Source organism: Pleurodeles waltl, chromosome 1_1 (genome assembly GCF_031143425.1).
Source record: "Pleurodeles waltl isolate 20211129_DDA chromosome 1_1, aPleWal1.hap1.20221129, whole genome shotgun sequence".
Taxonomy (NCBI): Eukaryota; Metazoa; Chordata; class Amphibia; order Caudata; family Salamandridae; genus Pleurodeles; species Pleurodeles waltl.
The window spans coordinates 553,504,887-553,576,975 of NC_090436.1; positions in this window are offsets into that span (position 1 = coordinate 553,504,887).

The following is a 72,089-nucleotide window of genomic DNA, read 5'->3' on the forward strand; positions in this document are numbered from 1 at the left end:
AGACCCTGTAGTAAGCTTTTAGAAAACTTAAAAACAGTACACTGATTTGTTTGGCTGATACATAACATATATGTAGGAATCCTTCATAAAAAGAAGGAACAGTTATCCGACCAGTAAAGAGGGGCATCAGAATGCCAGAGAACAACGAATGTTCAAAATTTCCAAATCTAAAGTTTCTCCACAATACTAGCCAGATATTTCCAACAAGTTCAAACATGCTAGATGTCATAATTGAAATATGATGAAATTTCGCTGTGTTGTACACAGTCAATGCTAGTCTGCTACACTACCCTCATACAGTACTTGTTCTTGATTAACAGCACATAAGAGTTTATATTTGTGCATTTTGAACAGGTGTCTTTACCAAAGAATATGATAGGCAGCTAGATCAGAACAAATGCAATTTATTCAGTTATATTTTTCACTTCCATGAGTCTTCAATGTAGGCACAAATTTGCCTTGTTTTTGTTTGGAAAACAAGTTGTTTTGCCACACTGGGAATCAGCTACAGGTTTAGCCAGTACTTAGTTTGAGCCAGTGGTAACAGTGGGTTTCACCAGCCCACCGGCATTTTTAGGGACTGGTACTTACTCTCCCTCATCAGGCTTTAATCCAGAGAGAGAGAAAAACATACAAGGGGAAAAGAAGGAGGAAAAGGAATACAGAAAGGCGGTGATAAAGGGAGCAAGCAGGGATGAAAAAGAACTTGCAACAGTGAGATAAAGGAGTGAAGGCATAAGGTGGAATCAAGACTGGCACCCTTGGTTTTAAGTGTGCTGATACTTAATAATGCTGGCGGCAAGCTTTTGAGCGAAACCTTTGTCCCAGCAATTATTCTATTGCCCATTAAGCACTGAATATAGCATCACATAAAGACAACTAGCATGAACACATTCTGATGAGACTTTGATATGTACTGAGTGTAGGAAGCTGGTTCTTTATATAGTGTATCATAATGAGATACACTGTGCAAATAGTCCAGGGGTTATCTTACTAATTGACAGGGGGTTTTGCTCTAGCAATCGTAAGGTGCTCTTTTATGGGATAGTCTTAGCACATCTGACCTTATTTGGTCAATTGACATTAATTTATGAGGGATGCATTGAAGATTGATGGACCTTTTCACTGAGCTTAGAGTAGTTCCCACCATGAAACTCGGTACCAATGCAAATAAATAGCAATGATAATCAATAGCATCAATAATCAATGGAGTCAGTAAATTCCACACACCATGACCTCTTGACCATGAATAATCACACCTATATGTTAGAATGTTTATTTCCCTATATTAACACTGCGAATATCACATAATTTAGTCTCAAAATCAAATAATAAGCATGCAGAAACAATATTAGCTGCCCAAATCCTCTGAAGAATCACAATTTCATCAAGGCTTGGACCACTACACATTCTAAGGTTCCAGTACAAATCAATAGAAAGAATAACTGCACAAAAGTAAAGGCATACATTTAGATTCAGCGAAGAAAAGACATCATCAGTTATTACATGTAACTAGCATCATCAGTGAGTACCCCAACTAACCTTCAGATTAGAATAGCATGTTTAGACTTCATGCAAAACAATTTTAGTCAACGCAAATTTTGAAAAACATTTAACTATGGCTCTATCAAAATTAGCAGTTGGTACCTAGGGACAAAAGCAAATAGACATAACAATCATTAACATCGGTTAGGAAAGAAAAAGCTAATGACGAATGGCGTATATCATTTTGGTGCAGCCTGGCTAAGTTAGATTTTCTAAAACTACTTCCCACATAGCTATTGGTCAAAGAATCACACATTTACGTTTAGTCCAATGAAAGTAAAGCCCCAAATCTAAGATTTTACTAGTCCACTGTTCACATGTAGATGATTGGCTTCTCTTCTCTTGTTCCCATCATTGGGCTTGTCAGGTAACGCATTTGTATTAGCTTCTACTCCAGTGAGCTACTCCATTGTCTGCTCCTAGGAATGTCACCTTCACACACTCTAAATTATACAATGTATCCCTAGCTAGTACAACATATTCTAGCAAGCAGTTCTCATAGGAAAGAATTTCTAGCTACTGACATTCGGTCCATGCAATGGAAATTCACAATTTAATTCTGTAAGCAGCCATTTTATAAATCACCTAAGCAATGCAGTTTGGCATGAGGCCATGCAAATAGGCCTAAAACATCACTAAATTAAGACCTAGGATTACTAAAGCAAGTACATAATACATAACCTTTAATATGACATAGTACTACATTAATCCAAACATAAGCTCAAGCTTTTACATTACTAAGCTGTTAATAAGTACACTTCGTGAAGATTGATGGTCACTCAAGTAGGCACATTTTCAAATGTGTGTATTATTTTTCTACGTTAACTCATTTTCTAAGCAGGTTCAACACTCAGAATACATGATTATTCATTCGTAAAAATTCAGCATTAACAATTCCTCCTCCGATGACTAAATATGTCATCACATCTACATCTTCCCACACAAATTTTCAGCTTCAGCTAAAATTTGTCATTTCTATCCCTCTTAATCTTCATTCCCTCTTTGAATTTACCCTAAACAAAGTTTGCCTTTTCATTTCTTCCCTCCTCTGATCATTATTCATTTTCTTTGATTTAATCACATGATACAATTTACATACTCCCCATGCTCCAATTAGGCAAATCATAATAATCAATATCTCTTGTATTATTTTCAATATTATCCCTTTTCCAATGTTGATCAGCCAATTTCCCACTGAAGCAAAACCTTTGCCAACTTTCTCCCAAACACCTGGTACTTTCACTTTCTTCAAATCAGCACTTTCATTAGTCAGATTAGTAAGTACGCTTCTAATTTCTTTGCTTTTCTCAGGAATGTATGAGCAGCAATGCTTTGAATTATGCATTTTGAAAACTCTGCCATCCTTTGCTAAAAGAATGTCTAACGCAAGGCGGTTCTGAAGAGTCATAGATCTTACCGCAGCCATTTCTGTATCCATTAGGATCATGGCTCCTGAAAACTTTGTCAACATGTTATTCACAAAAGTAGACAACTTTGAATCTTTATAGAATTTAGAACAACTCCTACTGAAGGAATCATTGCTCCCAATATATCTTCCACTATACAGGAGGAGACTCTCTTGTTTGTTTAATGTGATGTAATTCAATCATTTTCGGTAATCTTTTCATGTCCTGAATTTGGAATATCTTTGAGAAAACTATCCCCAAGTAACCATACCATCCTCTTGGAAGACAGTAATAATCATTTGGCCCACAGATGTAACATATACTAGAAAACACTGGATCCTGTCCATTCAAGATAAATGTCCATTTACTCTGAAACAAAAACACAAGTCTACATTTACTCATTCCCACAAAGAAAGGCCCACATTTATAGTTTTTTAGCACCGCATTTATGACGCTTTTTAACGCAAAAGCTGTGCAAACTTACAAAATACAACTGTATTTTGTAAGTTTGCTCTGCTTTTGCATCAAAAAATTATGCAAATGCTGTGCAAAAAAAGTATAAACATGGGTCAAAGTGTCAGTACTAGATTTAGGCCTATATGCACAAAGATTCCCTATGTGTTGCACATCCAAAGCTAACCCCCTTGTGTTTTCATTTCACTGCAAGCGTAATCATTTCTAAAAGTCCTTTTCTCTAAACCCTTTTCTAACTTCTCCTTTAATGCCTTTCTCCTGTCATCTGTCTGATCTAAGAAGCTCTTTTCTAGTGGTGTAAGCAAGCATGTTAAGTTATTCTTGTGAGCTTATGCCGTGACAAAGGTCAATGTAGACTCAAAGAAACCTCTCACTAATTCTGCATTGTTCTGTTTAGCTACTCCACTCAGTTGCTTAATTATGGGAACAACGAAAACACAACGTCATGGTTAGAATAGAAATACTGGATGTCCTCCTGGTTATAGAACCTTGTTAGTAACAGAATACAATGTATCGCAGAAGTGAGTGGCAAACTATATTAGGTAACTCCTTCTTCAACTGATGAAGGAATCTGCGCACATACATAACAATTTCTTGCACCCATCGTCTGAACACACTCACTCAATAAGCGATAGAAAACATTAGAAGAAAGTTCCCCTTGTACATTCTCTATGTGCAGATACTTCTCATCTATCCTGAACTTCTCTATTTCTATTAATGCTGTAGTCGTCTCTAAAGCTGAAGTACGGTTGGCTTTATTCTTGTCAAGAACAGTCATTCCTACAATCAGTATCAAGCACAACACCGAACACATAATTGCCAAACCAATACTCATGTATTTACAGCACCTATTCTTTCTACCATGCTGGTTAATGTTATTCATGATCTATAAAGAATCAGAAAGTAGAAGAGAAAAATAGCAACTATGCAGCAAAAATCAAAAACAAAATCTTCAATCTTCTTTCAGCAGTTATTTACAGCTCTCAGTCTTACATCCAGGACCCTTTGTCAAAATCGGTAAGAATGTAAAAAATTGGTTTAGCAGATTGTCAAATCAGGGTATTTTGTTATCAAAAACTTTTCCAGTTACTTTCAACAGTATTTTTTTCTTCTTTGTATGTTTCCCAATTTATGGTTTCAACAGTTCAGTTCATTGCTTCCTTCAAGTGCCAAAATATTGACCTGGGATGTCTCGATCAAAACAAAAAGACAAAAATGTTCTCGGCCATTCACTTGTTGTTGCATACGCCCATTCAGGACCTGCGTACCTTCGACTTGCTATTCTCTTTCTTTTCAACTTTCGCTCCCTGTTTAAGTTTCCTCCACTCAGGTCTTCTCTTCTTGTCATGTCTATTTCTTCCTCAATCGTTGTCACAACAATTACTTCCTTTCTCTTTGCTTGTGACTCCAGCCACTTATCTCCTTTCAGTGGACCCTTGTTTACTGCTCTTTTCAGTGTTGAGCTTGAAACTTCCTCTTGTTCTGCAGGATTTTCTCTTGACAGACCTGCAACTGTTTCAGGAGAACTCAGACCACATTGGCTTTGATCTGCCTGAACTCCCTCCCCTTTGGGATCTGTCGTTTGCTCTGTTTTTATCTGTAAATCATATACTTCTGGGCGACAGCTCCTCTGACTAGACTCTCCCGCTGCCCTTGAGATTGGCTCACTGTCACTCTCCTGTAGGTCTTCTCCTTTGTCTCTCACAGGAGTGGCAAGACTGTTCTCAACGTGCTCAGATCAGGTCTCAGTTCCTCTTTCTTCCCTTTCCCCTCTGAGGTTGATCTGGTCGTTGTTGGTACTCTCAACAACTCCTCTTCATTGTCCGGAGGACATGCCACATTTCTTGTTTGGCTTCAATGGATCCAGTTTGGAACTCCAGCGCATTTCACAGCTGTGGTAGTGATCAGCACTACCTGGAAAGGGCCATTCCACAGGGTCTCCAAATAAGTCTTTCTCACGTGTTTTCTGATCACAACCCAATCACCAGCTCTCAGGATGTGTCCTTGATCTTGAGACGGTTGCAGTGTGATGGCTTTCACCTAATGAGAGAAAGAGTGATTCACATCAGCCAAACCTTTGCAGTAGACCAACACCATATTATCTGTTATGTTCACAAGATCATTTGCAGGAACCGCTGGCAACCTTATCGCTCTGCCTATGAGGAGCTCATGCGGTGACAATCCCGCCTTCCTGTCAGGTGTGTTTCTCAGTGTCATCAGAACAGTAGTGCGTCTGGTCATCTCAGATTCATGGAAGCATACATTTTCGCCATTCTTGATTTCAAGGTACTATTTGTCTGTTCCACAATTCCTGATGCTTCAGGGTGATAAGTACAATGCAACATCTGCTCAATGCTTAAGGCTACACATAGGGCCTGATTCAGACCTTGGCGGACGGCGGAAGCCGTCCGCCAAGGTCCCGCCGACAAATGACCGCACCGCGGTCAAAAGACCGCGGCGGCCATTCAAACATTTCCGCTGGGCCGGCGGGCGCTCTCCAAAAGAGGGCCCGCCGGCCCAGCGGAAATGCCCCTGCAACGTGGACGCCGGCTCAGAATTGAGCCGGCGTAGTTGCAGGGGTGCGACGGGTGCAGTTGCACCCGTCGCGTATTTCAGTGTCTGCAAAGCAGACACTGAAATACTTTGTGGGGCCCTCTTACGGGGGCCCCTGCAGTGCCCATGCCATTGTAGGATTAGGTAAACTACCTTCCCTTATCATAGAATGTCCTGGTACATTATTTCCAGTTAACATTCTTAAATCTCTGTTTTTAATCTTGGCCTGAACCCTTCCTCTATCGCATTAAAAATAATAGCTTAGGGTCAGAGCTAATTTTAAGCATTCTCTCTTGTTTTCTACACTCTCCTTGCTTTATTTAATTTTTACAGACCCGTGTTGCCAACTATATCACTATGGTTGAGTGCCACCCAGAATGCTGGGTTGCCCACCAGGCATTGCAGCACCAGTCTGGCGAGGAGTAAGCCCGATGATGATACCAGTCACCCAAGTGGGTGCTTGAGGGCTCTCCTGAGGATACTCAGTACAAACATAGGTTGCCTTATTTTTCTCTAGTGTGGAACAGTGCACCTTGATCGATATTACATGATAATATCTAGCCATTTGAGTCAACAAACTGTTCGGTAAAACCAGTTGACCCTTCTTCTGAAACCCACAATTCATCCTGTTGCTATACTCATTTCATTTAACCCCATGACCGTTTTTCCTCCCTGTCGACATTCTTCTGCAATGTTCTCAGTTTTTCCAATGCATCTATTACATGTAATGCATAACTTGGACATGTCTCATCTTCTTCAGGTAATAATTCCCACTTATCCTTAAACGATATACAGTTTAATAAGCAAAACCTTGCGACTTGATACGCATATCCATTTCCCATTGACACAAAATCTTGCGGTTTCAGATGCATTTCACCATGGCAATCTGTTAAGGCGTTTGGGTAGCTTGCAACAACTCTTGAATTCTCCCACCATTTCTTACTGGTGAACCCAAAGAGGTCAGAAAACCTCTCTGAGACCACAACTTCCCAAAATTATGCACTACTCCGAATCCATACTGGCTATCCATATAAATGGTAACTTTGAGCTGAGCTGAAACATGGCATGCTCTAGTAAGGGCTACCAGTTCTGCTACCTGTGTGAAGTATACTCCTTGAAGGCAGGACTCTTCAAGTGTACCAGAAATTGTGCAAACAGTACATCCTGCTCTCAGCATTCCCGTATTGTCCCTTAGACAGGAACTATCAACAAAGACAATTTGATCATTGTCTTCCAATCGGGTAACTCTAATATCAGGTCTCGGTTTTGTGCATAGATCAGTTACTTCAAGACAATCATGCTCAATGTCTTCCAATTTTTCAATTTCAACATTTTTATTTGGGAGTAAGGTTGCCGGGTTAAGCACTGTACATCTTTTCAATGGCATATTAGGTGACCCCAAGATGCTCGTCTCAAAGCGAGTCAATCTGGCACCCGTTAAGTATTACGTCTTGGTCTTTGTAACTAAAACTTAAATGGAGCGAGGGACCATAATAGTCAGGGGATGTCCCATCACAATGCCTTCACACTGTGCGAGGCTTTGTCCAACTGCTCCAACTGCATGCAAACAGCCTGGTAAAGCTGCTGCGACTGGGACCAAAGTAGCTGAAAAATATGCAACTGGGCGGTTTACGCCTCCATGGACTTGAGTCAAGACAGGCAAAGAACATGCATCATGCTCATGACAAAATTACATGAAGGGCTTAGTGTAGTCAGGCATTTCCAAAGCCGGAGCTTTGCACAAACTCTCTCTCAATTCAGAAAATGCTTTCATACAAGCCTGATCTAACAGTTTGCGATCAGTTGCTTCTTTGTGGGTCGGTTTCTGCAATGACCTGGAAATGGCTGAAAAGTTGGGAATCCACTGGCGACAGTAGCCTAACATCCCCCAAAACATCCTGACATCTCTCTGTTTGGCTGGGGGACTCATCTGCAATATGACTGTGACCCTTTCTCTGGATATTCTCTCTTTCCCTTCACAATCTATTGACCCAAATACTTCACTTCTTTTTGACAGTATTGCAGTTTAAGTAGGACACTTTATGACCGTTCTTTCCCAAATGGTTCAGTAAGGCAATCGTGTCATACTTGAACTCTTCCTTCGTTTTGTATGCAATCAGCAAATCAGCAATGTACTGTACCAATGTCAACTGGAAAGGCATGTCAAATGATCTGGTTGAATGTGGAAGGTGATTCTGAAAACCCTTGAGTAATTCTACACCAACAGTAAACTCGATCTAAAAATTTTAAACAAAAGAGAAATTGAGAATCCTCACGAAGAGGCACAGAAAAGAAGGCTTGTGACAAGACAATAATGGCGAACCATTCAGCGTCACATTGAATATGAAACAAAATTACGGTTGGATTTGGCACCGCGGGGCAATATTTAATTACAATATCATTTACTTTTCTCAAATCCTGGACAATCCGAACCTTCCCACAGTGCTTTCACAATCTCATTACCAGTGAATTACATGGGATGCTCAACACTTCCTTCAAGACCCCTTGGTTTATATATTCTGCAATTAAGGGAGCAACCTTTTCAGTGGTATCCTGTGTCATGTGGTACTGGGAAATCTGGGGAAAAATAGCATTCAGCTTTACCGGAACTTTACAGTAGCTGGCTCAACTCCCTGCATCAGGCCAATGCTTTTCCTGTCAGATCCCAAACTCTCTCTTTAACTGTTCCTCGTAAGTCAGGAGGAAGATCCTTTACTGTAAAAACTGGAAAGAAACTTCAGGCCAGGGTGGCCAAAACCCAGGCAAGCACCTCAGCCACCCTGCCCATGGGCACAGTAGTGTCCCCAACTGGGAAAGGATCCTAGCCACCAGCCAGCCAGATGGACAGGATGCCAGCCCCAAGTGCGTCACGGAAGGGCAAGGAGTCAGCCCTAAGTGCATCAAGGAAGGGCAAGGAGTCAGCCTTAAGTTTGTAAAGGAAGGGCAAGGAGGCAGCCCCAGCTGCAGGAAGGAAGGGCAAGGAGGCAGCCCCAGCTGCAGGACGGAAGGGCAAGGAGGCAGCCCCAGCTGCAGGAAGGAAGTTAAAGGAGGGATGGGCTGGAGCCTCCCCCCACCACTGTCAGCATCGCCACCAGCACCGTCACCAGCAGCAGCAGCCCCAGTGGGCAGCCGTCCGATGCTGCCGGGGATGGGCTGGAGCCTCTCCCTCAGTGCCAGCGGACAGTGTGTAGTCCTGCATCCATGGGTTGCTGTGCGGCCTGGTCCCTGCAAATCCTGTGGGTCTGACACCCAGGTGAGAGACTGTGACCTTGCACTTCCCAAGATCTGCATCACTGGGCACAATGCCCCCATCCCATCCTCCACAGGATGAAGATCACGGGGCACAATGCCCCTCCAGAACCAGTGGAGAAGCCATTCACTCACCCCATCCCCCACAGGATGAAGATCACTGGGCACAATGCCCCCTCCATAACCAGTGGAGAAGCCATCCACTCACCCCATCCTCCACAGGATGAAGATCATTGGGCACAATGCCCCCTCCAGAACCAGAGGAGAAGCCATCCACTCACCCCATCCTCCACAGGATGAAGATCACTGGGCACAATGCCCCCTCCAGAACCAGTGGAAGAAGCCATCCCCTCACCCCATCCTCCACAGGATGAAGATCACTGGGCACAATGCCCCCTCCATAACCAGTGGAGAAGCCATCCACTCACCCCATCCTCCACAGGATGAAGATCACTGGGCACAATGCCCCCTCCAGAACCAGTGGAAAAACCTATCCACTCACCCCATCCTCCACAGGAGGGAGATCACTGGGCACAATGCCCCATCTAGAACCAGTGGAAGAAGCCATCATCTTGACTCCCCAGGAACACGCTTGGGGCATGTTGCCCCCTCCAGAGCCAGTGGGCAAGTCACCCACTTGAGATACTGTGGCTTTGCATGCCCCAGGACAGAATAATGGGCATGTTGCCCCCTCCAGGTCCAGTGGTGTTGTAGCATCTTTCGGCTGAGGTGCCTCTCGTTCCCCGTCCCCCTGAGGAGCCTGGCTATTTTCGACCTGATGCCCCTACAGTGTTCTCTCCATGTTGTTGCAGGAGTGGGGTGGGGCCTTGGACTATGTGATGTGGCCCTGTGGCCTACGGACATTGAGGACTGGGCAGTGTCCCTACAGTTGTAAATATGTATGATACACTTTAATCAATTAACTTTGTCCTTGTTTTATTCCTGAGGAGTACGGGGTGGATATGTAATGTTACTTCATCTGGTTATGTTTATGGTGTTGGGGGTGGGGGTGTTGCATGTTGCATGTGTGTGTCACTTTCTCCCCCCATGTACTAGGTGGCATTACTCACTGTGATTGTCTTCGCCGGCGTTGGTATTTGTAGTGGAGCAGAACGTAGAAGACCATGGGGAGTACATGCAACTCGGGCTCCATGGCGGTGTGGTTCTTTCTTGAGTGTCCGGAGGTGAGTTGTTTCCCTTCTATGCAGTGTTTCTGTCAGGCTTTTGATGTCATTGGTAATGTCCCAGAAAAGGTGGCGGATTGGTGTGTCATTATACACTGGGCGGAACCTTGTCTTCGGCCTGGCTATAGGCCGTTACCGCCGTAATGCCTGTTGATTTAGCCTTAACGGGTGGTGTGTTAAAGTGTCTGTCTGTCTGAGCGGTTTCCGCCGTGGTCACAGTTTTAGAGTTCTTACCACCAGCCTGTTGGCTTTATTACCGCCACTATATCACTGACCGCCAGGGTTGTAATGAGGGCCAAAGTCTTGCAGCTTGCCCTCTTAACCTCAGATTCACACTAGACAACTGCAAAATTATTGCGAGCACTAAACAAAATCAAAACCCAATTTGTCCATTTACTACAGGTAGGGTAACACAATCGCTTCAGAAACCTTACCGATTTTTCACTCTAGAAGCTACTCCTTCTCCTGATTCGCTAGCAAAATTCAACCCGCAAATTTTACTCTCAGCTGATCAGTGGGTTTATCCTGGTGCACACAGGACTCGCCAGATCTCAGTCGAAAATTATTTTACTCTCTTTGACTCACACTCTGACTTGTCGACCACGCCCGATCAACTTAATAAACCAGACAAATTACAATAAAACCAAGGGGGTCATTACAACATTGGCGGTAAAAGACGCTTATCGCCGTGCAGAAGACCCCCAATACCGCCACAGCTATTATGACACACATCTCGGAATCCGCCGAAATTCAGACACCCACACAACACCGCCACACCAAAGGTCAGTGATAAACTGGTGGAAACAAATCCTCCACCTCCACGCCAACAGAAACACGCCCATGCTATTACGACCCACAAATCCACGCAGCGGTCTTTCAACCGCGGTATTCCATTGGTGGTACACACCGCCGCGCTCAAAATACACACACAGCTCCAAAACACAGCCACATTGGACAATTCCAAATACACACACCTGATACACATACACACACCACTCCCACACACCCAACACCATATAAAACACACACCCACATCACCCACAAACCCCCACGACCACAATTACCGAGAGAAGGCCAGAGAGAGAGCACAGCAATTGACAACCCCATCACACAGAGGCACACAACACCATCACCGACACAACATCCACACACAAAACACCACACACCACTACACTCACCACAAGCATCACCACATACACCACCCCACACATCACCCACACCACCCCATGTCACGCCAAAGACACCCCCTCTTCTCCGAGGAGGAGCTCCGGGTTATGGTGGAGGAAATTGTACGGGAAGAGCCACAGCTATTTAGCTCACAGGTACAGCACACATCAATAGCCAGGAAGATGGAGTTATGGCGCAGAATAGTTGACAGGGTCAACGCCGTGGGACAGCACCCAAGAAATAGGGAGGACATCAGGAAGAGGTGGAACGACCTACGGGGGAAGGTGCGTTCAACGGTCTCCAGGCACAAAATCGGTGGTACAGCGGACTGGCACACCCCTCCCTCAACCCCTCCCCTATCACTACAACTCCTCACTAATGTACCCATGACACTAACCACCCATCCCAACACCAAGTCCTGCATGACACAACTAAGCATGGACACCCCTCACTAAAGCATGCCCACTGCACATACCCAGTACACCCCCCCAACCATCATCACACAAACCCACACACAGGAATGCTTGCACTGGGGTACACAAACACCCACCCATTTCACACCATTACACACACACATGCAATAATCATGCTCTTATGCCCCTGCAGGAACCCAAAGGACCGTCACCACACCAGAGGGTCCAGACAACACCACTCCACCCCGAGAAGAGGCCCACAGTGACGAGAGCAGCTCTGCCCCACTGGATCTTGAAGACCAGCCCGGACCATCGTGGGCCTCAGGACAGTCGGTTCCCCTTGCACAGGCACAGCCCAACACCGACCTTCCACCCTCTGGTAACACCAGCACAGCACCCACCCAGCGGGCCCAAACCTCCCTACCCAGGAGAGGTCAATCAGCGGTGTGTCCACCACTACAGGGCACCCAGGGTAATCCACCACCCCAACAACAACAGGGACCTGGGGGCAGTGGTAGTGGACACACTGTCCAGGGGACGGAGGCACAGGAACACAGGGGAACTGGGAGGACAGGCCAAGGGAACCCACTCTCCATGAGGCCCTATCCTCCATCATGGGAGCATACCACCACTCCCAGGAGACGATGGCTACGGTCATGGACAAGTTGCAGGAGACCCTGCGCCTGCAGGAGGAGCAGTATTTGGGGTTCAGGGAGGAGCTCAGGACCATCGGCTCCGTCCTGGGCACCATCGTAGGGGTGCTGAAGGACATACAGCAGACCTTGAGGGACACCGTGGCACTCCAAGGGGCCCCTGACACTAGCCAGGACGATGAACTGCCTACCACCTCCGCCGGCGCTAGTGGACAGAACACCCCGCCACAGGACCACCACACCAGCACCCCACCCTCTGCAGATAGACAACCACCACGCAAGCAGTCCCTGAGATCCAGGAACAGGACAGAGCAAGATGGCAAGACCCCCGCCAGGAAATGAGACCACCCTGTTTGTCCTCCCACTGTCCCACTTTGTAACCCTGTCCATACTTGAACTGCACCAGCTCCACTTCCTATGCCCAGATGGGCAGTGCACCTGTGATACTAATAGACTGGACTCTGCCATGGACATTCCTCCACCATCACCCCTCACCATTTTACAACCCCCCTCCATATTTAAAGCACTTAAATAAACACCCTTGAAACACAAAACAATCTGGAGTCAGTCTATGATTTGGTAATTTGTATTATCAATGACAGTGTAATAATGGCTTTACCATTATAAGGCTAACATACCTATGTCACACATCACAAACCCTTGAAGGATGCAAGCAGTTGACACGTAGGTAACCACACCTGTGAAACCGTAATGGAAGGGTACAACTCAGTGAACAAATAGTGATTTAAATCGAGGAACAGGATAGAGGTAGACGTGTGAAAGTTAATGTAATGTTAAACCAGAAAATGTTCTCACCTGTGTCTCACTGGAAATATTGCTGTATGACTGACTCCCTGTTGTTGTCTTCTTCATCAGCATCATCCTCATCACTGTCCACAGGCTCCACAGCTGTTACAACACCGTCATGTGGATCATCCTCCTGCAGAAAAGGCACCTAGCGTCGCAAAGCCAAATTATGGAGCATGGAGCAGGCGATGATGATGTCGCACACCTTCTTCGGTGAGTAGAATAGGGATCCACCTGTCATATGGAGGCACCTGAATCTGGCCTTCAGGAGGCCGAAGGTGCATTCGATCACCCTCCTACTTCGCCCATGGGCCTCATTGTACCGTTCCTCTGCCCTGGTCCTGGGATTCCTCACTGGGGTCAATAGCCACAAAAGGTTGGGGTAACCAGAGTCCCCCAATAGCCATACATGGTGCCTCTGGAGTTGACCCATCATATCAGGGATGCTGCTATTCTGCAGGATGTAGGCATCATGCACTGAGCCAGGGAACATAGCATTTACCTGAGAGATGTACTGGTCTGCCAAACAGACCATCTGGACATTCATCGAATGATAACTCTTCCTGTTCCTGTACAGCTGTTCACTCCTGTGGGGGGGGACCATAGCTACATGGGTCCCATCAATGGCACCTATGACGTTGGGGATATGTCCAATGGCATAGAAGTCACCTTTTACTGTAGGCAAATCCTCCACCTCAGGGAAAATGATGTATCTCCTTACGTGTTTCAGCAGGGCAGACAACACTCTGGACAAGACGTTGGAAAACATAGGCTGGGACAACCCTGATGCCATGGCCACAGTAGTCTGAAAAGAGCCACTTGCAAGGAAATGGAGCACTGACAGCACCTGAACGTCAGGGGGGATTCCAGTCGGATGGCGGATCGGTGACATCAGGTCTGGCTCCAACTGGGTACATAGTTCCTGGATTGTGGCATGGTCAAACCGGTAGGTGACGATGACATGTCGCTCTTCCATTGTCAACAGGTCCACCAGCGGTCGGTACACGGGAGGATTCCGCCATCTTCTCATATGTCCCAGCTGACGGTGCCTATGAAGGACAACAGCGAAGAACCAGTCATTATTCCTCCAGGTATGTACCCACTGTTACACACAAGACTACACCAGACACAAAACCCTTCCTGTATGTGTGTTGAGTGTAGGCCTAGGTATGTGTGACGCAGTAGTAAATGAAGCCATGTGGGCCCCTGAAATGGTGGCTGCCTGACCTCTAAACTGACCGTCTAAACTGGGACAATAGGATTGTGGGGTAACTGCGCTGGTGTTGTACACCGTCGCGGTAGGCGGTCGTAGACCGCGGCGCAATGCTGCATTGGTTAACATTTGACCCTATGGGTCCCAGGAGCCAATGAACAGGTGCGCTGGCGGTGATGATGCGCACCGCCGCGGACGTCACCGTCATTTTCTATCTGTTCAATCACTCGATACCTGACCTTCGACAGGAGAGGACCTACACTGCAAGTGCTGCTGTGACCTCGGTCTGGAAGTGACGATGGCTGCTGCGTCTGGGGAAAGGGCCCCTGCCTTCACTGCACAGGAGTTGGAGAAACTTGTGGATGGGGTCCTCCCTCAGTACACGCTACTCTACGGTCCTCCAGACCAACAGGTTAGTACACAGGGAGCACGTTGTATGGGCTAGGCCAGGGTGGAGAGGGCTGGGTGGAAGAGGGAAGGGGGCAGAGTTCATAGAACATTAATGCATGGGAATGAATGGGCCACATGGCCAGAGAAGGGAGGGGGCCACTCACATTGACAGTGCAGTTGTTAATGACTGTTCCTCTTCCCTTGTGCATGTCATGTAGGTCAGCGCCCACCAGAAGAGGGACATTTGGCGTGCCATCGCCAAGGAGGTCCGGACCCTGGGGGCCCACCAGAGACGGGGCACCCACTGCCGTAAGAGATGGGAGGACATTCGCCGCTGCAGCAAGAAGACGGCGGAGGCTCAGCTGGGGATGGCCTCCCAACGTGGGAGGGGTGCCCATCGCACCATGACCCCCCTGATGTTCCGGATCCTGGCGGTGGCCTACCCGGAGTTGGATGGGCACTTGAGGACATCACAGCAGACACAAGGGGGTGAGTACAACCTCATTCTGCGGACTTTGCTTGCAGTGGAGGGGTCTGGCTGGGGGAGGTGGGCTGTGGGTGTCCCTAGGCCAGGGCGACTTAGGTAGGCAAGGCCTTTCCGTAATGAAGGCCATGTGCCACTCTAACACACCTCTGCAGAGTGGCAAGTCGAGATATAGTAACCTCTGTGGCATCCATGTGCGCAGATGTCCACCATTGCCATGTAGGCCATATCCCAGAAATTGCGTGTGCAGAGTGCAGGGGGCTGCTGCGTCTGTCTTGTCCGCCAACGGTAGCGGAATGCCATGCACTAAAACTCTCTTTCTTCTGTCTTCCCCACCCTTTTTCTGCTCTCCCTGTCCTTTTGTACATCAGCATCAACAGGCGGAGGTACAGTGGCACCGGAGCACGAGGGAGCTGCATCCCACATGGCCATGGAGGGCCACACCACGGACTCTGAATGCACCAGTGGGACGGAGTGCGAGGGGAGCTTCACGTCGGCCACCGGATCACCAAGCAGCGACACGGACTCGGCCGCCGATGGGGGCTCCCTTGTGGTGGCGGCACCATCTGTGCCCCCCACCTCTACAGGTACAGCCGCCACCTCCCCCACCAGCACCGCCCTCCCAGCAGCCCCTCAGCGTTTGCCCTGTGCCGCTTACCCAGGAGAGTGGGCATCACCTTCGCCCCAGGCACCTCAGGCCCTGCCCCAGTCACCCCTGCTGCCCTCAGTGAGGAGGCCATTGACCTCCTCAGGTCACTCACTGTTGGGCAGTCTACCATTGTGAATGCCATCCAGGGTGTAGAACGAGAGTTGCAACACGGTAATGCATTCCTGGAGGGCATTCATTCTGGTCAGGCTGTCCTTCAGCGAACCCTGCAATCTCTGGCCTCAGCACGGATGGCAGCCATTGTCCCTGTGTCTAGCCTCCCCCCTCCAACTTCCTCCACCCAGACCCAATCTCCTGTACCCCAGCCCATCCCAAGCACACCTACAGACCAGCATGCACACAAGTCAACACCCAAAAGTAGCTCAAGCAAACATAGGCACCACACATCCCACATGCACTCACACAAGCATCACACCCATACAGACACTTCAACATCCACTGCCTCCACTGTGTCCCCCTCCTCCTCTTCTCCCTCCTCCCTCCCAGTCTCGTCTACACACACACCTGCATGCACCACATCTACAGCCACCATGAATCGCAACCAGGACACCCAGCACCACAAGCCGCTCACCTGCACTCACCACCTCCACTCCCATTTACACGTCCCCGTGTCCTCTCCCAGTGTGTCTGTGACGCCCCCTCCCAGCCAAAAAGCCTCCAATACCAGTGGGGGCTGTTCAAGGCTTGTGGAGTGCACCGGCCCCTAGGGCAGGCAGTAGGACCCGGAGCCAAGGCACTTGCAGCCCACCCCCTGTAAGGGCTCTAAAATTGGAGAGTGAACAGCGGGACCGTGTTAAGACTCCTGGTGGGACAACAACTGACATGGGTTCCAAGGGGATTGGAGAGTCAGCTGTGACTCCACCAAAGGTGGGGAAGTGCCAGAGGAAGTCTGTTGTGAGTGTCACGGCGGAGAAGTGCGCCATCATTTCCGGCGGTCGAGACACAACCACCAGCAGCGTCGTCACTGGTCAGGAGACCACAGCCAGAGTCATTGCCCAGGAGGGCCCAAGTATCGTTACTGGTCAGGAGACCACTGCCGGAGTCACAGCCCAGGAGGGCCCAAGTATCATCACTGGTCAGGAGACCACCGCCGGAGTCACAGCCCAGGAGGCCCCAAGTATCGTCACTGGTCAGGAGACCACCGCCAGAGTCACAGCCCAGGAGGGCCCAAGTGTCATCACTGGTCAGGAGACAACTGCCAAAGTCACAGCCCAGGAGGGCCCCGGCAACCACAGCCCCGCTAGGCAATGATGGAACGTCATGCCACACACCAATGCCCAGTGTAGAAAACGTCATGCCACACACCAATGCCCAGTGTAGAAAACGTCATGCCACACACCAATGCCCAGTGTAGAGAACGTCATGCCACACACCAATGTCCGTATCAGAACCGCCATGTCAAAGCACCGCTTAACAGGGCAAAGACCGCCATGGTGAAGACCGCTGAACAGGGCAAAGACTGCCATGGCAAAGCACCGCTGAACAGGCCCAAGACCGCCATGTCAAAGCACCGCTGAACAGGGCCAAGACTGCCATGCCAAAGCACCGCTGAACAGGGCCAAGACCGCCATGGTGAAGACCGCTGAACAGGGCCAAGACCGCCATGTCAAAGCACCGCTGAACAGGGCCAACACCGCCATGTCAATGCACTGCTGAACAGGGCCAAGACCGCTATGGTGAAGACCGCTTAACAGGGCAAAGACTGCCATGGCAAAGCACCGCTGAACAGGGCCAAGACCGCCATGTCAAAGCACCGCTGAACAGGGCCAAGACTGCCATGGCAAAGCACCGCTGAACAGGGCCAAGACCGCCATGGTGAAGACCGCTGAACAGGGCAAGCACCGGGTAGGCTGAACACCACATCAGGCATCCTTATCCCATGTGCAGCTGGGACAGTGACAAGACTGGAACTTTCACGGGGAGACTCATCCAGTCTGGGCACCAGCCCCCCCCCAGTACCAGTAGAGAGCTACTTTTACTTGAGAGACTGTCGCTTTGCACTCCCCAGGATGGCACTGTGGCCAATCCACCCACTGTAGAGACTTGAGAGACTGTGGCTTTGCACTCCCCAGGATATGGCAGTGGGCAACCCAGCCACTGTAGAGACTTGAGAGACTGTGGCTTTGCACTCTCCAGGATGGCACATTGGGCAATCCACCCACTGTCGAGACTTGAGAGACTGTGGCTTTGCACTCCCCAGGATATGGCAGTGGGCACCCCACCCACTGTAGAGACTTGAGAGACTGTGGCTTTGCACTCCCCAGGATGGCACAGTGGGCAATCCACCCACTGTAGAGACTTGAGAGACTGTGGCTTTGCACTCCCCAGGATATGGCAGTGGGCAACCCAGCCACTGTAGAGACTTGAGAGACTGTGGCTTTGCACTCCCCAGGATGGCACAGTGGGCAACCCACCCACTGAAGAGACTTGAGAGACTGTGGCTTTGCACTCCCCAGGATACATCAATGGGCATGTAGCCCCGTCGTGGATCTGGCTTTGCATTCATCCGGCTGAGGTGCCCCACCTTCCCTTCCCCCTGAGGTGCCTGTCGTATTTCTATCTGATGCCCCGGCAGTGTTCTCTCCGATTGTGGTCAGGTATCGTTTGTGGGCCTCGCCCATGCATATTTTGGACTGTTGGTGCACGGACATTGTTGTGTACATATCTGCACTACTTCTCGTATTGTATATATCATTATGAGTGATTTTCAAGTATATATCAGTATATTTTTGTATGACATGTATATTGGCACATTACAATGTTTGACCGAATTTTGCTTTGTCTTTGCATTCTTACGGGGGGATTGTGGATTGTTTCTATGATTTCTGTGAATGCATTGGTGTGTATGTTGTGATATGCGAGGGTGGGGGTGGGGGTGTTTGTTGGGTGTCCCCCTAACTTTTGCCTCCCCCCTCCCCGTGTCATAGGTGCAGTACTCACCGGTGTCTTCGGCGCCTACATAGCTGTTCGTCGTAGAGGAGCAGATAGACAAGGGCAGGGAGTATGTGTAATTCCGGCTCCATGGTGTCCTCGTTCTTCGTGGGATGTGTTAAGGTGAGCGTTTTCCCATAGCAAAAGCTGTTTCCGCCGTGTTTTTATCCACGGTGAATCCGCCCCGGAAAAGGTGGCGGATTGGTGGGTTGTAATACTGTGGGCGGTACATTGTCTCCCGCCTGTCTGTTGGCGGTGACCGCCGTGCTGCTTGTCTGTACCGCCGTGGCGGGTGGTGTGTTAAAGTGGCTGTCTATGTTGGCGGTTTCCGCCAGGGTTATAATTCCCTTTTTTTGTCCGCCAGCCTGTTTGCCGTATTACCGCAGCTTTAACACCGTCCGCCAGGGTTGTAATGACCACCCAAGTGTATCGTACACTTTTCAATATACTCCGGAGCCTCAGACCACTCAGGGGCCGTATACCAACAACCATGTGAACAATTTTTGAGCACAAACCACCACACATGTGAAGTTCCACGACTTTCCTACTTTCACATTTCGGAGTACTCACACTCCTTCTACAACTTCATTTCCCTAAACCCTAACAAACCTCACAATTTACCTGCGATTTGCATAAGTTGTGCAAGCGCAAAACCTACTTAATACACACGGTCACTAGAATGCTGGGACCATCCTCAAACAATCATTGCCAAGCTCCAAGGTTCTGGGAAAGTCATTCTAAGTACTTAGGGTCACATTTTCTCCCCACTTCGTATCACCAAATCAGAAAAATCCAAACTTTCTGCAAATTTCTCTTTTTTATGGGCCACCTGTGTATTGGGCTTCTATGATGAGCTCTGAAGGAGAGTAACCATCATACTCTGCTACCATCTCTGTTAGCACGTCTGACTTATTTGGTTAATTGACATTAATTTATACGGGGATCCTTTTGTAGGTCAATGGACCTTTTGACTGCGCTTAAAGTAGTTCCCACCATGAGACTCCGTACCAATGCAGATCAATAGCAATGACAATCAATAGCATCAATAATAATAGGAGTCAGTAAATTCCATACACCATGACCCCTCGGCCATGAATAATCACACCTCTATGTAAAAGTTAGAATGTTTATTTCCCTGTATTAACAATGCTAACATCACATAACTTAGTCTCAAAATCAAATGGTAAGCATACAGAAACAATACTGGCTGCCCAAATCCCCTAAAGGATCACAATTTAATCCAGGCTTGGACCACTACACATTCTAAGGTTACAGTATAAATCAATTGCAAGAATAACTGTGCAAAAGAAATGGCAATACATTTAGATTTAGCAAAGAAAATACATCAACTGTTATTACATGCAGCAAGCATCATCAGTGAATATCCTAACTAACCTTCAGATTAGAATAGCATGTTTGGACTTCACGCAAAACAATTTTAGTCAACACACATTTTGAAAAATCATCTAACTATGGCTCTATCAAAACTAGCGGTTGATACCTAGGGACAATAGCAAATAGACATTACAATCATTAACATCGTCTTATACCTTGCCTCAGTATGGTTCAGCAAGCTGCGACAGTCTTCGTCAATTGGACATCAATTCGGTCCGCAAGGCATCAGAATTCAGCATTAAAGTTCAGGAAAGCAAAGTCTCTTCATGCAGTTCGGAAAAAGTAATAACTAGACACTCAAAAGAAAACGGGGAGAATGGCGTCTTGGGACGGTTAGGAAAGAAAAAGCTAATGGCGTATATCCTGTCGGTGCAGTCTGGCTAAGTTATATTTCCTAAAACTAGTTCCCACATTGCTGTTGGTCAAAGAATCACATGTTACAGTTTAGCCCAATGAAAGTAAAACCCCAAATCAAAGATTTTATTAGTCCTCAGTTCACATGTCGATGATTGGATCCTTTTCTCCTGTTACTGTCGTTGGGCTTGTTGGGTAACAAATTTGTATCAGCTTATACTCCAGTCAGTGCATCCATTGTCTGCTCCTGGGAATGCTGCCTTTACACACACTAAGTTATACAATGTATCCCTAGCTAGTACAACATATTCTAGCAAGCAGTTCTCATGGGAAAGAATTTCTAGCTACTGTCATTCGGTCCATGCAATAGAAAATGTAATTCTGTAAGCAGCCAATTTATAAATCGCCTAAGCAATGCACTTTGACATGAGGCCGTGCAGCTAGGCCCAATACCTTGCTAATTTAAGGCCTATGATTAATAATGCAAGTACATAATACATAACCTTTAATATGACCTACTACTACATTAATCCAAACATAAATTCAGCATTTTACATTAATAAGCTGTTAATAAGTATTTTTTGTGAATATTGGTGATCACTCAAGAAGGCACATTTTCAAATGCATGTATTATTTTTCTACATTACCTCATTTTCTATGCAGATTGAACACTCAGAGTACATGATTGTTCATTAGCAAAAATTCTGCATTAACTATAGTGTGGTCGAGCAGCGTTAGGCTTATCAGAGAGGAGTGTGAGGCACTTGCAAATACACACACACTGAATAAATGAGACACACAACTCAATAAGGAGCTCCACACCAATTTACAAAACATACCAAGTATCTTCAGATATGTTTAGGCACCAGAATCAATACAATGAGGAAAGTATGTTTTGCAATAAAAAGTATTTCAGTTTTGAAAAGTCGACGGTGCAATTTTCCGAAGCTGCAATGTTATCCTTTGGAGGAAAACAAATATGACAAACAGGTACTCAACAGTGATTTACAGGATCAATCTTCCAGACTTAAGATGAGCATGGGTCAGGGTCCTAGGAATAAACAACAGGTCACCTTCGACGGCTCTGAGTCAACCAGGTGCAGGGGTGTAAGTCAGCATCGGGTGCCCCGTTGAAGTCAAAGGGGATCGGTCTGATCAGAAAGGCACTGCAGGCAGAGACTGGAGGTCCAGTCGGGGTGAACCAACAAGTTGTTCAAATCTTGAGATGGTTGGGGACTTGGGCAAATCTTTGGCAGGGTGCAGGGGTGTCCTTAGGCATCAAGTTTTGGTCACCAGAGCGGTCATGGTATAGATGGCCGGCAGAAAAAGGCTCCAGACATGGCTGGGGGTCCAGTCTGATCAAGCCAGCAAGTGGGCTCAGGTCTCACGAGGCAGGGAGACATGGGGACACCCTTAGTTCTGTTCTCCTTGGTCCGAGGTGGACAGGTGTCCTGAGGCATAAGGTTTTTGTCTCCAGGTTACTCGCAGTAGAAGGGGGTCCTGCACAAAGAGGCTGCAGGCATCAATGTGAAGGTCGCGGTGGGAAAGCTCACATTGGACTTTGTGTCTGGAGAGGCTGGGGGCCATGTTGGTACCATTGGCTCACTTCAATTCAGGCTAGGGAATATGGGTGCTGTGGTGCTGTCTGGCATCAGGTTTCGGTGGTCCAGAGTCCTCTTCAGAGTTTCTTGGGTGCCTGCAAGGATGTAGGAAATCAGTTCTGCTACTTCATGGGAGCTCCTTGTGCTAGGGTGAAGACTAGTAGCCTTTTTAGGCTTTCGGAAGTTTCAGCAGCTGGAGGACGAGACATCTTTCTTGCAATTGTTGAAGTCAGCAAGTGGGCTGGCAGAGCTGGTGCCAAGTCTGACACTGGTCTTCAGTCCTTGCCTTTTGCGTTTCTGGAGTGTCCTTCCTCTTCAGGTCAGCAGGAGCTGTTTTCTTGCTGCCAAGGGCTCCCCTAAATACTGAATTTAGTGGTGTTTAAGGGTGTTTAATGGAGCGTAGGCGAGTGTAGAGTAGAAGCCAATAGGCTACTTACATCTGCGGTCACTACACCCTCTATGTGCCCACTTCCTGTGGGAAGTGGACATAACCCTGTCCCAGAGTTCCTAGTTCTGCCATCACCAAGATGGCAGACTTTCAAAAGTGTGTCCTCATCATTCAGCTCACCTTAGAGGAGGGACTGACCTGAGAGGTGAGCACACGTTTCTGACTACTTGTCCAGGTGCCCAATGGACCCTAGGGTATGGGGGTTGGAGGGTTGGCATCTCCCTTCCGAGGAGAGTCAGATCTACATACCAAAGTTGGTGGGCCTCTATGAAGTCCCCAGCTTTGGAATGCAGATTTGAAGGTCATCCAGTTGGGAGGGGTGTGCTAACACATCTGCGAAATCAGGCTTTGTTCCTGTCCACCTGAGAGCTAAGGTTCTCACCCTTGGGGTCAGAAAATGGTATGTTGGTGGCAGGCTAGGTAAAACTAGTCAGCCAGCACACTGGTAAATGGTAGGTTTTTCAGGGGTCACCTCTAAGGTGCCTTATGGGTCCTTGTATTAATAAGTGCATCACTGGCATCAATGAAGGTTTATTAGTATGAGATGTTTTAAACCAAACATCCCTACTTTCAGTGAAGCCATCATGTAGCATGTACACTGGGTCCAGCACATGTACTTAAAGTGGCTTCCTGTTCACTCACTGTGTCTAAGCAGGGGCAAACCTTCTCTTGCAGATATGTCCTCACATGTAACATAATGCACGCTGCCTTAGGGCTGTAAGGCATGCTGCAGCGTTGCCTTACCTCTATTATATGCATTATTAGGGGATATGGCACACAGGCTGTGTGGCATTTCATGTTTTCACTTTTAGCTCCACCAAGACACGCAGCCTGCAATGGCAGTCTGTATGTGCGAGGCAATTGATCCCTGAGAGTGGTGCAGTGCATGCTGAAGGGTACTCATTCCCTAGGTGCCAGTGATACCATTTACTAGGTGCTAACTGCATTAACAGAGAACTTAAAAATTAATTCCTTTGAAGAAGATCTACACTTTCTTTCTAATAAGAGGAAGACGTAGCTAGTGGTATACAGTTTTGTTTAGGTTAGTAATAATAATATAGTATGGGGGTAGGATTTTAAATATAAAACGACATAAGGGGGGCTTTGATTTGGTGTATTTAACCTAAGCAACCATTTTCAGTCTTTAAAACAAACACTGGCTCCTTGCCAAGTCAAAATTGTGTCTAAGATCAGCTGTTTCTCCTATACTGCCACCAGAAGCAACTGGCCTTCATACTTGGCAGAGAGACTATCCACTTCATGTGAACTCAGTCCAATGTTGGAACCAGGATATTACCAGACACGTCTTTAGGAAGTGCAACAAGGAAAAATCTTGTCTTTTTCATCAATGCACTCCGGTTTTATGTCCATATTCCCATTAACATCAGATCTTATGCCTACACTCCTGTAATTTAGCAAGAAATTAAAGATGCTGCTCCAACGAGACAATTAGCTTCCCACATAATAGAAACCTATTCTCAGAATATGTTTTAATGTTTTAGATTACACAACAACAAATTTCAAATGACCAACCTGTGTCCACCAGGAGGGAAGCCTCTAGATTACCCATCTATGCCCCCTAGTGCCTTTTAAAGGACTGATAGCAGCACTCATTCCAGGATGTTACCAGGGCAAAGGGGGAATTGCACAGAGAGTGAGAGAACAATTGGACTGCTTCTTCTCTGGTCTTCTACTTCTCTCAAGCTGAGTCGCTTGTGTTGCTTCACATTGTGTGAGCCAATAGAAGCTTCAACCTTCTGATTTGTGACTACTCGCTGATCCTTCCACTGCTGCAAGGGCTGCTCCAAAGCTAAAGAAACACATGCATGCCGATTGGCCGATTCAGTTTCGAGACTCTCGAATTTTTAAGCCCAAAAAAGGCTTTATTTTGGCTGCCCCTGCCAAACTTGCCTGTGCTTCAATAGAAGTCAATGGGTGAATTACAAAAACTCCCCCTTTTCTCTTCTAAAATGTTGGCATGCCTGGAAACACACACCTTAATCATGACAAGCCTCCAAGTCTTCTCACTTAAACAATGTCAGTTATAACCCATAAATACCTTGCAAAATGTTTAAGGCTCCTCTCTTCTTTTTGACACTTAGAAACAGTCAAGTCTCTTTTATCACCAAAGTCACAGGCTCTTCTTTGGTCACTGATTTATTCAATCAAATCTCCAAAAGACGTCACATAAGTGTGTTAGTTTGAATCTTTACCCTGAAATGTCTGTATCTTTCTTACATTAAACCAAGTGTCTTACTTTTTTAGATGTTTTGTAACATGTTGTACAGCACTTGGTGTATGCTCATCTGAGTTCCTAATGAGTTATCTTTTTCCTTTTCAGGTTGTTTGAAGTGAAGCGTCAAGGTACAGGATGAAGCACTTAAGACGTGGCACTGAAGCCATGCCTTATACATTTGGGTACCAAAATGACCACAAAGATCATGCATGGAAAGGTGTAGTCCAACAGCACGTGCCACACTATGTACCCACTTGTTGGAATGGCCATTACCCTTTGGTTTAGTATGCAAAACAATATTTTTACTTGCAGGACAACATCTGTACTTTAGCGTTCATGCAGTAATCATGACGACCCTCATGGACCTGGGAACAAATCAGTCCACTGGTTACAGTTTTTATGTGAGTGTCTAATCCATACCTGAACTCTGATAGTCCAGTAGAGGCTAAAGTGCTTCTATTTAGTGTGCTTTCGAATGGCAAGTTGATTTTCATTGTGGCCATGATTCCCATGTACTGTCTGCCTTGTAAAAAGGGAATTCTTTGGTTCTCTCCCTCTGATCAGTACTTCATTACTCCTCATCAGGGATTATTTATAACAAGTACCCTTACATGCATGTGCACTACACTAAACTCTGTTGCAATCACTTTGATAAAGTCAAATCCTGGTGATGCAAATGAATTGTCAACTGTGCTGTCGACTTCTCATTGGAGACTGTCAGTCATAATAACTTTTATTTGGTGAGCATCAGTATAATGCAAGATGTTGTAAATCTGAACACATCTTTTGCTGTGTGAAGGTGATACCCTTAAACAAAAATGGCTGCATTTAGAAAAAACTGTTTGCTTTACTAAACAGTAATCACAGACATGGTTGCCTGCTGACCCCGACAGGCCACCATCCAGGTGATAACCTCCAATCGCAGTGAGCATAATTTGTGATCAGCCTCATTAAAATGCATAAGGTAGGTCGATTCCAACTCACTGCGATTTGACATTTTACGAACCTATTGGTAAATAGATTGCCTCATAATTTTTTACTGGTTGCAAAAATACTGGTAACAAATTGCAGACAGTATTTTGTGACTAATAAATAGTTAAAGGTTCTATGTGCTTTTTCAGACCCTGTCCTCTTCTCAGACATAATTAATTTAGCCCTTACAAAGGTGCGTTGCGTGGGACAGAGCTATTGTAAATAGTGGTGAGAGGCAGGGACACTCAGAGTAACTAAGATTACTGGTAAGTCAATCAACAAATACTTTTCATTCCCTTCTTTGTTCCATTTCTTATGTAAATGAAGCAATGTCAAAAAATATGTCCTTCTACACTCAACTCCATAAAAGGAATCACCATCAGCCATGTGTAGTTCACTAGTCATACCTTTTATATGCAATATTAATCCTGGTTGAAATGCAAAACGATAACACAATTAAGGCACTACTCCTCCTGAAATCACACTAATGCCCCAAAAAACAGCCCTAAGCTGCATCCAGGCTATAATGAACCAAAAATAGAAAAGGGCGACTACAAGTTGCCACTTTAAATATGTCCGCAATATAGGTTCTTCCCCAGTATAACTCGGATGCTGACATCCCTCCAGTCCAGCTAGCCTGAATGTACCCTGAAAGCTCTAGCTCAACCTGAACATAAGCTGAAAAAAATCACAGTTTTTATCAAATGACTCAAGGTAGAATTTGAGAACCTTTCTTTGACAAACCTAAGCTGAAAAAAGGCTGTCACATTTTCTATATTCAACAATTTACTTCCCTTAGTCAAGCGATTGCAAATGAATGACTTGCCTCCTGGTCTCCACAAAAAGAATAATGAATATTTGTGACAAACCCTGGACCCCGATTTAGCACTATACAGGCATCAAATGTTCTCAAATGGGGTAGACAATAAGTCAAGAAAATCAGCTCTCCTAACCTTTGGGCTTTGGTTATAGCATGAAGATCAAATCTTTAATTGATAAACTTTGTGTTCACTTCTTTCAACAGTTCAAAAGAAGATGTTTGGAGTGACTAGAAAGAGATAGTGAAACCACTATCAAATCCTTTGTGTAAAAACTGCAAAATTAACTTTGGAACATATTGAATTAAACATAATCCCTTTGAAGAATATCGTTAACAAGAACACGTCCAGTAATGGCTATAGGATAGCCTTTTAGTTTTTCTCCTAGAAGCCTAGATTGACCTGGATACAGGTAAATAAAGCCCTAACTTTATAAGCCATCACATCTGAACATGAAAAATGATAGTCCCAGTCACAAGATCTCAGCCTCTGTCGAAGGAAGATGATGCAGAGGGCACGCAGGTCTAACTAAACCACTCTTTTTCTATTGACAACCTCTGACAAAGGGGAAACCACGTGCTCCCTGGCCAAAAATGGAGCACAACTATTACCAGTGCTCTGCTCCTCAGAAATATCAACAATTACCTTAGCATCATTGGAACTGGAGAGAATGAAAATAATAGTTTATTTGGCCAAGGGCTTGTCATAGTACCTGTTTCCATTGCTCATGGGTACAGAAATCTTGAAAGCTGTTGAGGGAGGAGAATAATGAGATGATTGGCAAAACTATTCACTTTTGGAAACGCAAACGTCTGACATAGTTACATGAATATTGTAATTGCCAGTTGATGGAAATATTCCTGATCAGTACTGCCTTCAGGGGATTTTAGATCCTGGTCCAACCATTGTAGGATCTGAAATGTCTTATGACTCAGAGCTTGGACCCCCCTAAATTTCTGATTTAAGTAGGAGTACTTGGCAGTCGGCCCATTAGATGAATATCCTTAAATCTGTGTGACATATATTTAGTTTACTTCCTAAACCACCCTCAATTTCTTCCAACTAGAAGATTGCTTTTTGTCTTGAGGTCACCACAACCCCTGACGAGAGGTAGTTCCCAACACAACTTGTGTAGGAGAACAGAAGGACTGGTGCTAGATTGTCTATAGAAGAAAACAACTTATCTCCACTGTCACAAAAATCAATTATTTAAACATCTTTAATGCTGGAGTCATATTATGTCAGAAGTGTAGAACCAAAAGACCCAAATGCAGCCCTTCCAAAGGAAACACACAAATAGTGTAAAAAAAACAGACACAAAAAGCAGATAATTAGGCAGGTATTCACAAAGTTAAACGTTCACACAAAGAAATAAGCGCATGCAGGTTTATTTTGATTCTTTGTAATAAATGTATTACATTAGGTCATTCGCAATATATGAGTTTCAATTTACTACAAAGTTTAGTTTTTCAAGTCCCCACCCCCCTGAAACCAGGAGCTTAGTTTACAAGTTTAAAGCTACTACTTGTAATTTTTCACATGTAGTCAAATATGTCCGCCACTGGGGTGGATATTTTCCTAAGGTAAAGTATAGGGAAAACTTTAAAGTGAGTCTCTTTCAATGATGGAAAAAAAAATAGTATAATTATTTTTAAGCTAAAGATGAATGTATTTCGGGCCTGCAAACCTAGATGTGGTACAGTAAAAAACTCTTAAACCAATCATTTGTCTTTGCACAGACCAATGTTTGTTGTAATCCCATAAGAATGTTTTACAGATACCAATAATTGTTTAGGACACATGTTGCCCAAGTCTCCAGCATCCCTATAACTCAGACTGGGAGTGGCTGGATGCAGCAAGTATTTAAACCACGCCCAGCCTGAGTGAATTGCTTGTTGTAAATGTCACTGGCTACAGAGAAGAAGTCTCTGCTTCTCCACATTCATTCTTCACGTTCAATCCTATATCCTGGATGCCGCATCTGGGGAGTTGAAGAGATTGAGAGAATTGACTACGAAAAAGTCAGTAACGTGCTGCACGTGCTCAAAAAGAATTTATTTGTCAAAACTTGACACTTGCTGACTTGATATTCGAAAGAAGGCACATCATTGGCGTTTAAGGTCACTGCGAGGCGCAGCACTAGTCGCATAATAACATTTATAGTTGTTGCTTGCTATATATCGCAGAAAGGAAATTCTTTTGTACAATTATCTTAAAAATGAAGTATTGTGAATATGTTTGTTATTGCTAAGTTTAAAATGACATTTGCATAATTGGTGCTGGTGATACAGAACATTCAATGAATGGCCTGAAATTTCACTTATATGCTCAACTAACGCTGTGATATAACAGTTATAAAACTGATTGCTTGTGTTATAGATATTAACACTATGTTCCCCAAGTGTTACAAAATTGCACTGTGATCTTTTGATATTAAACCTATGCTCCCAGAGTGTTACAAACTTTGTACTGTGATCTTTTGAAATTCACCCCATGTTCTCAGAGTGGCGCAAACATTACACTGTGATCTTGGGTATTAACCTTATGTTTCCAGAGTGATGCAAACTTTGCAATGTAATCTTTGATACTAATCCTATGTTTTCATGAGATCAAAAGACACTGAATGTGTTTTTTTTTTGGAATTCTAAGTACAGTGTGTAAATTAACCCATGAATGTCTGCAAACCTAATCACCTGAGACTTTGTTGTCATATTTGCTATCTATTCAAACGTCTATGGAGTCGAGTGAGTCAGCATCTTAGGAAATCTCATCAAGGTCATAAAACAAGATATCCACGGAACTTCAAGCACATTTAGGTAGACATTAATTAAGGTGGCGTAGGATCAATCTGGGGTCACAGTGGGAGTGGCCATAGATATTATGATAGGTTCAAGGTTCTTATTTAATTACAGGTAATCCACATTGTTTCCTGAAAATTCCTAGAGAGTGGGAGAGTCATCTAAAGTGGGAAAGGGGAACCTAAGTGGTACACCTGGCTTGCACATAGTAGTCAGAAACTAGTATATACATTGTTACCAGTTATGAGCTGTTTGAAAGAGATGTAATTTATCATAGAAAATTGTGGCTCTTCAAGGATTATCACCAGTATTTAGGATCTGTGCCTGTTGCTCCAGTGTCTCTCTCTCTCTTTCATCCATTGCCTTTCCCCCAGGGCGTCCCGATGCCGATCATATGCATTTAAGTCAGAGGCATGTAACGTCTAGGAGGAATTGGGAATAAGAACCTTGGTCAACATTGTGTCTCCTTGGGACAAACAGGTTAGTGCTTAACAATGTATATTAATTTTAATTAATGTAACATATTTAATTTAAATTTAGAAATAAATAAAAATGCACAGCACTGCTAGCTCAATTTTGAACCAAGTATTTCAGTTATTTAAGTACTATATTAATTTTAAATTAGTTTTTTAAAATGCATAAAAAAAATCTAAATTAAGATGATTATATGTATTATACAGCAGAAAGTATTAAAGTCATTTATAGAAATAATGTAAAATAGTTGAAATATTTCTTAATTTATATTTATGTTTAAATTAAAAATATTATTAAATAATGTAAATTAATACTTATTTTTATTTTATCTTAGGAAATTGTGGGTCTTCAAGGACTATCACCAGTATTAAGGATCCGTGCCTGTGGCTCCAGTGTCACTCTCTCTCTTTCATCCATTCCCTTTCCCCCAGGGCGTCCCGATGCCGATCATATGCATTTAAGTCAGAGGCATCTAAGGTCTATGAGGAATTGGGAATAAGCACCTTGGTCAACATTGTGTCTCCTTGGGACAAACAGGTTAGTGCTTAACAATGTATATTCATTTTAATGTAACATATTTAATTTAAATGTAGAAATAAATACAAATTGTGAGAAAGTAGCCTCTTTCTAGCCTTGTTACCCCCACTTTTGGCCTGTTTCTGAGTGTATGTCAGGGTGTTTTCACTGTCTCACTGGGATCCTGCTAGCCAGGGCCCATTGCTCATAGTGAAAACCCTATGTTTTCAGTATGTTTGGTATGTGTCACTGGGACCCTGCTAGTCAGGACCCCAGTGCTCATAAGTTTGTAACCTATAGGTATGTGTTCCCTGTGTGATGCCTAACTGTCTCACTAAGGCTCTGCTAACCAGAATCTCAGTGGTTATGCTCTCTCATTTCTTTCAAATTGTCACTAACAGGCTAGTGACCAATTTCACCAATTCAGATTGGCATACTGGAACACCCTTATAATTCCCTAGTATATGGTACTGAGGTACCCAGGGTATTGGGGTTCCAGGAGATCCCTATGGGCTGCAGCATTTCTTTTGCCACCCATAGTTAGCTCTGACAATTCTTACACAGGCCTGCCACTGCAGCCTGAGTGAAATAACGTCCACGTTATTTCCCAGCCATTTTACACTGCACTTAAGTAACTTATAAGTCACCTATATGTCTAACCTTTACCTGGTAAAGGTTGGGTGCTAAGTTACTTAGTGTGTGGGCACCCTGGCACTAGCCAAGGTGCCCCCACATTGTTCAGGGCCAATTCCCCAGACTTTGTGAGTGCGGGGACACCATTACACGCGTGCACTACATATAGGTCACTACCTATGTGTAGCTTCACAATGGTAACTCCGAATATGGCCATGTAACATGTCTAAGATCATGGAATTGCCCCCTCTATGCCATCCTGGCATTGTTGGCACAATCCCATGATCCCACGGGTCTCTAGCACAGACCCGGGTACTGCCAAACTGCCTTTTCAGGTGTTTCACTGCAGCTGCTGCTGCCAACCCCTCAGACAGGTTTCTGCCCTCCTGGGGTCCAGCCAGGCTTGGCCCAGGAAGGCAGAACAAAGAACTTCCTCAGAGAGAGGGTGTTACACCCTCTCCCTTTGGAAAATGGTGTTAAGGCAGGGGAGGAGTAGCCTCCCCCAGCCTCTGGAAATGCTTTCATGGGCACACATGGTGCCCATTTCTGCATAAGCCAGTCTACACCGGTTCAGGGACCCCTGAGCCCTGCTCTGGCGCGAAACTGGACAAAGGAAAGGGGAGTGACCACTCCCCTGACCTGCACCTCCCCTGGGAGGTGCCCAGAGCTCCTCCAGTGTGCTCCAGACCTCTGCCATCTTGGAAACAGAGGTGCCGCTGGCACACTGGAGTGCTCTGAGTGGCCAGGGCCAGCAGGTGACATCAGAGACTCCTTCTGATAGGCTCCTTCAGGTGTTGCTAGCCTATCTTCTCTCCTAAGTAGCCAAACCCTCTTTTCTGGCTATTTAGGGTCTCTGCTTTGGGGATTTCCTTAGATAACAAATGCAAGAGCTCATCAGAGTTCCTCTGCATCTCTCTCTTCACCTTCTGCCAAGGAATCGACTGCTGACCGCGCTGGAAGCCTGCAAAACTGCAACAAAGTAGCAACGACGACTACTGTGACACTGTAACGCTGATCCAGCCGCCTTCTCAACTGTTTTCCTGGTGGTGCATGCTGTGGGGGTAGTCTGCCTCCTCTCTGCACTAGAAGCTCCAAAGAAATCTCCTGTGGGTTGATGGAATCATCCCCCTGCAACCGCAGGCACCAAAGAACTGCATCACTGGTCCTCTGGGTCTCCTCTCAGCACAACGAGCGAGGTCCCTTGAATCCAGCAACTCTGTCCAAGTGACTCCCACAGTCCAGTGACTCTTCAGTCCAAGTTTGGTGGAGGTAAGTCCTTGCCTCCCCACGCCAGACTGCATTGCTGGGAACCGCGTCTTTTGCAGCTACTCCGGCTCCTGTGCACTTTCCGAAGGAATCCTTTGTGCACAGCCAAGCCTGGGTCCACGGCACACTAACCTGCATTGCATTTCCTCCTGAGTTGTCCTTCGGCGGCGTCAGACTCCTTTGTGCAACTTCGGGTGAGCACTGTTTCACTCCACTTTGTAGTGCCTGTTCTGGCACTTTTGCGGCTGCTGTCTGCTTCTGAGAGAGCTTCTTGTCTTACTGGGCGCCCCCTCTGTCCCCTGACACAATTGGCGACATCCTGGTCTCTCCTGGGCCACAGCAGCATCCAAAATCCCTAACCACATGACTTGCAGCTATCAAGGCTTGTTTGCAGTCTTTCTTCAGGAAAACACTTCTGCACGACTCTCCACGGTGTGGGACATCCATCCTCTAAAGAGGAAGTTTCTAGCCCTTGTCGTTCCTGCAGAATCCTCAGCTTGTACTGCCTAGTAGCAGCTTCTTTGCACCCACAGCTGGCATTTCCTGGGCATCTGCCCACTCTCGACTTGGTCGTGACTTTTGGACTTGGTCCCCTTGTTCCACAGGTACCCTCGTCTGGAAATCCATCGTTGTTGCATTGCTGGTTTTGGTCTTTCCTGCAGAATTCCCCTATCACAACTTCTGTGCTCTTTGGGGAACTTTAGTGCACTTTGCATTCACTTTTCAGGGTCTTGGGGTGGGCTATTTTTCTAACCCTCACTGTTTTCTTACAGTCCCAGTGACCCTCTACAAGGTCACATAGGTTTGGGGTCCATTCGTGGTTCGCATTCCACTTTTGGAGTATATGGTTTGTGTTGCCCCTATCCCTATGTGTCCCCATTGTATCCTATTGTAACTATACATTGTTTGCACTGTTTTCTAATACTATACTGCATATTTTTGGTATTGTGTACATATATCTTGTGTATATTTGCTATCCTCATACTGAGGGTACTCACTGAGATACTTTGGCATATTGTCATAAAAATAAAGTACCTTTATTTTTAGTATATCTGTGTATTGTGTTTTCTTATGATATTGTGCATATGACACTAGTGGTACTGTAGGAGCTTCACTTGTCTCCTAGTTCAGCCAAAGCTGCTCTGCTAAGTTACCATTATCTATCAGCCTAAGCTGCTAGACACCCTATACACTAATAAGGGATACCTGGGCCTGGTGCAAGGTGTAAGTACCCCTTGGTACTCACTGCTAGCTCAATTTTTAACCAAGTATTTCAGTCATTTAAGTACTATATTAACTTTAAATTCGTTTTTTTAAAATGCATTAAAAAACATCTAAATTAAGATGATTATATGTATTATACAGCAAAAAGTATTAAAGTCATGTATAGAGATAATGTAAAATAGTTGAAATATTTCTTAATTTATATTTATGTTGAAATTACAAATATTATTAAATAATGTAAATTAATACTTATTTTTATTTTATATATCATTTTTACCACTTAATCAAATGTAAGTATATTTTAAGAACTCTAAATAAAGAACATTATTTTAACATCATTTCCTGTGGTGAGTATTTGAAGTCCCTGTCTTCATTTCTTACTATGGGAGCATATTGCAGTTAAAGTGGTTGGCGACATATGGTGCTGGAGTTACTCTAGATCTGTACTGAAGTACGTTTACCACTGTTTTGTTTTCCTTTTGACCATAGTAACGTTGGAAGTGTAGATTGTAAATAGCAATCAGCCTAGTTATTTTTTTGTGGATGAGTCATGTCTCCTGAAGCCCATCCTTAAACTCATCATTAGTCCTCCACAAACCCCTCCCCAATTTAGCAGTACATATTCCACATTTTTCAACTTCTCCTATGTCCTTGCCACATTTGCAACTAAAATGTAGGCACATAGGTGAGGTGATTTTCACAGTTGGAGTGGATATCTGGGCACAGAAAAGATAGACGAGGTGAAGACCATCAAATATATTTCAGTGAATAGCATTCTGTAGTATGTGAGTAGTACTATTGTAGTACTACTAAATGTAATGCAAAATGCATTTTGTCAATAGGCCTCCTAATTTAAAAAAGAGTGATCATTCCTCACCAGAACATTACTCGTCATATCCCTTTTCACTTGAAGTGAATCCCTTGCTGTGGTAAATGTATTCTGCTGTAGGTGGAATAACCTATGTTTGAGGCCTCTGAATGGAGGCTAAAATGAATGCCCTCATCTATATTGACTCAACTTTTATGTACTCAAGACTTTGAGTTGATTCCAGTTCCAATTTCGTCTGGCTGATTAAAAGACTGTAGGTTTGTGAAAGACTCACTACCTGATCAACATGCCTACAAAGCTTTATCACTGGAGAGAGAATGGCTAATTAGTTCTCTAAATACAGATGGTCTTCCTTCTGAATGCAACATTATGATCAGAAGAGCCAAACACCTTCACAAACACTCTGGAGGGAGCATTCAGACCTTCAACTTGCAATTGCCATTGATGCAATCCTACAAAAAATGTGAGACATTTTCAGTGGCATTTCCTGACCGGTACATAAAAGTATGTATCTTGTAGTAAATTGGTGTTAAGAACTCTACATGAGAAACCAATAGTAGACTTTATTGAAGTGCATGTATCTTGAAGTAAATTGTTTTTAAAAAAGCGAATTATGTGTTTCAAGTGTATTACCAGTCTGTAATTTCCAGAAACATTGTAGACAAGAATTGCTCCGGGAGTAAAACTGAAACATTGTATCTTCTTTAGAACTATCATCCTTATGTTTTTCTGCAAGACAAAATCCCCTAACATGTCCTAGGACTAGAGAGCTAACACAATTTTTGAATTTGGAGGCGATTAAGTGAAATCTGTGGAGTGGCTTTCTGAAATTACTTCCAAAGCATATCTCTTTACTGACCCTTTCCATATGTTGTAGTGGCAGAAACCTGCCTTTAACCAGACCTCATTTTCAATGAATATAAACAAATTCAGCAACACTAGGTTTCATTTCCGTTAGCATCTGAATTTTGTGTAAACATTAATTAATACTAATAACCATGAACAGTATCTATCTTTTCCGTTGCTCAAGCCAAACCATTAAAGTTCTTAACTAGAGATTACCTCGTATATATTTTGTCTCCAATGGCTAGATTTGAATATGCACATAGCATTTGTATCTATTGGATCTAAAAGTAACACATTTTCTAAATATTGCTTTTTGCTCTGTTAGATTCTCTAACAATGGTTCAATTGCCAAACCTTTTGCAATAGGATACAGCCTGCCTATAAATCTATGAACTAATAACTCTGGGACCTTCCATTCTCGTTTAAACAGACTGTATTTCACAGTGCATGAGTAGTTTTAAAATAACAGGCCTGCTGAAAATCTCACTACTGCTCTTCAACTGAAGGCAGTTGTAAGTGCCATTCATAAACCGGCGGGCCAGATATTCATCATGGGTGTGATGAAGTATCCCATCCGCCAAGGTCATAATCAGGCCTCCTGTCTTCTCTTTGAAATAATGAGATTAGTCATGGTTCCATGTGTGCTTCACAATGATGCGCTCCAGGAAATGGCACATTAACCTCCATTACACATGACTGCATTTGCACCATTAACCCCTTCGCTGCCAGGCCTTTTCCCCCTCCTGTGCCGAGCCTTTTTTTGGCTATTTGGAGCAGTTCGCGCTTAGGCCCTCATAACTTTTTGTTCACATAAGCTACCCACGCCAAATTTGCGTCCTTTTTTTCCAACATCCTAGGGATTCTAGAGGTACCCAGACTTTGTGGGTACCCCACAAGGAGGCCAAGAAATTAGCCAAAAAACAGTGAAAATTTTGTTTTTTTCAAAAAAATTGGAAAAATGGGCTGCAGAAGAAGGCTTGTGGTTTTTTCCCTGAAAAGGGCATCAACAAAGGGTTTGCGGTGATAAAATCACCAGCTTCCCAGCTTTCAGGAACAGGAAGACTTGAATCAGAAAACCCAATTTTTCAACACAATTTTGGCATTTTACTGGGACATACCCCATTTTTATGATTGTTTGTGCTTTCAGCCTCCTTCCAGTCAGTGACAGAAATGGGCATGAAACCAACGCTGGATCCCAGAAACCGCAACATTTTTGAAAAGTAGACAAAAATCTGAATTCAGCAAGGGGTAATTTGTGTAGATCCTACAAGGGTTTCCTACAGAAAATAACAACTGAAAAAGAAAAATATTGAAATTGAGGTGAAAATAACATCAATTTTACTCTACGTTTTACTCTGTAACTTCTTCCAGCAATGTCAGATTTTCGAAAGCAATATACCGTTACGTCTGCTGGACTCTTCTGGTTGCGGGGATATATAGGGCTTATAGGTTCATAAAGAACTCTAGGTACCCAGAGCCAATAAATGACCTGCACCCTGCAGTGGGTTTTCAATCTATGCCGGGTATACAGCAATTCATTTGCTGAAATATAAAGAGTAAAAAATAGCTATCAAGAAAACCTTTGTATTTCCAAAATGGGCACAAGATAAGGTGTTGAGAAGCAGTGGTTATTTGCACATCTCTGAATTCCGGGGTGCCCATACTAGCATGTGAATTACAGGGCGTTTCTCAAATAGATGTCTTTTTTACACACTGTCTTACATTTGGAAGGAAAAAATGTAGAGAAAGACAAGGGGCAATAACACTTGTTTTGCTATTCTATGTTCCCCCAAGTCTCCCGATAAAAATGATACCTCACTTGTGTGGGTAGGCCTAGCGCCCGCAACAGGATATGCCCCAAAACACAACGTGGACACATCACAGAAAACAGAGCTGTTTTTAGCAAAGTACCTACCTGTAGATTTTGGCCTCTAGCTCAGCCGCCACCTAGGGAAACTGATAGAGCGTTCCGACCTAATAAATTACCTGTATTTGGACGCTCTTGGGTCGATGAATCTTTTGACCAAGTGGGGCTCTTTTCACCCGAGATTAGTCAATTTAATCAAATCAATAATCAATAACGAACATAAGCAATGCCCTGATCAACATAACACTTCACAATTAATCCAGAAAACATTTCGGCGAACCATGACCTTTCGGCCATGAATAACCACACCAGTTTATTCAAAGTTAATGAATTTATTTCCCTATATTAACAAAGCTAGCACGATATATATGTGTCTCAACACCAAATGATATATGTAAATGAACATTAATAGCTGTCCATAACGGCGAAAAAGATGCAATCTATGCAGCATTTGAATAACAATGCATTTGATAATAGCAACGCAAACCACTAAAACTATAATCTGTAATGGGCTAATTGCATACATTAGTCAGCATAACAAGGTCTCAAATTGCATCGTGCAACAAATGAATCCTCATCTAACCTCAAATTAGCATCTGCATGTGGGACTTCATGCAAAAACAATTTAGCAACATTGATTTGGAAAAACTCCTAACTAGGACTTTTATAAAAAATCAGCAGTTGGTTACCTAAAAAGAAACACAATGCAATTGTACATTTTCCTTTCATATTTACCAAATTCAATCAGCATTCAAGGAAGTCTTCGTCTCACAGGTACCGGTTTCCGATCAGCATGGGACGGGGGCAAAAGGGCAGGGTGGACGGGGCAATTGCCTCACAGCGGCAAAAAGGACAAAACTACTACTTCATGCAAAGGGACGAATCAGAGTTAAAGTCTCTAGGGAGAGAGTTACTTAAAGTCTCTTTCTCTCGATTAGAGAAAGCACCAAAGTCTCATTCAAAATGGCGTCGAACATCAATTGGCACCGTAGAAGATGGCAAAATGACGAAGTCGGCAAGATGGGCCATAATGGCTAATGGCGGGTAATGGCTGCAATGTCTAATGTCTAATGGCTGCTTTCCTCTTGTGCACCAGGTTTTTATAGACAACAGTTCAAATCCAGTAGGGTCTTCCATTGGAGAGTTCATAGGTTGGCTTCAAATTGTCCAATCAAAAACAACAGTTCTCAAGCTTCTACCTAGGCATACATTATCCTTGGAGTCGGGAACGTAAGTTGCAACATATTTTACCAATTAACTCACTTTCAGAGCTTCCATTGTCCGCACCTGCAGATTGACCTTGGAGCAAAGAAGAAGATGCCAGGCTGGCACGAAACCTTAAAGATAAGCATGTGAACCGATCTCACTGGAAAAGTACAGCTTCAAGCAAGAATACACGTTTTATTAGCACATTAGAAAAACACGATCATCTAAACCGTGAGACAAGGCAACTAGGCCGAAGCCTCCACTAAAGTTATGCTAAGTTAAAACATTTCAAACAAGAAAATCATAGCACACGTTTACGGTTATGTCAGATTAGTACAATTCTAATACATCACGTTATATAAAGCACGCTTATAAATGTTGGCGAACTACTCTGAGGGCACATTTGTCCCCGTACAATCTTTATTAGTTCGGTTAAAGTCACACTTGATTATTGCGGCACTACGTTTATGCGCTAATAAATGTAAAACCTTCGTTTTCTGCGTCATCAAAACCTACCAAACCTGTGCATTTCTGAAAACTAGAGACCTAGGGGAATCCAAGATGGGGTGACTTGTGTGGCTCGGACCAGGTTCTGTTACCCAGAATCCTTTGCAAACCTCAAAATTTGGCTAAAAAAACACATGTTCCTCACATTTCTGTGGCAGAAAGTTCTGGAATCTGAGAGGAGCCACGAATTTCCTTCCACCCAGCGTTCCCCCACGTCTCCCGATAAAAATGATACCTCACTTGTGTGGGTAGGCCTAGCGCCCGCGACAGAAAACGCCCCAAAGCGCAACGTGGACACATCCAAATTTGTGAAGGAAAACAGAGGTGTTTTTTGCAAAGTGCCTACCTGTAGATTTTGGCCTCTAGCTCAGCCGCCACCTAGGGAAACCTACCAAACCTGTGCATTTCTGAAAACTAGAGACCTAGGGGAATCCAAGATGGGGTGACTTGTGTGGCTCGGACCAGGTTCTGTTACCCAGAATCCTTTGCAAACCTCAAAATTTGGCTAAAAAAACACATGTTCCTCACATTTCTGTGGCAGAAAGTTCTGGAATCTGAGAGGAGCCACGAATTTCCTTCCACCCAGCGTTCCCCCACGTCTCCCGATAAAAATGATACCTCACGTGTGTGGGTAGGCCTAGCGCCTGTGACAGGAAATGCCCCAAAGCGCAACGTGGACACAGCCAAATTGGTGAAGGAAAACAGAGGTGTTTTTTGCAAAGTGCCTACCTGTAGATTTTGGCCTGTAGCTCAGCCGCCACCTAGGGAAACCTACCAAACCTGTGCATTTCTGAAAACTAGAGACCTAGGGGAATCCAAGATGGTTTGACTTGTGTGGCTCGGACCAGGTTCTGTTACCCAGAATCCTTTGCAAACCTCAAAATTTGGCTAAAAAAACACATGTTCCTTACATTTCTGTGGCAGAAAGTTCTGGAATCTGAGAGGAGCCACGAATTTCCTTCCACCCAGCGTTCCCCCACGTCTCCCGATAAAAATGATACCTCACTTGTGTGGGTAGGCCTAGCGCCCGTGACAGGAAATGCCCCAAAGCGCAACGTGGACACATCCAAATTGGTGAAGGAAAACAGAGGTGTTTTTTGCAAAGTGCCTACCTGTAGATTTTGGCCTGTAGCTCAGCCGCCATCTAGGGAAACCTACCGAACCTGTGCATTTCTGAAAACTAGAGACCTAGGGGAATCCAAGATGGGGTGACTTGTGTGGCTCGGACCAGGTTCTGTTACCCAGAATCCTTTGCAAACCTCAAAATTTGGCTAAAAAAACACATGTTCCTCACATTTCTGTGGCAGAAAGATCTGGAATCTGAGAGGAGCCACTAATTTCCTTCCACCCAGCGTTCCCCCACGTCTCCCGATAAAAATGATACCTCACTTGTGTGGGTAGGCCTAGCGCCCGTGACAGGAAATGCCCCAAAGCGCAACGTGGACACAGCCAAATTGGTGAAGGAAAACAGAGGTGTGTTTTGCAAAGTGCCTACCTGTAGATTTTGGCCTGTAGCTCAGCCGCCACCTAGGTAAACCTACCAAACCTGTGCATTTCTGAAAACTAGAGACCTAGGGGAATCCAAGATGGAGTGACTTGTGTGGCTCGGACCAGGTTCTGTTACCCAGAATCCTTTGCAAACGTCAAAATTTGGCTAAAAAAACACATGTTCCTCACATTTCTGTGACTGAACGTTCTGGAATCTGAGAGGAGCCACGAATTTCCTTCCACCCAGCGTTCCCCCACGTCTCACGATAAAAATTATACCTCACATGTGTGGATAGGCCTAGCGCCCGTGACAGGAAATGCCCCAAAGCGCAACGTGGACACAGCCAAATTGGTGAAGGAAAACAGAGGTGTGTTTTGCAAAGTGCCTACCTGTAGATTTTGGCCTGTAGCTCAGCCGCCACCTAGGGAAACCTACCAAACCTGTGCATTTCTGAAAACTAGAGACGTAGGGGAATCCAAGATGGGGTGACTTGTGTGGCTCGGACCAGATTCTGTTACCCAGAATCCTTTGCAAACCTCAAAATTTGGCTAAAAAAACACATGTTCCTCACATTTCTGTGGCAGAAAGTTCTGGAATCTGAGAGGAGCCACGAATTTCCTTCTACCCAGCGTTCCCCCACGTCTCCCGATAAAAATGATACCTCACTTGTGTGGGTAGGCCTAGTGCCCGTGACAGGAAATGCCCCAAAGCGCCACGTGGACACAGCCAAATTGGTGAAAGAAAACAGAGGTGTTTTTTGCAAAGTGCCTACCTGTAGATTTTGGCCTGTAGCTCAGCCGCCACCTAGGGAAACCTACCAAACCTGTGCATTTCTGAAAACTAGAGACCTAGGGGAATCCAAGATAGGGTGACTTGTGTGGCTCGGACCAGGTTCTGTTACCCAGAATCCTTTGCAAACCTCAAAATTTGGCTAAAAAAACACATGTTCCTCACATTTCTGTTGCAGAAAGTTCTGGAATCTGAGAGGAGCCACGAATTTCCTTCCACCCAGCGTTCCCCCACGTCTCCCGATAAAAATGATACCTCACTTGTGTGGGTAGGCCTAGTGCCCGTGACAGGAAATGCCCCAAAGCGCAACGTGGACACAGCCAAATTGGTGAAGGAAAACAGAGGTGTTTTTTGCAAAGTGCCTACCTGTAGATTTTGGCCTGTAGCTCAGCCGCCACCTAGGGAAACCTACCAAACCTGTGCATTTCTGAAAACTAGAGACCTAGGGGAATCCAAGATAGGGTGACTTGTGTGGCTCGGACCAGGTTCTGTTACCCAGAATCCTTTGCAAACCTCAAAATTTGGCTAAAAAAACACATGTTCCTCACATTTCTGTGGCAGAAAGTTCTGGAATCTGAGAGGAGCCACGAATTTCCTTCCACCCAGCGGTCCCTCACGTCTCCCGATAAAAATTATACCTCACTTGTGTGGGTAGGCCTAGTGCCCGTGACAGGAAATGCCCCAAAGCGCAACGTGGACACAGCCAAATTGGTGAAGGAAAACAGAGGTGTTTTTTGCAAAGTGCCTACCTGTAGATTTTGGCCTGTAGCTCAGCCGCCACCTAGGGAAACCTACCAAACCTGTGCATTTCTGAAAACTAGAGACCTAGGGGAATCCAAGATGGGGTGACTTGTGTGGCTCGGACCAGGTTCTGTTACCCAGAATCCTTTGCAAACCTCAAAATTTGGCTAAAAAAACACATGATCCTCACATTTCTGTGGCAGAAAGGTCTGGAATCTGAGAGGAGCCACGAATTTCCTCCCAACCAGCGTTCCCCCACATCTCCCGATAAAAATGATACCTGACTTGTGTCGGTAGGCCTAGCGCCCATGACAGGAAATGCTCCAAAGCGCAACGTGGACACAGCCAAATTGGTGAAGGAAAACAGAGCTGTTTTTTGCAAAGTGCCTACCTGTAGATTTTGGCCTGTAGCTCAGCCGCCACCTAGGGAAACCTACCAAACCTGTGCATTTCTGAAAACTAGAGACCTATGGGAATCCAAGATGGGGTGACTTGTGTGGCTCGGACCAGGTTCTGTTACCCAGAATCCTTTGCAAACCTCAAAATTTGGCTAAAAAAACACATGTTCCTCACATTTCTGTGGCAGAAAGTTCTGGAATCTGAGAGGAGCCACGAATTTCCTTCCACCCAGCGTTCCCCCACGTCTCCCGATAAAAACGATACCTCACTTGTGTGGATAGGCCTAGCGCCCGCGACAGGAAACGCCCCAAAGCGCAACGTGGACACATCCAAATTTGTGAAGGAAAACAGAGGTGTTTTTTGCAAAGTGCCTACCTGTAGATTTTGGCCTGTAGCTCAGCCGCCACCTAGGGAAACCTACCAAACCTGTGCATTTCTGAAAACAAGAGACCTAGGGGAATCCAAGATGGGGTGACTTGTGTGGCTCGGACCAGGTTCTGTTACCCAGAATCCTTTGCAAACCTCAAAATTTGGCTAAAAAAACACATGTTCCTCACATTTCTGTGGCAGAAAGTTCTGGAATCTGAGAGGAGCCACGAATTTCCTTCCACCCAGCGTTCCCCCACGTCTCCCGATAAAAATGATACCTCATTTGTGTGGGTAGGCCTAGCGCCCGTGACAGGAAATGCCCCAAAGCGCAACGTGGACACAGCCAAATTGGTGAAGGAAAACAGAGGTGTGTTTTGCAAAGTGCCTTCCTGTAGATTTTGGCCTGTCGCTCAGCCGCCACCTAGGGAAACCTACCAAACCTGTGCATTTCTGAAAACTAGAGACCTAGGGGAATCCAAGATGGGGTGACTTGTGTGGCTCGGACCAGGTTCTGTTACCCAGAATCCTCTGCAAACCTCAAAATTTGGCTAAAAAAACACATGTTCCTCACATTTCTGTGGCAGAAAGGTCTGGAATCTGAGAGGAGCCACGAATTTCCTTCCACCCAGCGTTCCCCCACGTCTCCCGATACAAATGATACCTCACTTGTGTGGGTAGGCCTAGCGCCCGTGACAGGAAATGCCCCAAAGCGCAACGTGGACACAGCCAAATTGGTGAAGGAAAACAGAGGTGTTTTTTGCAAAGTGCCTACCTGTAGATTTTGGACTGTAGCTCAGCCGCCACCTAGGGAAACCTACCAAACCTGTGCATTTCTGAAAACTAGAGACCTATGGGAATCCAAGATGGGGTGACTTGTGTGGCTCGGACCAGGTTCTGTTACCCAGAATCCTTTGCAAACCTCAAAATTTGGCTAAAAAAACACATGTTCCTCACATTTCTGTGGCAGAAAGTTCTGGAATCTGAGAGGAGCCACGAATTTCCTTCCACCCAGCGTTCCCCCACGTCTCACGATAAAAATGATATCTCACTTGTGTGGATAGGCCTAGCGCCCGCGACAGGAAACGCCCCAAAGCGCAACGTGGACACATCCAAATTTGTGAAGGAAAACAGAGGTGTTTTTTGCAAAGTGCCTACCTGTAGATTTTGGCCTCTAGCTCAGCCGCCACCTAGGGAAACCTACCAAACCTGTGCATTTCTGAAAACTAGAGACCTAGGGGAATCCAAGATGGGGTGACTTGTGTGGCTCGGACCAGGTTCTGTTACCCAGAATCCTTTGCAAACCTCAAAATTTGGCTAAAAAAACACATGTTCCTCTCATTTCTGTGGCAGAAAGTTCTGGAATCTGAGAGGAGCCACGAATTTCCTTCCACCCAGCGTTCCCCCACGTCTCCCGATAAAAATGATACCTCACGTGTGTGGGTAGGCCTAGCGCCTGTGACAGGAAATGCCCCAAAGCGCAACGTGGACACAGCCAAATTGGTGAAGGAAAACAGAGGTGTTTTTTGCAAAGTGCCTACCTGTAGATTTTGGCCTGTAGCTCAGCCGCCACCTAGGGAAACCTACCAAACCTGTGCATTTCTGAAAACTAGAGACCTAGGGGAATCCAAGATGGTTTGACTTGTGTGGCTCGGACCAGGTTCTGTTACCCAGAATCCTTTGCAAACCTCAAAATTTGGCTAAAAAAACACATGTTCCTTACATTTCTGTGGCAGAAAGTTCTGGAATCTGAGAGGAGCCACGAATTTCCTTCCACCCAGCGTTCCCCCACGTCTCCCGATAAAAATGATACCTCACTTGTGTGGGTAGGCCTAGCGCCCGTGACAGGAAATGCCCCAAAGCGCAACGTGGACACTTCCAAATTGGTGAAGGAAAACAGAGGTGTTTTTTGCAAAGTGCCTACCTGTAGATTTTGGCCTGTAGCTCAGCCGCCACCTAGGGAAACCTACCGAACCTGTGCATTTCTGAAAACTAGAGACCTAGGGGAATCCAAGATGGGGTGACTTGTGTGGCTCGGACCAGGTTCTGTTACCCAGAATCCTTTGCAAACCTCAAAATTTGGCTAAAAAAACACATGTTCCTCACATTTCTGTGGCAGAAAGTTCTGGAATCTGAGAGGAGCCACTAATTTCCTTCCACCCAGCGTTCCCCCACGTCTCCCGATAAAAATGATACCTCACTTGTGTGGGTAGGCCTAGCGCCCGTGACAGGAAATGCCCCAAAGCGCAACTTGGACACAGCCAAATTGGTGAAGGAAAACAGAGGTGTGTTTTGCAAAGTGCCTACCTGTAGATTTTGGCCTGTAGCTCAGCCGCCACCTAGGTAAACCTACCAAACCTGTGCATTTCTGAAAACTAGAGACCTAGGGGAATCCAAGATGGGGTGACTTGTGTGGCTCGGACCAGGTTCTGTTACCCAGAATCCTTTGCAAACGTCAAAATTTGGCTAAAAAAACACATGTTCCTCACATTTCTGTGACTGAACGTTCTGGAATCTGAGAGGAGCCACGAATTTCCTTCCACCCAGCGTTCCCCCACGTCTCACGATAAAAATTATACCTCACATGTGTGGATAGGCCTAGCGCCCGTGACAGGAAATGCCCCAAAGCGCAACGTGGACACAGCCAAATTGGTGAAGGAAAACAGAGGTGTGTTTTGCAAAGTGCCTACCTGTAGATTTTGGCCTGTAGCTCAGCCGCCACCTAGGGAAACCTACCAAACCTGTGCATTTCTGAAAACTAGAGACGCAGGGGAATCCAAGATGGGGTGACTTGTGTGGCTCGGACCAGATTCTGTTACCCAGAATCCTTTGCAAACCTCAAAATTTGGCTAAAAAAACAGATGTTCCTCACATTTCTGTGGCAGAAAGTTCTGGAATCTGAGAGGAGCCACGAATTTCCTTCTACCCAGCGTTCCCCCACGTCTCCCGATAAAAATGATACCTCACTTGTGTGGGTAGGACTAGTGCCCGTGACAGGAAATGCCCCAAAGCGCAACGTGGACACAGCCAAATTGGTGAAGGAAAACAGAGGTGTTTTTTGCAAAGTGCCTACCTGTAGATTTTGGCCTGTAGCTCAGCCGCCACCTAGGGAAACCTACCAAACCTGTGCATTTCTGAAAACTAGAGACCTAGGGGAATCCAAGATAGGGTGACTTGTGTGGCTCGGACCAGGTTCTGTTACCCAGAATCCTTTGCAAACCTCAAAATTTGGCTAAAAAAACACATGTTCCTCACATTTCTGTTGCAGAAAGTTCTGGAATCTGAGAGGAGCCACGAATTTCCTTCCACCCAGCGTTCCCCCACGTCTCCCGATAAAAATGATACCTCACTTGTGTGGGTAGGCCTAGTGCCCGTGACAGGAAATGCCCCAAAGCGCAACGTGGACTCAGCCAAATTGGTGAAGGAAAACAGAGGTGTTTTTTGCAAAGTGCCTACCTGTAGATTTTGGCCTGTAGCTCAGCCGCCACCTAGGGAAACCTACCAAACCTGTGCATTTCTGAAAACTAGAGACCTAGGGGAATCCAAGATAGGGTGACTTGTGTGGCTCGGACCAGGTTCTGTTACCCAGAATCCTTTGCAAACCTCAAAATTTGGCTAAAAAAACACATGTTCCTCACATTTCTGTGGCAGAAAGTTCTGGAATCTGAGAGGAGCCACGAATTTCCTTCCACCCAGCGGTCCCTCACGTCTCCCGATAAAAATTATACCTCACTTGTGTGGGTAGGCCTAGTGCCCGTGACAGGAAATGCCCCAAAGCGCAACGTGGACACAGCCAAATTGGTGAAGGAAAACAGAGGTGTTTTTTGCAAAGTGCCTTCATGTAGATTTTGGCCTGTAGCTCAGCCGCCACCTAGGGAAACCTACCAAACCTGTGCATTTCTGAAAACTAGAGACCTAGGGGAATCCAAGATGGGGTGACTTGTGTGGCTCGGACCAGGTTCTGTTACACAGAATCCTTTGCAAACCTCAAAATTTGGCTAAAAAAACACATGATCCTCACATTTCTGTGGCAGAAAGGTCTGGAATCTGAGAGGAGCCACGAATTTCCTCCCAACCAGCGTTCCCCCACATCTCCCGATAAAAATGATACCTGACTTGTGTCGGTAGGCCTAGCGCCCATGACAGGAAATGCTCCAAAGCGCAACGTGGACACAGCCAAATTGGTGAAGGAAAACAGAGCTGTTTTTTGCAAAGTGCCTACCTGTAGATTTTGGCCTGTAGCTCAGCCGCCACCTAGGGAAACCTACCAAACCTGTGCATTTCTGAAAACTAGAGACCTATGGGAATCCAAGATGGGGTGACTTGTGTGGCTCGGACCAGGTTCTGTTACCCAGAATCCTTTGCAAACCTCAAAATCTGGCTAAAAAAACACATGTTCCTCACATTTCTGTGGCAGAAAGTTCTGGAATCTGAGAGGAGCCACGAATTTCCTTCCACCCAGCGTTCCCCCACGTCTCCCGATAAAAATGATACCTCACTTGTGTGGATAGGCCTAGCGCCCGCGACAGGAAACGCCCCAAAGCGCAACGTGGACACATCCAAATTTGTGAAGGAAAACAGAGGTGTTTTTTGCAAAGTGCCTACCTGTAGATTTTGGCCTGTAGCTCAGCCGCCACCTAGGGAAACCTACCAAACCTGTGCATTTCTGAAAACAAGAGACCTAGGGGAATCCAAGATGGGGTGACTTGTGTGGCTCGGACCAGGTTCTGTTACCCAGAATCCTTTGCAAACCTCAAAATTTGGCTAAAAAAACACATGTTCCTCACATTTCTGTGGCAGAAAGTTCTGGAATCTGAGAGGAGCCACGAATTTCCTTCCACCCAGCGTTCCCCCACGTCTCCCGATAAAAATGATACCTCATTTGTGTGGGTAGGCCTAGCGCCCGTGACAGGAAATGCCCCAAAGCGCAACGTGGACACAGCCAAATTGGTGAAGGAAAACAGAGGTGTGTTTTGCAAAGTGCCTTCCTGTAGATTTTGGCCTGTCGCTCAGCCGCCACCTAGGGAAACCTACCAAACCTGTGCATTTCTGAAAACTAGAGACCTAGGGGAATCCAAGATGGGGTGACTTGTGTGGCTCGGACCAGGTTCTGTTACCCAGAATCCTCTGCAAACCTCAAAATTTGGCTAAAAAAACACATGTTCCTCACATTTCTGTGGCAGAAAGGTCTGGAATCTGAGAGGAGCCACGAATTTCCTTCCACCCAGCGTTCCCCCACGTCTCCCGATACAAATGATACCTCACTTGTGTGGGTAGGCCTAGCGCCCGTGACAGGAAATGCCCCAAAGCGCAACGTGGACACAGCCAAATTGGTGAAGGAAAACAGAGGTGTTTTTTGCAAAGTGCCTACCTGTAGATTTTGGACTGTAGCTCAGCCGCCACCTAGGGAAACCTACCAAACCTGTGCATTTCTGAAAACTAGAGACCTATGGGAATCCAAGATGGGGTGACTTGTGTGGCTCGGACCAGGTTCTGTTACCCAGAATCCTTTGCAAACCTCAAAATTTGGCTAAAAAAACACATGTTCCTCACATTTCTGTGGCAGAAAGTTCTGGAATCTGAGAGGAGCCACGAATTTCCTTCCACCCAGCGTTCCCCCACGTCTCACGATAAAAATGATACCTCACTTGTGTGGATAGGCCTAGCGCCCGCGACAGGAAACGCCCCAAAGCGCAACGTGGACACATCCAAATTTGTGAAGGAAAACAGAGGTGTTTTTTGCAAAGTGCCTACCTGTAGATTTTGGCCTGTAGCTCAGCCGCCACCTAGGGAAACCTACCAAACCTGTGCATTTCTGAAAACTAGAGACCTAGGGGAATCCAAGATGGGGTGACTTGTGTGGCTCGGACCAGGTTCTGTTACCCAGAATCCTTTGCAAACCTCAAAATTTGGCTAAAAAAACACATGTTCCTCACATTTCTGTGGCAGAAAGTTCTGGAATCTGAGAGGAGCCACGAATTTCCTTCCACCCAGCGGTCCCTCACGTCTCCCGATAAAAATTATACCTCACTTGTGTGGGTAGGCCTAGTGCCCGTGACAGGAAATGCCCCAAAGCGCAACGTGGACACAGCCAAATTGGTGAAGGAAAACAGAGGTGTTTTTTGCAAAGTGCCTACCTGTAGATTTTGGCCTGTAGCTCAGCCGCCACCTAGGGAAACCTACCAAACCTGTGCATTTCTGAAAACTAGAGACCTAGGGGAATCCAAGATGGGGTGACTTGTGTGGCTCGGACCAGGTTCTGTTACCCAGAATCCTTTGCAAACCTCAAAATCTGGCTAAAAAAACACATGATCCTCACATTTCTGTGGCAGAAAGGTCTGGAATCTGAGAGGAGCCACGAATTTCCTCCCAACCAGCGTTCCCCCACATCTCCCGATAAAAATGATACCTGACTTGTGTCGGTAGGCCTAGCGCCCATGACAGGAAATGCTCCAAAGCGCAACGTGGACACAGCCAAATTGGTGAAGGAAAACAGAGCTGTTTTTTGCAAAGTGCCTACCTGTAGATTTTGGCCTGTAGCTCAGCCGCCACCTAGGGAAACCTACCAAACCTGTGCATTTCTGAAAACTAGAGACCTATGGGAATCCAAGATGGGGAGACTTGTGTGGCTCGGACCAGGTTCTGTTACCCAGAATCCTTTGCAAACCTCAAAATTTGGCTAAAAAAACACATGTTCCTCACATTTCTGTGGCAGAAAGTTCTGGAATCTGAGAGGAGCCACGAATTTCCTTCCACCCAGCGGTCCCTCACGTCTCCCGATAAAAATTATACCTCACTTGTGTGGGTAGGCCTAGTGCCCGTGACAGGAAATGCCCCAAAGCGCAACGTGGACACAGCCAAATTGGTGAAGGAAAACAGAGGTGTTTTTTGCAAAGTGCCTACCTGTAGATTTTGGCCTGTAGCTCAGCCGCCACCTAGGGAAATCTACCAAACCTGTGCATTTCTGAAAACTAGAGACCTAGGGGAATCCAAGATGGGGTGACTTGTGTGGCTCGGACCAGGTTCTGTTACCCAGAATCCTTTGCAAACCTCAAAATTTGGCTAAAAAAACACATGATCCTCACATTTCTGTGGCAGAAAGGTCTGGAATCTGAGAGGAGCCACAAATTTCCTCCCAACCAGCGTTCCCCCACATCTCCCGATAAAAATGATACCTGACTTGTGTCGGTAGGCCTAGCGCCCATGACAGGAAATGCTCCAAAGCGCAACGTGGACACAGCCAAATTGGTGAAGGAAAACAGAGCTGTTTTTTGCAAAGTGCCTACCTGTAGATTTTGGCCTGTAGCTCAGCCGCCACCTAGGGAAACCTACCAAACCTGTGCATTTCTGAAAACTAGAGACCTATGGGAATCCAAGATGGGGTGACTTGTGTGGCTCGGACCAGGTTCTGTTACCCAGAATCCTTTGCAAACCTCAAAATTTGGCTAAAAAAACACATGTTCCTCACATTTCTGTGGCAGAAAGTTCTGGAATCTGAGAGGAGCCACGAATTTCCTTCCACCCAGCGTTCCCCCACGTCTCCCGATAAAAATGATACCTCACTTGTGTGGATAGGCCTAGCGCCCGCGACAGGAAACGCCCCAAAGCACAACGTGGACACATCCAAATTTGTGAAGGAAAACAGAGGTGTTTTTTGCAAAGTGCCTACCTGTAGATTTTGGCCTGTAGCTCAGCCGCCACCTAGGGAAACCTACCAAACCTGTGCATTTCTGAAAACAAGAGACCTAGGGGAATCCAAGATGGGGTGACTTGTGTGGCTCGGACCAGGTTCTGTTACCCAGAATCCTTTGCAAACCTCAAAATTTGGCTAAAAAAACACATGTTCCTCACATTTCTGTGGCAGAAAGTTCTGGAATCTGAGAGGAGCCACGAATTTCCTTCCACCCAGCGTTCCCCCACGTCTCCCGATAAAAATGATACCTCATTTGTGTGGGTAGGCCTAGCGCCCGTGACAGGAAATGCCCCAAAGCGCAACGTGGACACATCCAAATTGGTGAAGGAAAACAGAGGTGTGTTTTGCAAAGTGCCTTCCTGTAGATTTTGGCCTGTCGCTCAGCCGCCACCTAGGGAAACCTACCAAACCTGTGCATTTCTGAAAACTAGAGACATAGGGGAATCCAAGATGGGGTGACTTGTGTGGCTCGGACCAGGTTCTGTTACCCAGAATCCTCTGCAAACCTCAAAATTTGGCTAAAAAAACACATGTTCCTCACATTTCTGTGGCAGAAAGGTCTGGAATCTGAGAGGAGCCACGAATTTCCTTCCACCCAGCGTTCCCCCACGTCTCCCGATACAAATGATACCTCACTTGTGTGGGTAGGCCTAGCGCCCGTGACAGGAAATGCCCCAAAGCGCAACGTGGACACAGCCAAATTGGTGAAGGAAAACAGAGGTGTTTTTTGCAAAGTGCCTACCTGTAGATTTTGGACTGTAGCTCAGCCGCCACCTAGGGAAACCTACCAAACCTGTGCATTTCTGAAAACTAGAGACCTATGGGAATCCAAGATGGGGTGACTTGTGTGGCTCGGACCAGGTTCTGTTACCCAGAATCCTTTGCAAACCTCAAAATTTGGCTAAAAAAACACATGTTCCTCACATTTCTGTGGCAGAAAGTTCTGGAATCTGAGAGGAGCCACGAATTTCCTTCCACCCAGCGTTCCCCCACGTCTCACGATAAAAATGATACCTCACTTGTGTGGATAGGCCTAGCGCCCGCGACAGGAAACGCCCCAAAGCGCAACGTGGACACATCCAAATTTGTGAAGGAAAACAGAGGTGTTTTTTGCAAAGTGCCTACCTGTAGATTTTGGCCTGTAGCTCAGCCGCCACCTAGGGAAACCTACCAAACCTGTGCATTTCTGAAAACTAGAGACCTAGGGGAATCCAAGATGGGGTGACTTGTGTGGCTCGGACCAGGTTCTGTTACCCAGAATCCTTTGCAAACCTCAAAATTTGGCTAAAAAAACACATGTTCCTCACATTTCTGTGGCAGAAAGTTCTGGAATCTGAGAGGAGCCACGAATTTCCTTCCACCCAGCGGTCCCTCACGTCTCCCGATAAAAATTATACCTCACTTGTGTGGGTAGGCCTAGTGCCCGTGACAGGAAATGCCCCAAAGCGCAACGTGGACACAGCCAAATTGGTGAAGGAAAACAGAGGTGTTTTTTGCAAAGTGCCTACCTGTAGATTTTGGCCTGTAGCTCAGCCGCCACCTAGGGAAACCTACCAAACCTGTGCATTTCTGAAAACTAGAGACCTAGGGGAATCCAAGATGGGGTGACTTGTGTGGCTCGGACCAGGTTCTGTTACCCAGAATCCTTTGCAAACCTCAAAATTTGGCTAAAAAAACACATGATCCTCACATTTCTGTGGCAGAAAGGTCTGGAATCTGAGAGGAGCCACGAATTTCCTCCCAACCAGCGTTCCCCCACATCTCCCGATAAAAATGATACCTGACTTGTGTCGGTAGGCCTAGCGCCCATGACAGGAAATGCTCCAAAGCGCAACGTGGACACAGCCAAATTAGTGAAGGAAAACAGAGCTGTTTTTTGCAAAGTGCCTACCTGTAGATTTTGGCCTGTAGCTCAGCCGCCACCTAGGGAAACCTACCAAACCTGTGCATTTCTGAAAACTAGAGACCTATGGGAATCCAAGATGGGGTGACTTGTGTGGCTCGGACCAGGTTCTGTTACCCAGAATCCTTTGCAAACCTCAAAATTTGGCTAAAAAAACACATGTTCCTCACATTTCTGTGGCAGAAAGTTCTGGAATCTGAGAGGAGCCACGAATTTCCTTCCACCCAGCGTTCCCCCACGTCTCCCGATAAAAATGATACCTCACTTGTGTGGATAGGCCTAGCGCCCGCGACAGGAAACGCCCCAAAGCACAACGTGGACACATCCAAATTTGTGAAGGAAAACAGAGGTGTTTTTTGCAAAGTGCCTACCTGTAGATTTTGGCCTGTAGCTCAGCCGCCACCTAGGGAAACCTACCAAACCTGTGCATTTCTGAAAACAAGAGACCTAGGGGAATCCAAGATGGGGTGACTTGTGTGGCTCGGACCAGGTTCTGTTACCCAGAATCCTTTGCAAACCTCAAAATTTGGCTAAAAAAACACATGTTCCTCACATTTCTGTGGCAGAAAGTTCTGGAATCTGAGAGGAGCCACGAATTTCCTTCCACCCAGCGTTCCCCCACGTCTCCCAATAAAAATGATACCTCATTTGTGTGGGTAGGCCTAGCGCCCGTGACAGGAAATGCCCCAAAGCGCAACGTGGACACAGCCAAATTGGTGAAGGAAAACAGAGGTGTGTTTTGCAAAGTGCCTTCCTGTAGATTTTGGCCTGTCGCTCAGCCGCCACCTAGGGAAACCTACCAAACCTGTGCATTTCTGAAAACTAGAGACCTAGGGGAATCCAAGATGGGGTGACTTGTGTGGCTCGGACCAGGTTCTGTTACCCAGAATCCTCTGCAAACCTCAAAATTTGGCTAAAAAAACACATGTTCCTCACATTTCTGTGGCAGAAAGGTCTGGAATCTGAGAGGAGCCACGAATTTCCTTCCACCCAGCGTTCCCCCACGTCTCCCGATACAAATGATACCTCACTTGTGTGGGTAGGCCTAGCGCCCGTGACAGGAAATGCCCCAAAGCGCAACGTGGACACAGCCAAATTGGTGAAGGAAAACAGAGGTGTTTTTTGCAAAGTGCCTACCTGTAGATTTTGGACTGTAGCTCAGCCGCCACCTAGGGAAACCTACCAAACCTGTGCATTTCTGAAAACTAGAGACCTATGGGAATCCAAGATGGGGTGACTTGTGTGGCTCGGACCAGGTTCTGTTACCCAGAATGCTCTGCAAACCTCAAAATTTGGCTAAAAAAACACATGTTCCTCACATTTCTGTGGCAGAAAGGTCTGGAATCTGAGAGGAGCCACGAATTTCCTTCCACCCAGCGTTCCCCCACGTCTCCCGATGCAAATGATACCTCACTTGTGTGGGTAGGCCTAGCGCCCGTGACAGGAAATGACCCAAAGCGCAACGTGGACACAGCCAAATTGGTGAAGGAAAACAGAGGTGTTTTTTGCAAAGTGCCTACCTGTAGATTTTGGACTGTAGCTCAGCCGCCACCTAGGGAAACCTACCAAACCTGTGCATTTCTGAAAACTAGAGACCTATGGGAATCCAAGATGGGGTGACTTGTGTGGCTCGGACCAGGTTCTGTTACCCAGAATCCTTTGCAAACCTCAAAATTTGGCTAAAAAAACACATGTTCCTCACATTTCTGTGGCAGAAAGTTCTGGAATCTGAGAGGAGCCACGAATTTCCTTCCACCCAGCGTTCCCCCACGTCTCACGATAAAAATGATACCTCACTTGTGTGGATAGGCCTAGCGCCCGCGACAGGAAACGCCCCAAAGCGCAACGTGGACACATCCAAATTTGTGAAGGAAAACAGAGGTGTTTTTTGCAAAGTGCCTACCTGTAGATTTTGGCCTGTAGCTCAGCCACCACCTAGGGAAACCTACCAAACCTGTGCATTTCTGAAAACTAGAGACCTAGGGGAATCCAAGATGGGGTGACTTGTGTGGCTCGGACCAGGTTCTGTTACCCAGAATCCTTTGCAAACCTCAAAATTTGGCTAAAAAAACACGTTCCTCACATTTCTGTGGCAGAAAGTTCTGGAATCTGAGAGGAGCCACGAATTTCCTTCCACCCAGCGGTCCCTCACGTCTCCCGATAAAAATTATACCTCACTTGTGTGGGTAGGCCTAGTGCCCGTGACAGGAAATGCCCCAAAGCGCAACGTGGACACAGCCAAATTGGTGAAGGAAAACAGAGGTGTTTTTTGCAAAGTGCCTACCTGTAGATTTTGGCCTGTAGCTCAGCCGCCACCTAGGGAAACCTACCAAACCTGTGCATTTCTGAAAACTAGAGACCTAGGGGAATCCAAGATGGGGTGACTTGTGTGGCTCGGACCAGGTTCTGTTACCCAGAATCCTTTGCAAACCTCAAAATTTGGCTAAAAAAACACATGTTCCTCACATTTCTGTGGCAGAAAGTTCTGGAATCTGAGAGGAGCCACGAATTTCCTTCCACCCAGCGGTTCCTCACGTCTCCCGATAAAAATTATACCTCACTTGTGTGGGTAGGTCTAGTGCCCGTGACAGGAAATGCCCCAAAGCGCAACGTGGACACAGCCAAATTGGTGAAGGAAAACAGAGGTGTTTTTTGCAAAGTGCCTACCTGTAGATTTTGGCCTGTAGCTCAGCCGCCACCTAGGGAAACCTACCAAACCTGTGCATTTCTGAAAACTAGAGACCTAGGGGAATCCAAGATGGGGTGACTTGTGTGGCTCGGACCAGGTTCTGTTACCCAGAATCCTTTGCAAACCTCAAAATTTGGCTAAAAAAACACATGATCCTCACATTTCTGTGGCAGAAAGGTCTGGAATCTGAGAGGAGCCACGAATTTCCTCCCAACCAGCGTTCCCCCACATCTCCCGATAAAAATGATACCTGACTTGTGTCGGTAGGCCTAGCGCCCATGACAGGAAATGCTCCAAAGCGCAACGTGGACACAGCCAAATTGGTGAAGGAAAACAGAGCTGTTTTTTGCAAAGTGCCTACCTGTAGATTTTGGCCTGTAGCTCAGCCGCCACCTAGGGAAACCTACCAAACCTGTGCATTTCTGAAAACTAGAGACCTATGGGAATCCAAGATGGGGTGACTTGTGTGGCTCGGACCAGGTTCTGTTACCCAGAATCCTTTGCAAACCTCAAAATTTGGCTAAAAAAACACATGTTCCTCACATTTCTGTGGCAGAAAGTTCTGGAATCTGAGAGGAGCCACGAATTTCCTTCCACCCAGCGTTCCCCCACGTCTCACGATAAAAATGATACCTCACTTGTGTGGATAGGCCTAGCGCCCGCGACAGGAAACGCCCCAAAGCGCAACGTGGACACATCCAAATTTGTGAAGGAAAACAGAGGTGTTTTTTGCAAAGTGCCTACCTGTAGATTTAGGCCTGTAGCTCAGCCGCCACCTAGGGAAACCTACCAAACCTGTGCATTTCTGAAAACTAGAGACCTAGGGGAATCCAAGATGGGGTGACTTGTGTGGCTCGGACCAGGTTCTGTTACCCAGAATCCTTTGCAAACCTCAAAATTTGGCTAAAAAAACACATGTTCCTCATATTTCTGTGGCAGAAAGTTCTGGAATCTGAGAGGAGCCACGAATTTCCTTCCACCCAGCGTTCCCCCACGTCTCCCGATAAAAATGATACCTCATTTGTGTGGGTAGGCCTAGCGCCCGCGACAGGAAACGCCCCAAAGCGCAACGTGGACACATCCAAATTGGTGAAGGAAAACAGAGGTGTTTTTTGCAAAGTGCCTACCTGTAGATTTTGGCCTGTAGCTCAGCCGCCACCTAGGGAAACCTACCAAACCTGTGCATTTCTGAAAACAAGAGACCTAGGGGAATCCAAGATGGGGTGACTTGTGTGGCTCGGACCAGGTTCTGTTACCCAGAATCCTTTGCAAACCTCAAAATTTGGCTAAAAAAACACATGTTCCTCACATTTCTGTGGCAGAAAGTTCTGGAATCTGAGAGGACCCACGAATTTCCTTCCACCCAGCGTTCCCCCACGTCTCCCGATAAAAATGATACCTCATTTGTGTGGGTAGGCCTAGCGCCCGTGACAGGAAATGCCCCAAAGCGCAACGTGGACACAGCCAAATTGGTGAAGGAAAGAGAGGTGTGTTTTGCAAAGTGCCTTCCTGTAGATTTTGGCCTGTCGCTCAGCCGCCACCTAGGGAAACCTACCAAACCTGTGCATTTCTGAAAACTAGAGACCTAGGGGAATCCAAGATGGGGTGACTTGTGTGGCTCGGACCAGGTTCTGTTACCCAGAATCCTCTGCAAACCTCAAAATTTGGCTAAAAAAACACATGTTCCTCACATTTCTGTGGCAGAAAGGTCTGGAATCTGAGAGGAGCCACGAATTTCCTTCCACCCAGCGTTCCCCCACGTCTCCCGATAAAAATGATAATTCATTTGTGTGGGTAGGCCTAGCGCCCGTGACAGGAAATGCCCCAAAGCGCAACGTGGACACAGCCAAATTGGTGAAGGAAAACAGAGGTGTGTTTTGCAAAGTGCCTTCCTGTAGATTTTGGCCTGTCGCTCAGCCGCCACCTAGGGAAACCTACCAAACCTGTGCATTTCTGAAAACTAGAGACCTAGGGGAATCCAAGATGGGGTGACTTGTGTGGCTCGGACCAGGTTCTGTTACCCAGAATCCTCTGCAAACCTCAAAATTTGGCTAAAAAAACACATGTTCCTCACATTTCTGCGGCAGAAAGGTCTGGAATCTGAGAGGAGCCACGAATTTCCTTCCACCCAGCGTTCCCCCACGTCTCCCAATACAAATGATACCTCACTTGTGTGGGTAGGCCTAGCGCCCGTGACAGGAAATGCCCCAAAGCGCAACGTGGACACAGCCAAATTGGTGAAGGAAAACAGAGGTGTTTTTTGCAAAGTGCCTACCTGTAGATTTTGGACTGTAGCTCAGCCGCCACCTAGGGAAACCTACCAAACCTGTGCATTTCTGAAAACTAGAGACCTATGGGAATCCAAGATGGGGTGACTTGTGTGGCTCGGACCAGGTTCTGTTACCCAGAATCCTTTGCAAACCTCAAAATTTGGCTAAAAAAACACATGTTCCTCACATTTCTGTGGCAGAAAGTTCTGGAATCTGAGAGGAGCCACGAATTTCCTTCCACCCAGCGTTCCCCCACGTCTCACGATAAAAATGATACCTCACTTGTGTGGATAGGCCTAGCGCCCGCGACAGGAAACGCCCCAAAGCGCAACGTGGACACATCCAAATTTGTGAAGGAAAACAGAGGTGTTTTTTGCAAAGTGCCTACCTGTAGATTTTGGCCTGTAGCTCAGCCGCCACCTAGGGAAACCTACCAAACCTGTGCATTTCTGAAAACTAGAGACCTAGGGGAATCCAAGATGGGGTGACTTGTGTGGCTCGGACCATGTTCTGTTACCCAGAATCCTTTGCAAACCTCAAAATTTGGCTAAAAAAACACATGTTCCTCACATTTCTGTGGCAGAAAGTTCTGGAATCTGAGAGGAGCCACGAATTTCCTTCCACCCAGCGGTCCCTCACGTCTCCCGATAAAAATTATACCTCACTTGTGTGGGTAGGCCTAGTGCCCGTGACAGGAAATGCCCCAAAGCGCAACGTGGACACAGCCAAATTGGTGAAGGAAAACAGAGGTGTTTTTTGCAAAGTGCCTACCTGTAGATTTTGGCCTGTAGCTCAGCCGCCACCTAGGGAAACCTACCAAACCTGTGCATTTCTGAAAACTAGAGACCTAGGGGAATCCAAGATGGGGTGACTTGTGTGGCTCGGACCAGGTTCTGTTACCCAGAATCCTTTGCAAACCTCAAAATTTGGCTAAAAAAACACATGTTCCTCACATTTCTGTGGCAGAAAGTTCTGGAATCTGAGAGGAGCCACGAATTTCCTTCCACCCAGCGGTTCCTCACGTCTCCCGATAAAAATTATACCTCACTTGTGTGGGTAGGCCTAGTGCCCGTGACAGGAAATGCCCCAAAGCGCAACGTGGACACAGCCAAATTGGTGAAGGAAAACAGAGGTGTTTTTTGCAAAGTGCCTACCTGTAGATTTTGGCCTGTAGCTCAGCCGCCACCTAGGGAAACCTACCAAACCTGTGCATTTCTGAAAACTAGAGACCTAGGGGAATCCAAGATGGGGTGACTTGTGTGGCTCGGACCAGGTTCTGTTACCCAGAATCCTTTGCAAACCTCAAAATTTGGCTAAAAAAACACATGATCCTCACATTTCTGTGGCAGAAAGGTCTGGAATCTGAGAGGAGCCACGAATTTCCTCCCAACCAGCGTTCCCCCACATCTCCCGATAAAAATGATACCTGACTTGTGTCGGTAGGCCTAGCGCCCATGACAGGAAATGCTCCAAAGCGCAACGTGGACACAGCCAAATTGGTGAAGGAAAACAGAGCTGTTTTTTGCAAAGTGCCTACCTGTAGATTTTGGCCTGTAGCTCAGCCGCCACCTAGGGAAACCTACCAAACCTCTGCATTTCTGAAAACTAGAGACCTATGGGAATCCAAGATGGGGTGACTTGTGTGGCTCGGACCAGGTTCTGTTACCCAGAATCCTTTGCAAACCTCAAAATTTGGCTAAAAAAACACATGTTCCTCACATTTCTGTGGCAGAAAGTTCTGGAATCTGAGAGGAGCCACGAATTTCCTTCCACCCAGCGTTCCCCCACGTCTCACGATAAAAATGATACCTCACTTGTGTGGATAGGCCTAGCGCCCGCGACAGGAAACGCCCCAAAGCGCAACGTGGACACATCCAAATTTGTGAAGGAAAACAGAGGTGTTTTTTGCAAAGTGCCTACCTGTAGATTTTGGCCTGTAGCTCAGCCGCCACCTAGGGAAACCTACCAAACCTGTGCATTTCTGAAAACTAGAGACCTAGGGGAATCCAAGATGGGGTGACTTGTGTGGCTTGGACCAGGTTCTGTTACCCAGAATCATTTGCAAACCTCAAAATTTGGCTAAAAAAACACATGTTCCTCACATTTCTGTGGCAGAAAGTTCTGGAATCTGAGAGGAGCCACGAATTTCCTTCCACCCAGCGTTCCCCCACGTCTCCCGATAAAAATGATACCTCATTTGTGTGGGTAGGCCTAGCGCCCGTGACAGGAAATGCCCCAAAGCGCAACGTGGACACATCCAAATTTGTGAAGGAAAACAGAGGTGTTTTTTGCAAAGTGCCTACCTGTAGATTTTGGCCTGTAGCTCAGCCGCCACCTAGGGAAACCTACCAAACCTGTGCATTTCTGAAAACTAGAGACCTAGGGGAATCCAAGATGGGGTGACTTGTGTGGCTTGGACCAGGTTCTGTTACCCAGAATCCTTTGCAAACCTCAAAATTTGGCTAAAAAAACACATGTTCCTCACATTTCTGTGGCAGAAAGTTCTGGAATCTGAGAGGAGCCACGAATTTCCTTCCACCCAGCGTTCCCCCACGTCTCCCGATAAAAATGATACCTCATTTGTGTGGGTAGGCCTAGCGCCCGTGACAGGAAATGCCCCAAAGCGCAACGTGGACACAGCCAAATTGGTGAAGGAAAACAGAGGTGTGTTTTGCAAAGTGCCTTCCTGTAGATTTTGGCCTGTCGCTCAGCCGCCACCTAGGGAAACCTACCAATCCTGTGCATTTCTGAAAACTAGAGACCTAGGGGAATCCAAGATGGGGTGACTTGTGTGGCTCGGACCAGGTTCTGTTACCCAGAATCCTCTGCAAACCTCAAAATTTGGCTAAAAAAACACATGTTCCTCACATTTCTGTGGCAGAAAGGTCTGGAATCTGAGAGGAGCCACGAATTTCCTTCCACCCAGCGTTCCCCCACGTCTCCCGATACAAATGATACCTCACTTGTGTGGGTAGGCCTAGCGCCCGTGACAGGAAATGCCCCAAAGCGCAACGTGGACACAGCCAAATTGGTGAAGGAAAACAGAGGAGTTTTTTGCAAAGTGCCTACCTGTAGATTTTGGACTGTAGCTCAGCCGCCACCTAGGGAAACCTACCAAACCTGTGCATTTCTGAAAACTAGAGACCTATGGGAATCCAAGATGGGGTGACTTGTGTGGCTCGGACCAGGTTCTGTTACCCAGAATCCTTTGCAAACCTCAAAATTTGGCTAAAAAAACACATGTTCCTCACATTTCTGTGGCAGAAAGTTCTGGAATCTGAGAGGAGCCACGAATTTCCTTCCACCCAGCGTTCCCCCATGTCTCACGATAAAAATGATACCTCACTTGTGTGGATAGGCCTAGCGCCCGCGACAGGAAACGCCCCAAAGCGCAACGTGGACACATCCAAATTTGTGAAGGAAAACAAAGGTGTTTTTTGCAAAGTGCCTACCTGTAGATTTTGGCCTGTAGCTCAGCCGCCACCTAGGGAAACCTACCAAACCTGTGCATTTCTGAAAACTAGAGACCTAGGGGAATCCAAGATGGGGTGACTTGTGTGGCTCGGACCAGGTTCTGTTACCCAGAATCCTTTGCAAACCTCAAAATTTGGCTAAAAAAACACATGTTCCTCACATTTCTGTGGCAGAAAGTTCTGGAATCTGAGAGGAGCCACGAATTTCCTTCCACCCAGCGTTCCCCCACGTCTCCCGATAAAAATGATACCTCATTTGTGTGGGTAGGCCTAGCGCCCGTGACAGGAAATGCCCCAAAGCGCAACGTGGACACAGCCAAATTGGTGAAGGAAAACAGAGGTGTGTTTTGCAAAGTGCCTTCCTGTAGATTTTGGCCTGTCGCTCAGCCGCCACCTAGGGAAACCTACCAAACCTGTGCATTTCTGAAAACTAGAGACCTAGGGGAATCCAAGATGGGGTGACTTGTGTGGCTCGGACCAGGTTCTGTTACCCAGAATCCTCTGCAAACCTCAAAATTTGGCTAAAAAAACACATGTTCCTCACATTTCTGTGGCAGAAAGGTCTGGAATCTGAGAGGAGCCACGAATTTCCTTCCACCCAGCGTTCCCCCACGTCTCCCGATACAAATGATACCTCACTTGTGTGGGTAGGCCTAGCACCCGTGACAGGAAATGCCCCAAAGTGCAACGATGGACACAGCCAAATTGGTGAAGGAAAACAGAGGTGTTTTTTGCTAAGTGCCTACCTGTAGATTTTGGCCTGTAGCTCAGCCGCCACCTAGGGAAACCTACCAAACCTGTGCATTTCTGAAAACTAGAGACCTAGGGGAATCCAAGATGGGGTGACTTGTGTGGCTCGGACCAGGTTCTGTTACCCAGAATCCTTTGCAAACCTCAAAATTTGGCTAAATAAACACATGTTCCTTACATTTCTGTGGCAGAAAGTTCTGGAATCTGAGAGGAGCCACGAATTTCCTTCCACCCAGCGTTCACCCACGTCTCCCGATAAAAATGATACCTCACTTGTGTGGGTAGGCCTAGCGCCCGTGACAGGAAATGCCCCAAAGCGCAACGTGGACACAGCCAAATTGGTGAAGGAAAACAGAGGTGTTTTTTGCAAAGTGCCTACCTGTAGATTTTGGACTGTAGCTCAGCCGCCACCTAGGGAAACCTACCAAACCTGTGCATTTCTGAAAACTAGAGACCTAGGGGAATCCAAGATGGGGTGACTTGTGTGGCTCGGACCAGGTTCTGTTACCCAGAATCCTTTGCAAACCTCAAAATTTGGCTAAATAAACACATGTTCCTTACATTTCTGTGGCAGAAAGTTCTGGAATCTGAGAGGAGCCACGAATTTCCTTCCACCCAGCGTTCACCCACGTCTCCCAATAAAAATGATACCTCACTTGTGTGGGTAGGCCTAGCGCCCGTGACAGGAAATGCCCCAAAGCGCAACGTGGACACAGCCAAATTGGTGAAGGAAAACAGAGGTGTTTTTTGCAAAGTGCCTACCTGTAGATTTTGGACTGTAGCTCAGCCGCCACCTAGGGAAACCTACCAAACCTGTGCATTTCTGAAAACTAGAGACCTAGGGGAATCCAAGATGGGGTGACTTGTGTGGCTCGGACCAGGTTCTGTTACCCAGAATCCTTTGCAAACCTCAAAATTTGGCTAAAAAAACACATGTTCCTCACATTTCTGTGGCAGAAAGTTCTGGAATCTGAGAGGAGCCACGAATTTCCTTCCACCCAGCGTTCCCCCACGTCTCACGATAAAAATTATACCTCACTTGTGTGGATAGGCCCAGCGCCCGCGACAGGAAACGCCCCAAACCGCAACGTGGACACATCCAAATTTGTGAAGGAAAACAGAGGTGTTTTTTGCAAAGTGCCTACCTGTAGATTTTGGCCTGTAGCTCAGTCGCCACCTAGGGAAACCTACCAAACCTGTGCATTTCTGAAAACTAGAGACCTAGGGGAATCCAAGATGGGGTGACGTGTGTGGCTTGGACCAGATTCTGTTACCCAGAATCCTTTGCAAACCTCAAAATTTGGCTAAAAAAACACATGTTCCTCACATTTCTGTGGCTGAACGTTCTGGAATCTGAGAGGAGCCACGAATTTCCTTCCACCCAGCGTTCCCCCACGTCTCACGATAAAAATGATACCTCACATGTGTGGATAGGCCTAGCGCCCGCGACAGGAAACGCCCCAAAGCGCAACGTGGACACATCCAAATTTGTGAAGGAAAACAGAGGTGTTTTTTGCAAAGTGCCTACCTGTAGATTTTGGCCTGTAGCTCAGCCGCCACCTAGGGAAACCTACCAAACCTGTGCATTTCTGAAAACTAGATACCTAGGGGAATCCAAGATGGGGTGACTTGTGTGGCTCGGACCAGGTTCTGTTACCCAGAATCCTTTGCAAACCTCAAAATTTGGCTAAAAAAAACACATGTTCCTCACATTTCTGTGGCAGAAAGTTCTGGAATCTGAGAGGAGCCACGAATTTCCTTCCACCCAGCGTTCCCCGACGTCTCCCGATAAAAATGATACCTCACTTGTGTGGGTAGGCCTAGCGCCCGCGACAGAAAACGTCCCAAAGCGCAACGTGGTCACAGCCAAATTGGTGAAGGAAAACAGAGGTGTTTTTTGCAAAGTGCCTACCTGTAGATTTTGGCCTGTAGCTCAGCCGCCACCTAGGGAAACCTACCAAACCTGAGCATTTCTGAAAACTAGAGACCTAGGGGAATCCAAGATGGGGTGACTTGTGTGGCTCGGACCAGGTTCTGTTACCCAGAATCCTTTGCAAACCTCAAAATTTGGCTAAAAAACACATGTTCCTTACATTTCTGTGGCAGAAAGTTCTGGAATCTGAGAGGAGCCACGAATTTCCTACCACCCAGCGTTCCCCCATGTCTCTCGATAAAAATGATACCTCACTTGTGTGGGTAGGCCTAGCGCCCGTGACAGGATTTGCCCCAAAACGCAACGTGGACACATCACATTTTTTCATTGAAAACAGTGCCTACCTGTAGATTTTGGCCTCTAGCTCAGCCGGCACCTAGGGAAACCTACCAAACCTGTGCATTTCTGAAAACTAGAGACCTAGGGGAATCCAAGATGGGGTGACTTGTGTGGCTCGGACCAGGTTCTGTTACCCAGAATCCTTTGCAAACCTCAAATTCTGTCCAAAAAAACACATTTTCCACACATTTCGGTGACAGAAAGTTCTGGAATCTGAGTGGAGCCACAAATTTCCTTCCACCCAGCGTTCCCCCACGTCTCCCGATAAAAATGATACCTCACTTGTGTGGGTGGGCCAGGTGCCTGCAACAGAATAAGGCCCAAAACTTGTAGAGATAGAGGGGATAGCACATCAAGTTTATAAGGACATATTCTTTTATACATCTTTAGACTGACTCTGCTTTGGGGACCCACATAAGTGAGGTGTCATTTTACTTGGGAGGCTGAGGGGAACACTGGGGAGTAGGAATTTTGTGCTGGAGTGGTGATCCTACGAAGAAAAGTAAGGAAAATATGCTTTTTTAAGCACATTTTGAGGTTTACAGAGGAGTCTGGGTAAGAAAATGTTGGGGGATCCACGCAAGCTACACCTCCCTTGACTCCTAGGTTGTCTAGTTTTATAAAATGTCTGGGTTTGGTAGGTTTCCCTAGATGAAGGCCGCACACAGGACCCAAAACATAGGTGCCCTCTCCCCCCCAAACACAGGTAGTTTTGTAATATATCGTTTTGATGTGCCCACATACGTCCGTGATGTGCCAAACACAAAAATGTTGAAAAGAAACACAGTTAGGTTATGTGAAAAAGACCACTCACTCACCAACCAAGTTGGTGGCATGCTTCATCATCGGGGTCCCACCTGAGGCACCTAGCGTGTCACAGGTGTGCTGCGACGCCTGATTACAGCGGAGCAGGTTTTGTCATTTTTACCACACATACTGGTTGGATTTGGCACGAGGGTGAGTGATGGTTCAGTGGATCAAATTTTACTAACAAGAGCTTTCACAAAAATGAAATGCACTGTTAGTAACTGAAAGGCAAAAAACTGAACCAATGAGTCACAGCTCGTGAGCTGTAAAGCCGCGACAAGGCACCAACCGCTTTACAGTCCATTCACACAACTTTCATACATGACACACACAAGGCCATTCACACCGCCAGCCACGGGCCCAGTACATTACAACACTCACATCGACAGACAGCGCCACTCAAGGGCCCATCACTTACATATGCCCACATGCCTGATACAACAATCACACCAGCTGATGGGAGTGTGTGGACTGGTGTTTGTCTGGCAGTGTGTTGCAGTAGCCAACAGCAAGTCAATATGTACACTCTCAGCCAAGCCCCACTCCACCCACAATGGCATCATTTTTTTTTTTTTTTTTAACAGAGGAACCCCTAACTAAGTAGAAAGAATTACAAAACTACAAAACACAAAAGCTCTAACTAAGAACATGACAGAAATGCTAACCATGAAACTAAACACATGAAAATACAAAACAGACATGAGTTTACACTCATGGTTGTTCCCAGAAATTCTTCTGGGTGTGGTAATTCTTAAAACAACCACCCACACACAGCCCAGGCTTTGAAGGACAATCTGGGCAGTACATTCGAGTCTCCCTCCGGATACCTCTTCGAAAACACACTCTACATTTCTTAGCTGGAAAGTCTTTTTTGGGTGTGGGAGGAATGTGCTCAGCAAAGTGGCGATCTTTCAATCTAGCCACATCCTCCACCACTGCTCCTCTAGGAACTCTGGCCTGTTCCACCACAATAAGGCTCTCTATCACTGACTCCTGAAATTTCACAAATGTCATCTTTGACTCTGGAGACCTATCCCTAAACACAATAAAAGCATTGAAGGTTGCTAAGTGGAAGAGGTGAAGTGCTAACTTCTTATACCAAACGTAAAACTTACGAATAGCAGTATAAGGTTCCAACCTCTGGTCAACTCTATCTACACCTCCCATGTGCTTATTATAATCTAAAATGCACACAGGTTTGCGCACTTCAGCAACCTGGCCCCAAACAGTCACAGGGGAAGTACTCTCATCATGGATGGTACTTAGCATGTAGACATCCCTCTTGTCTGAAAATTTCAAAGCTAGCAGCTCCTCGTTGCGCAAGGCACAGCACTGTCCTCTCTCAAGTTTTTTACAGACAAGCTCCCTTGGATAGCCTTTCCGGTTAGAACGGATTGTGCCACAAGCAACTGTGTCCACTCTAAACAATTCCTTGAACAATTGCACACCAGTGTAGAAGTTATCTACATACAAATGGTGACCTTTGTTGAACAGTCGTCTACCAAGATCCCACACAATTTTCTCAGTAACTCCAAAAGTGGGAGGACAACCAGGGGGGTCAATATTGGAATACCTACCAGTGTACACACGGAAACTATACACATATGCTGTCCTACTTTCAGACAGCATATACAATTTAATTCCATATCGTGCCCTTTTGCTAGGAATGTACTGCCTAAAAACCAAACGACCCTTGAAGAGGACCAAAGACTCGTCCACACTTAACTCTTTGCCTGGAACATAGACCTCCGAAAACCGATCTACAAAATGATCAAGGACAGGCCTAATCTTAAAAAGACGGTCAGAATCTGGGTGATCTCGTGGCAAGGCTAATGCATTGTCAACAAAATGCAACATCCTAAGAAGAAGCAAATACCGATTACGACTCATGGTCGCTGGAAATATAGCTGTTGCCATCAAGGGACTAGTAGACCAATAAGAAGCCAGTGACGGCTTCCTTATCAACCCCATCAAAAAAGTCAAACCCAAAAACTTTTTTAACTCCTCCAAATTTGTGGGAATCCACTGGGCAGCTCTAGAGTGTGGCCTAAGTCTAGCAGCGTTGTCCCTCAAATGCTGCTCCGCATACAAATTAGTCTGCTCAACAATCTCTTCCAAAAACACATCATCCATGAATAACTCAAAGAAATTGATAGGCATAAAGTTCTCTGTATTGGCGTTACACCCCGGGAGACCAGTAAAGGCAGGCAACTCTGGCTGCTCCATGTTTGGGGCAACCCAGACATCAGGTCTTATAACGGGAAACCTTTCAGCCCCAGGTTGCTGCACTATTGGCACATCAATGTCCTCCTCTAAAACAGGCCCTTCATCTGCACTGAGTGTGGCTTCATCATCAGAAGATTCCCCTCCAAGAGAAACATCACTGCCAGAATCTCTGACTTCCTCCTCTGCCTCAGATGCAGAGTCCGTCTCATAGTCATGATCAGACTGTGACTCAAAAAGCATACCAACCACCTGCTGAGCGGTCATCCTGCGGCTAGCCATGATCTCTCCTGCTAATATTAACTGGACAAATTCACCACCAACAACCAGCACTGTGTAAGACAAGTAACAAAGTGTAGCTTTGTTAGTAAGAGTTATAAACTCAAAAACTATACCGCTCACTTGCCTGAAAAAGCTTGATTCACCAGCTACTACACAGCAATCACCAATGATATCCCCACTAAAAATAAAGAAAGAAAGGCAAATTAGAAATAAGACAAAACAAATATCATTGTGCACAAACCTAAGGACAATTTCACACACAATCCTGCATTTAGTACACCCCCTACAAACATGTAATTCATGCATGGCAACAATACTCCTTTGGAGAAAATTGTTTTTACTTACCTAAAACATGCAACTGTGCAAACTGCAGGTCAACCACCGCCAAAACCACAAGGAGCCACAGAAAATAAAGCAAAAGCTTTGAACTAGAACAAAAAGGAGGAAAACATTTTTTATCACAAATGCAAAGACTTCTTCAGTTGACAAACACCCCACCATCAAACATTTAGAAATTGGTGCCTAAGTGGATTCTGCCATAGGGGCAGATGGGCCTACTAATAAAATAGGCCTGTCTACCCCAAGGAAGCCAGAAAATACCTTTAGTAGTGTGTCCCCATGGAGAGCGACCCTTGCCAAAGGGGACAGCCCTCAAAAAAAAAAAAAAAACACACACACAACACTATCCCTGGTGCCTAAGTGGCTTCTACCCCCCTTGGGGGCAGGTGGGCCTAACAAAATAGGCCCATCTGCCCCCAGGGGGTGTAGAAATGGGCAACAGGTCAATGCCCCCCTTGGGGGGGGGCACCCCGTGACCAAGGGGACGCCCCCCACAAAAATAAACAAATAAAAAAAATCCCTGGCGTTCTAGTGGTTTCTGCCCGCCTTGGGTGCAGACCAGCCTAAAAATAATAGGCTGATCTGTCTCCAAGGGGTGCAGAAATGGCCTGGGTACATGTGCCACCAAAGTGGGGGGCGACCCTTGCCCAAGTCCCCCCCCATCCACTAACACACACACACACACACACACTATCCCTGGTGTCTAAGTGGCTTCTGCCCCCCTTGGGGGCAGGTGGGCCTAAGAAAATAGGCCCATCTGCCCCCAGGTGGTGTAGAAATGGGCAACAGGTCAATGCCCCCCTTGGGGGGGCGCCCCGTGACCAAGGGTACGCCCCCCCACAAAAATAAACAAATAAAAAAAAATCTCTGGCGTTCTAGTAGTTTCTGCCCCCCTTGGGGGCAGACCAGCCTAAAAATAATAGGCTGATCTGTGTCCAAGGGGTGCAGAAATGGCCTGGGTACATGTGCCCCCAAAGTGGGGGGCGACCCTTGCCCAAGGCCCCCCCCCATCCACTAACACACACACACACACACACACTATCCCTGGTGTCTAAGTGGCTTCTGCCCCCCTTGGGGGCAGGTGGGCCTACAAAAATAGGCCCAACTGCCCCCAGGGGGGGCAGAAATGGCCAACAGGTCAATGCCCCCTTGGGGGGGCGCCCCGTGCCCAAGGGGGCGCCCCCCCCACAAAAATAAACACATAAAAAAAAATCCCTGGCGTTCTAGTGGTTTCTGCCCCCCTTGGGGCAGATCAGCCTAAAAATAATAGGCTGATCTGCCCTCAAGGGGTGCAGAAATGGCCCTAAAAGACATGCCCCCCAAAGGGGAGCGACCCTTGCCCAAGGGGGCGCCCCCCCATCCACTACACACACAATCCCTGGTGCCTAAGTGGCTTCTGCCCCCCTTGGGGGCAGAAGGACCTAAAAAAAATAGGCCGATTTGCCCCCAAGGGGGGCAGGAAAGGCCAACAGTTCTCTGCCCCCTGGGGGGGGGCGCCCCTTGCCCAAGGGGGCACCCCCCCACATAAATACACATAAAAATAAAAAACCCTGGTGATCTAGTGTTTTCTGCCCCCCTTGGGGACAGATCTGGCTAAAAAGTAGCCAATCTGCCCTCAAGGGGGGCAGAAATGGCCCTAAAAGACATGCCCCCCAAAGGGGAGCGACCCTTGCCCAAGGGGGCGCCCCCCCATCCACTACACACACAATCCCTGGTGCCTAAGTGGCTTCTGCCCCCCTTGGGGGCAGATGGACCTAAAAAAAATAGGCCGATTTGACCCCAAGGGGGGCAGGAAAGGCCAACAGTTCTCTGCCCCCTTGGGGGGGTGCCCCTTGCCCAAGGGGGCACCCCCCCACACATAAATGCACATACCAATATAAATCCCTGGTGATCTAGTGTTTTCTGCCCCCCTTGGTGGCAGATCTGGCTAAAAAGTAGCCAGATCTGCCCCCAAGGGGGGCAGAAATGGCCGTAGTAATTGCCCCCTAAAGGGGAGCGACCCTTGCCCAAGGGGCCGCTCCCCGCGTGCCAAAAACAGGAAACAACAACAAAAAAAACAAATCCCTGGTGTCTAGTGGGCATTCCTGCTGCCCGACCGCAATGCGATCAGGCAGCAGGAATGCTCAAAGAGACACCGGGGAAAAGGAAAAGCCTTTCCTTTTCCCCGGTGCCTCTTTAGCCCCTACCCCCCACCCACCGGGAAGAGGAACTCACCTCTTCTCTCGTCGCCGCACAGGAAGCAAATGGCTTCCTGTGCGGCGAGGATCCCATAATGAAGTCAGCGCGCGATCGCGCGCTGACGTCATTATGGGGGCGTGGGAGGGTCGGGGGTGGAAGGGGAAGGGCTTCCCCTTCCATCCCTGACTTTGGGGGGTGGGGGGGAAGCACACAAAGGGTGCGGGAGCGCTCCCTCTGGGCTGTGTGCCGAGGACGTAGTGGTTACGTCCTCGGCACAGCAGCACTGTGCCGCGGGACGTAACCACTACGTCCGCGGCACAGAAGGGGTTAATACAATAATTATACAGCAAAAATAGTAACACACTGTCCGTCGCAATGCCAATCAGTAGTTACTGGAACAGATATTAGCAACAGATTCCTTCATTATCTAATAACATTACACATACACCATCACATAACTTTTCCTTAAAGAGCTGTCCAACAGTAAACAGTTTTCCCTAAATCTGTACGAAACATGAGTCATGTTTCTACAGGCAGCCAAAAACATCATCTTCGGGCCCCTGCACTTCGTACAAGAGTCCATTCATCGTCACACGCCTGATCATCTAAGAACTGCTCCAATGGTAAAAATTTCCCCTGAAAGTGAACAAAACACAGGTTTTGTGCATTAATAATGACAGATAATATAAATGCTCATTCTTTTTTTGCGTATAAAGGTTGAATTATTATGATAGCAGTTAAAACACATTTTATATAATGTAATGATGAGAAGTGTGTTTAAAACCGTATGTCAGTTTGACATGTATTGTTTTAATTCCACTGTTACGATGACATTGCTTTCAATAACTTTTTCCTGTAACCTGTGATTTGAAACATTATCAAGCCCTCTTCCACTGCTTCCTGTTGTGAATATTAGTCTATTCATTTGCTGAAAGATCTATTGTTTAAATGTTTCATATTAGTTAGAACATGTCCAGATGACGATGAAGAGATGATGTTTTTTGCTCAGACCATGATGATTTTGCAGGTTTACTAATCTGTTATGTGGGAATTGTGTATAAGAACCCTTGCATTTTGGGGATGAGCCAGAAGACTTTCGAGCTCTACCTGGGATGCTGTCCAAACTGTGCTTGATTTTGCTGCTCATTTGGGACTTAAAATAATTCTGATTTGCATACTTCGTATAGCTCTGCATTTGAACGCCCCTATGGCAATATTTCTGTATCACTTTTATTGAAATTTTGTAAAAAAAACATTTAGGTTTTGATCTAGAACTCACTTTTTGAGTGGGCCCATTATTTTCTTTGAACTGTTTTACTCTGCTAATCAATATTTAGGGGATGTTTAATGCACAATACAATCTGTGGGAGAACCGGATGAAGCAAAATGTTGGGGTGACGAAATTTTATTGTGTGCAAATTTTGGGATACAGTGCTGCTCGCACACCTAAACAGCAACTGAAAAAGCTTGAACTTAAAGTCAAGGGGTGGATGTTGTATTTAGAGGGCAGGGTCTCAAACAAGAGCCTAGAGCCACTGAGGCATAAAGTACATTTTTATTTCATATTAGGCCCTTAGGTTACAGCAATCACACGTAGCTCATGTCAGGGTGTCATCCTCCTTCCAACTGTCCTGTCTCCTAGCTCCCAGTCCAGACCTCACACCAACACTCTATTACAGCATTTATTCCCAGCATTTCATACACCAGTTGGACATATGGGGAATGGGGACATACAAGACACCACACTAGCCCACAAAGCACAAATAGGACCTGAGAAGTGTACATGAACCTTTTAAGGAAATGGGGAGGGTTGGATTAAAGAGGATAATATGGAAAAGGAAAATGCTTTACAAGAAGGATGCCATATTCTGAAGTGGTGGACCTAGTTTTTCTCATTTGCATAAGGATTAAGAAGAAGGTGAGGAGGAGGCAATGGTAATTTGAGATTGTATGTTAATGTACTCAATGTCCTCGAGCAGGCACTGGCATTTCTCAAGTTAGGATTTGTGAACTATTGCTCACAAAATATACAAAATGGATGTCGGAACTATCTGCTGAACAAAGCAGCGGGACTGGAAAAAAACACGTGGATAGTGGCGTGCACAATATGTGTTTGAATTTAATTTTTTCGAAGCTCGCATTGAGGAATAGCTAAACAATTTGGTATTCTAGTCTGGCATACAAAGTGGATCTTCGAACAGCATTCTGCAGAGAAACCACTTGCTGATTTTCAGACCACAAAGTGACCTTAATTCTTCTCGCAGAGAAGAGTTGTAGGATGATGAAATGTTGTGTACTAA